The 72,089-nt window shown below is 34.3% G+C and overlaps 1 protein-coding gene and 2 pseudogenes across 1 annotated transcript; 1 reads left to right on the forward strand and 2 right to left on the reverse strand.

Annotated features, from left to right (window-relative positions):
- Nucleotides 1-39,507: 39,507 nt before the first annotated feature.
- On the forward strand, nt 39,508-40,277 carry LOC149150619 (uncharacterized; annotated as a pseudogene).
- A 2,230-nt stretch (nt 40,278-42,507) lies between these two features.
- On the reverse strand, nt 42,508-43,986 carry LOC149150620 (uncharacterized). The gene has a single exon (XM_089442875.1). The coding sequence runs from the start codon at nt 43,984-43,986 to the stop codon at nt 42,508-42,510; it is 1,479 nt and encodes a 492-aa protein (XP_089299001.1).
- Nucleotides 43,987-46,398: 2,412 nt separating this feature from the next.
- LOC149150621 (uncharacterized) lies at nt 46,399-47,078 on the reverse strand (annotated as a pseudogene).
- Nucleotides 47,079-72,089: the final 25,011 nt, after the last annotated feature.

A 72,089-nucleotide genomic window follows, 5' to 3' on the forward strand; every position in this document is an offset into this window, starting at 1 on the left:
GACTATGAGAGAAATAGTGATGAAGAGCATGTTGAAGAATTTCAAACGAATAGAGTGTCACAGTGTCCACTTAGTCCTAATCCTATGGACTATGAGAGCAGCAGGGATGAAGAGCATCATGAAGAATTTCAAATGAATAGAGTGTCATGGTGTCCACTTAGTCCTAATCCTATGGACTATGAGAGAAACAGTGATGAAGAGCATGATGAATAATTTCAAATGAATAGAGTGTCACGGTGTCCACTTAGTCCTAATCCTATGGACTATGAGAGTAGTAGTGATGAAGAGCATGATGAATAATTTCAAATGAATAGAGAGAAATGGTTTCCACGTAGTCCTAATCCCATGGACTATGAGAGCAGTAGCAATAAAGGTCAAGATGAAGAATTTCCAATAAATCGAGAGTCACATTTTCCACCTAGTCCTAATCCTAAGGATTATGAGAGCAGTAGTGACGAAGGATAGGATGAAGCACTTAGTCCTAATCCGAAGGACTATGAGAGTAGTAGTGATGAAGGGCAGGATGAAGAATTTTCAGTAAGTAAAGAGTCACATTTTTGACTTAGTCCTAATCCTACGGACTATGAGCGTAGCACTCACAATGCAAATGATGAAGAATATCCAATAAACATCAAGTCAAAATTTCCATTTAGTCCTAATTCTAAGGACTATGAGGGTAGCACTGAAGAAGGGCAAGATGAAGAATATCCTCCAAGTCATTATTTCAAAATCACAGATGATCATAGTGAGGATAACATTCCTCATAATGATGATGAAAATACTTATACAAATGATGATCCAATGATGGAGATGTTGTCAAAAAATATTGTATCGAGGAGTAGGAGCATACATCTTCTTATCAATCCAAGATGTTCTAGTTATACAAGGGGTAGAGCAGAATATCTGACGAAAATAAGTCTTGTCAATGCTCTCATTTAAAGTGAATGTTGTCAAAAAGATTGCTCGAAAGATATAGATTTCAATTTTTCATTAGAGAAAAGGAAGAGATATTTATCAATGAATAAAAGCATGCAAAATTCATATTTAGTGGGGTGCATGCAATCTACATTGTCAGGTTATGATTATCATATTGGGTCTTTATTTATCTGTATAAAGGTTTTCAAAATGTTTCATTCAATGGGTAATTTCTGTCTGTGAAGAATCCAAGAAAATTTGGAAAAGGATCCCACATTTTATTCAGAAGTACGTCATAAACGATAGTTTGGGCCATTATCAAATACTACAATGTCATGGATGAAAGATTTATTTTTAAAACATGGAGAGTGTATGTAAAATAGAGAGATAATACATATTCCAGATAATTTCTCAAAATGAGAAACCTACAACTTATAGAAAGAATATGCAGAGGTTGATGAAGGACATGGTCGATTTATTACATATCAATATTCTGTGAAGATATAGAAGAAAGAGTTCAACAATGTTTGTATTCCTAAGAAGACAAGGATGGGGATTTGCAGTACATGTGCTTCTCTTAAATAAAAAAGGGATAGATGTGAAGGGTCAGAAAGAGGTAAGAAATCATAACTTTAAATTTTAAAATTGTATAGTCATCAACTATGAAAACGTATTTCTTAATAAATTTCTTTTATTCAGTGCAGATTCCATTGTCAAAGCACTTCAAGAGCATCGAGAACAACAAACAAGTGAAAGGAAAAAGTTGTAAAAGCATCAAAAGAAGTTTTATGACAATCCAAATAAATATTTGGGTTTGATAATTGATGGAATGGACCAGAAGAAAACACTTCTACCACATTTTGTTCACAAACCCAAAAATTTAGAGGAGGAAAATTTTATTCAGTATCACTTGGTCGGTTGTATGGTCTTCAATGGGAAAATGTTGCCAAGGGTATACTTCACAGCTCCAAATATTCATAATGATGCAAATATGACAGTAACCATAATTCATGATGTGCTTTCTCATTGGCATGGTAATCTTTTTGAAGTTTTTTATCTACAATTGGACAACACTTGTCATGAAAACAAAAATCATATTATTTTTGGATATCTAAACATGCTTGTTGAATTGAGAATTTTTCAGAAGGTAGAGGTTCGTTTCCTTCTTATTGGGCACACTCATGACCATATTGATCAAATGTTCAGTTGTTTTTCAGTCACATTGACGAGGAAGGAAGTTGGGAGCTTGTCATCATTAATTGAATATATTAAGAAATCATACATGCCGGAGCCTATTTTTGATATGTTGGAAGAAATTGTTGACATGAGAAAGTTTATTCTCGGTTCGCATGGTGATGAGAAATGCATTGAACAACTTAATGACATTAGCTTCCAACATCAATTTCGTATCAAAAAAAGTTGATGGGAAAACACTAATATGGGCAAAGAAGTATTCAACTACTGCAGAATGGGCGCCGTCATTAAGTTTGGTATTTTTGAATTTCATTCCAAATCATCCAATATTTGCGTCAAATATATTTTTATTATAATCATTTTTTGAATTTCATAATGCACGCAGGCAGAATAGAGATATAAATTATTCTGATTTCCTAGAAGAGATTAAAAAATGTATTAGATATACATATGAGTACTTTGATATTGCCGATTCAGTTTGGTGGGAGTATTTTTTCAATAATCAAAGTGATATCATTTCAAGAACAACAAATGAAGATATACCTTTGAAAAATCCATTTATTTGGCCACAAAATGTGTCAAATGAAAATGAGAAAAGAAACATTGTTGAACAACAACAATATCAAGGTATTATTAATTCTTCACAGGTAGAGGAAAGAGAAATGTATATTGGTTCCATAAGATCTCATGCGCAACGTGAAGCCATGGAAGACCTTTACAGGGGTTCAATACATGATATTAAGGAAGGTTGCATGATCACGGTGCTAGCAGATGAAGATCTCAATGGATATCCATTTTGGGTTGCTAAGGTTATAGAGGTCATTACAGGAAATGAAGATGTTGCAGGTGTTGAAGTACATTGGTATGCCACAAATACAAAACCATTCAATGGTGTGTATAAGACAGAGATGGTAGTTGGTAAAAAATTGGCAAAAAGAGAAAAAGAAAGGGTACAAATATACATCGTCGCCGCACAGACCTCTTAAAATTGGAGGATGTTGAAATACTTGTTTATGACTTCAATTTAACAAAGAAAGGAACTCTTCACTTCAAAATGCTAGAGATTCTGAAGAGGTTGTTACCAGATGGAACAATGTTGAGATGGGAGTCTGTTGAAACCAGTCGTAGATCCAGAAGAATTTTGAAACCTGAAATGGTGGGCATGCATGTGGACTCAGATGGGGCACTAGTTGATGAAAGAGAAGAATATGGAACATATTCAGCTACATCCAGTCATTCATCTAAAGTCGTGAATTCCGATGGTTTGCAAGAAAATATGAGTGATTTTCAATAATTGTCTAAGACAATTTATATAATTGATATTTGCATCGTATCTTGAAATAAAATTTTTGATTTACATATAGTGTTAAATGAAGTTATGAGTCATTTTTATGTTTGTTGGATTATATGTTTTAATTATGATGATTTTATTGTTTAGAATATTTACAATGCAACAAGAACTTAGAGATATCATTTATGTTTCATTCAATCTACAAGTAATGACATTTTGATTAATTTAGTCATGTAATTTGTTCATAATGTAATGGTTTTTTAATTTTGTGGTTGAAAATTTTCCAGTTTTTTGTATCTTTAATGTTATGGTTGAAAACAATTAGAATTTTAGCGATCTTTATTGTCACGTTATTGTATGTTTAACAACATGGATGAAAATTAATAGAATTTTAATGTGTTTCAGATCCCATTATTTCATTTTTATTGGCATTGCTAAAAATGTTGAAATTATACGTAGGAAATAAAAATGTTATTCTACCAAAAACATTAGTGTGCTTTTTTCCTCAAAAACAACTGCTTTTTGCACACAAAAGAATCTGTTTTACAGCCATTTTTTAAATATGTTGAAAATTAACCCAAAAAAAACATCGTTCCTATATACACCCTTTTGGTTTCTAGCATTGTTTTTCATGTTTTTTGGGGGTTTATTTGCTAGAGTTCCCATTTTGAGTTTATAGTTCTTGTTTCAAAGTTTACATTGTTAGTATTAATTCTGAGTTTTTTGTGTATATATCAAATGAAGAGGGACTAATCACCTATCTTTTTTGATAGTCTTACTTTCTATTACAAAAAATTTCTAAGTTTTTGCAGGTTCCAGGATGATGAAGGACGATGAAACTATATGCACGAGTACCTTTTTAAAGACCAAGTTTCTTTCAAAAGATCATGATCATTCAATGTAAAATTAGATACACTACACCGTTGCTACTAAACACATACCAATTTTACGATTTCTACACATTTTAAGTTTGTAGTCCATCCATAATTTTCAATCTCCCTACTAACAAAAACTCATTTCCCTTTGCAATCTTCATATTTTCCTGCCCAATTTTCATTCACCCTTAACCCAAAAATTAATTTATTCCACTCTCTTACAAAGTTGAATCACCCCATTTTCCATTTCCTTCACGTCAAATAAACCTTGCACAAATGCAAATTTTCTATCTATAGTTCTTCAAATTGTTATTTCATACTCGCATTAGATGATGGAGGATTCATTAAGGCCTCTATTCTAACAAGTTTTGACCAATCAACTCTGACACATCATCTGGGATCAAAACTAGAGATATTTTAAGTACCTTGAGACTTTCATGCATTCATGACAAGTTCTTTCGCCAATAAACAGTGGGAATACATCAATGTCCCCAATGTGTTGGATCTTCTAGGTGACTCGACTTCAACACATCTATTTGTACCTAGTAATATGTACTTCAACATCTTGACTCTCCATGACATCAATGGTGAGTAGTCTCGTGTTGGTTAATGGCATTCATTAATGCCCAGTAATCCAACATTTTTTTTCTATGTTTGACATTGACACATCTTTTCACAAAGATAATAACTATGCCACCAAGTGGGAATGATTGAAGACTACATGATTTCAGTAGTTTGCAGCAAGACTCAACCCAATTAAGTAGCCATAACAATAAGGATTTCAATCTCATCCTCAATTCATACAACCAAGAGAAAGAAGAAGCATATCATATTCTTTTACTTCATACTCCATGATTCAGTAGTAGCAGCCACACTCTTCGATATACATAGCTTGTCCACTTTTCAGGTAGGTGAAGGTATGTACCTTTCTAATTTTTAATCATGGAATTCCTTAAATGCTAAAATTGTGATTTTGGAAAATCACAGACCACATTCATATTCCCTTTCTCATTTACAAGAAAACTGGAAACACCTTAAGTTGGGGGAAGGGATATTCATATTTCATGTCACATGTCACATTTCATTTCATCCTAACCAACATATTTTCCCAATCATCTATTATTGCATTTTGATTCCAAAATTTTATATGTTTTGCAATGATCAATTGATGAGCATATTAAATGGTTCATAGTCAATATGGGACTTAAAAAGGAATTCTCAATGTTTTCAAGTATTTTGATGCAACAAAAAAATAACAAAAGTAGTGTTACACAAGAACCAATACTCATAAAATTTTGGTTGTCACACAAGAACCAACCATAAAAAAAATATGTTGCAATCAAATGTATTTCAAAGTAAACTTTGCAAAACTAACAAAAGTTATCAAATAATATGATTATGCAAAAAAGAGAATCAATACAAAGCCAAAGCTTATATAGAAGCAAATCATTTCAAGATGATCAACTTATGATGAAGGGAATTAATGCAATAGTTGCATGAGGACATGCAATATCTTCAGTTGGGGAGTATGTTGGGCTTCCAAAATGTCATCCACTTTCACCTTCATTTCCATCATTTTACCCTCATTCTGTAATTCTATAGCCGCATGATCTTAGATTAAATAACCATTTTCATCATCACATGGATTTATTATTATTATTTTTCAAGTCATTGATTTTAAGTCAAATTTGTGATTAAATATTAGGAAATTAACATATTTTCATATATATCTAAATGTGTCATGAGTTTTGTGATATTGTAGGCCTACTTGGAGATTCCAGAAGGGTTCTATTTGTTCATGTAACCATAAGTTCGAATTTTAAATTCCAACGCATGAGAATTTGTGGAATAATTGTAGAGGATGTGGTTCATTAACTATGGACATACAAAGGAGAAGAATCATGGATGAGAGGATTTTGAGAGGATTTGTATCTTATGTTTTTAGGAGATTGGTTGTAACCATAAGAGATAAATGTGGATTAAGGAGAGATCTAAGGATCTATATTTATTGTATATTTATCCTCAATTTTTGTATAGATAGGAGTGCACCCTTCATACAAGGGGTTGTTAGTTGTTAGATGCAAGTTAGAAGTTGTGAGTGTTAGTTTTAGTTGCTAGTTGCTAATTGGAGGTTCCAAATTCCATCCATGTGGTTTATAAAGTGAGGAGAGAGAATCGTTGTAATATCTTGTAACTCATTTTATGAAATACATATTGCCACTTTGATCTCCAATATGTGATAGTTTGTTTAGTGTGCTTGTTGAGGAATGGAGGGCCCCCATCAACCATAGTTTGCATGCCTTAATACATATTGGTGACATAGTGTAGTTATTTTTATCTCATTTCTTTTCAGCAAGAGTGTTTTGATTTTATGCAAGTGTTCTTTTCCTTTCAGCAAGTGTGATTTCATTTCAGTGGGTGTGAGTGTGATTTCAATTTAGAAAGTGTGATTTCAATTTTGCAAGTGTAATTTCATTTATGCAAGTGTGGTGGGATTTCAATTCTGCAAGTGTGATTTCAATTTCAAGCAAGTTTTATTTCCTTTACGCAAGTGTGATTTTAATTTCTGTATGTTTGGTTTGGTTTGGATTAAATTGATTTAACTTGTTTGGTAATTAGATTTAACTGCATTAGATTAATATATTCTAATAAATAACTACCTAATACATATAGTACAGGTATACCTCATCAGTTCTATGAACCCTGGGTTGAAAATTAATGACAAGGATTTAACTCGCAATTAAATCCCTCAACATGAACATAAACATCTGTGAGGCCTCCATTTTGTAAGAAACAATCTAGAAGCAACCTTACATATATGTGCCCAGTGTGAAATAAATAATTACGATCCCCACCATTCGTCTTGACCAGACATTTTGAGATCCACATTCGCACAAAAGCCTCTACAAGAATTCATTCATGTTCCTCGAACATGGCACATTAAGGAAAATAATTATTCAATTCAGCATAGCACAGAGCATTGTAACTCCATCTCAATTGCCGATACAAATATTTTTCAATTCTCAGATGACAAATTGGAAAATTTGGGTACACTTTTTGCATTTTATTTAAAGAAAACTTCTAGTAATTTATATCTATGTTACTCTTCATTATTGAGGCTATTATATTTATGGCCAATGACAAAATTTTACATTCGTTGGCAACTTCTTTTGCAATTTTCTCTACGTCTATTGAACATGGCCATTTTGAAAGCTACCAAGTGAAATAGGTCCTCACCTTATCTATTGGTAGATGATGTATTTCTAAAGACTCTTTTGTGTTCATTTCTCTAATCAAATCTCTATTTCGAGTAAAGAATACAAGTTTGTTACCCTTTTCTAACCCAAATTCCACCCCCAATTCTTTAAAATCAAGTCCAGTCCACATGTCTTCTAAAATCAGAAAAAAATTATCCACATCTTGAGATATGAAGACATATTCATCTTCTGCGTTTCATTGGAATAGTTTGCCAGACCCAGATTGATTATAGAAGCAATATCAATTTGTATTTGTTAAATTGGAAATTCAGCAACTGTAGCCCGAATCACATTATCACAATTGTGACTAACCTTGACAGTGTTGTAGACCTTTTTGAGAAATGTTGTCTTCCCTACACCACCCATGCATTATACACCAATTTTACGAAGATGGACGTGGGAAGCTTCCATAAGCCAACTCACAACCTGTGTGTCGACATCTTTAATTGTCAACCCTACCAATACAGTGTCTTGTAGATCTTGAAGTAGTATGTCTACCTATTGTGGTGACAAGTAAACAATTTTGTCAGCATTGTGCATCACTAAAAGTTCGGTTTGAAGATCATCAAAGAACTCATAACAAGTCATCTTCTACTCTCGGATTTTTGTAGACACTTTGCGCTTGCAAAGAAGGAAGTCTATACATTGTTGCATCCACTGGCATAGTGAGTGTTGGATCAAATATTTTCCCTCTTCAATAATGCCTTGCATCCTTAGCAAACGATTACTTAGAGGAACTAGGACCTCCCTCTGTTGATCTCAGAAACCAACATTAATGTAATCTAAGAATCTCTTCATACGAAATAATTGCTCTTGGAGAAGCTGAGAGTTGTCATCCAAGTGAATGACATCGTTCATTTGTTGAATGAGTTGTTAGATGAGTGGAATGATAATAATGTTGATAATGGTATTTCTCGCGGTTCCGGGTATAATATCCATTGCTTGCACCAATGCTAAGTGAGATCGGAATAGGAAAGCAAAGAAGATTGGCTTAGAATACCAAATAGGTGAATCAGAGTATTACAGAGTATGAAGATAAGAACAAGCATGACGCTAGAAAATGTGTAAATGTACTAATCAAGGGGAGCAGGTTTAGGATCATGAAATATATCAAGGCTAGGTGATGCTTGTTTTTCATGGTAAATTCAAAGAAGGTGGATTAAATATAATGATTCTATATGTATGATGATGGGCCACTAAATTATTCGATAGAGAAACTTCAAAGAAAGTAAATTATTGAGCCGAGAAAATTTAAAGAATGTAGCTCGCAGTACTTTAAAGTTTATTCCATTATTCTATTGAACCGAAAAACTTATATAAAGTCTGTTATACCAATAAATTTGGACCAACCAACTTTAATACAGTTGATTGTACCAATAAATTTAAATATTCCACTACGTGAGTGTAGCCATGACTCTAATCCAGGTTTCTACCACTTTTCCTGAATTACGTTAAGGGGGGGAGGCCAATAGTTGTGTGGCCTCCCTACGTGGCCCAATTTAGACACCTGACATACAAAATCACCTATACAACACATGTTTATTACGTTTCTCCACGTGTTACCTTCTCAGAGTGGACCTAAAATTTGGTTTTGGCACCAATTAGGGTTACATTGTTTCATTCCCGTTCATTTCTGTCCATGCTGGAAAGTGGCTCATTCTACTCCGTCAGTAGTTGTGTGTGAGCGCCACATTTAGTTATGTGTGGGTTGTTGGTTAATGGTGAGGTGAGGGAGGTTTTATCAGTTGTTATGTTGTCTTGCTCAGCTGCTGCAATGAGTTGTTCGGCTTTTGCAGTGTGTTATTCTACCGTAGAGGTGGGGTTTGGGTGTAGTAAAGGGTTTCATACCTTGAGTGGCATCGCATTGTTGGAGGTTTGTATGTCACCGAATGTGGTTGGGTTTCAGACGGATGTTTGTTCACAGTCTCTCGCTCGCTGGACCCTATTTGATTCAACACTGGACACCATGGTCGGCTCGCTGCAACAAACATTTGGAGTGTGGCGTCGTCGCTCCTAGCAGGATTATTTGTCATGTCATCCATACCTGCAACTATATTTGTTAACATATCTATATACTCGATATTCACACCATTCATCTTATTTTTGTTAAACTATAACTTTTTGTTCCTTCTGTGGAGTATATGTGGCTTCAATTCATGGTGTCTTTGGCTTAATTGGTGGCTTTTGTGGCTTAGTTTGAAAAACAATTTAGGGTTTATGCACTGGTTGCATTTTCGGTCGCTTGTTTTCCTTCTATGAATATATGGAGTATCTGTGGCTTCAATTTGTGGCTTCTATGGCTTAGGTTGAAAAACAAATTGGGGTTTTTTCACTAGTTGGGTTTTTCAGTGCCTTTTTTCGCTTCTGTGAATGTTTGGAGTATTTTTGGCTTCAATTCGTGGCTTTTATGGCTTAATTGGTGGCTTCTATGGCTTATGTTGAAAAATAATATGGGGTTTTTGCATTGGTTTGGTTTTTTGGTAGCTTGTTTTCCTTCTGTGAATGTATGGAGTATTTTTGGCTTCAATTTGTGGATTTTGTGGCTTAATTGGTGGCTTCTATGGCTTAGGTTGAAAAAATGGTTTGGGGTTTATGCACTGGTTGGGTTTTTCAGTGGCTTGTTTGCCTTCTGTGAATGTATGGAGTATCTGTGGCTTCAATTCGTGGCTTCTGTGGCTTAATTGGTGGCTTTTGTGGCTTAGGTTGAAAAAAAATGGGGTTTTTCATTGGTTGGGTTTTTCGGTGGCTTGTTTGCCTTCTGTGAATGTATGGAGTATTTTTGGCTTCACTTCGTGGCTTCTTTGGCTTAATTGGTGTCTTTTGTGGCTTAAGTTGAATTTTGTTTGGGGGCTTATGCACTGGTTAGGTTTTTCGGTGGCTTGTTTCCATTCTGTGAATGTATGGATTATTTGTGGCTTTAATTCACGGTTTCTGGTGGCTTCTTTAGTTTAGGTTGAAAAAAAAATCAAGGTTTTAGTACCATAATAATTAGTATGTATAACAGTCTCTGCATATTCCATTGAGTTTCTCGAGCCAATCTCTGCATAATAATTTGTTTGTATAACAGTCTCTGTTTGTATAATTGTAGCTTCTCCAGATTGAGTTGCTCAAGCGAGTCTCTGCATAATAATTTTTTTGTATAACAGTCTATGTTTGTATAATAATTTGCTTGTATAACTGTGGCTTCTCTAGATTGAGTTACTCAAGACAGTTTCTCCATAATAACTTGTTTGTATAGCAATCTCTGTTTGTATAATAATTTGTTTGTATAACTGTGGCTTCTCCAGATGGGGTTGTAATGCATTCTAGTTTATTTGTGTTGTTACCACTTTTCTCCAAACCCTCCCTTCTATGTGTCGCACATGCTTAACTAGGAGACATACAAGATTTTGATGTGAGAGGGTTGTTTGTTGTTAGGAAATACTCTGCAAAAGTGAGGTCTTTTTCTATAGATTTCTAGAGTGGAAAAATAGTCAATTAATTAGACTTTCATGTTGTAAGTGGTTAAATAACTGAAGTCATAATAATTTGTTTGTATCAACATCTTTGCATATTCCGTTGAGATGGAGATAATTTCTTTCTGATTACCGTTGTTGTATATAGAATCTTGAGCCTTAGCACTCTCAGCATGGATTTTTTGTATGCATCGTATGGACCGTCTCTTTCTTAGGGGTTTAATTTCTATGAATTCATGTTTCTATAATGGCTACCTTCATCTCTCTTTAGAGTTGCAATGAAAACATTGATTATTTCTCATTGGAGACAATTTCTTTCTGATTATTTTTGTTGTGTACAGAACCCTGAGCCTTGGCACTTTTAGCATGAATATTTTGTATGCATCATATGGACTATCTCTTTCTTATGGGTTTAATTGCGATGAATTCACATTGTTATCATTGTTACCTTCGTCTCTCTTTAGAGTTGCAAATAAAACCTTGACTATTTCTTATTGGAGACAAATTCTTTCGGATTACTTCTGTTGTGTACAAAATCCTGAGCCTTGGCAATCTTAGCATGTATTTTTTGTATGCATCATATGGATTATCTCTTTCTTAGTGGTTTAATTGCTATGAATTCACATTGTTATCATGGATACCATCATCTCTCTTTAGAGTTGCAATGAAAATCTTGAGTGTTTCTTATTGGAGACAATTTCTTTCTGATTAGTGTTGTTGTGTACAAAATCCTGAGCCTTGGCACTTTCAACATGGATTTTTTGTATGAATCATATGGATTATCTCTTTCAACACATATTTCATTAAATTTGGAATTAAACAATGGATCTAGAATTTCAAAATAACCAAAAACTCAATTCTAGTGATGTCCTTGTAATAAAATATTTCCAATTTTAATGAAATATGTGTTTTTCTTAGGGGTTTAATTTCTATGAATTCACATTTCTATCATGGCTACCTTCATCTCTCTTTAGAGTTGCAGGGAAAACCCTAAGTATTTTTATTTAGTCAGAATACCAGGGTATTATGTGGATACTTAAATTGCAACATTGTATTCTACAACTTCAACTCTCATAATTGTAGTTTATTTTGGGGTTATTGTGGCTTCTAGAGTTGTAGTTGTGTTGTCTCATGGTGGAGGTGTAGAAACTATGGCTTCTCCATATGGGGTTGTAACACATTCTAGTTTATTTGTTTTCTTACAACTGTGCTCCAAACCCTGACTTCGATGTGTCACACATTCTTAACTAGGAGACATACAAGATTGTGATGGGAGAGGGTTCCTCGTGGTTGGGAAATAATCTGAAAATTGAGGTCTTGTTCTATAGCCTTCTACAGTGGAAAAATAATCAATTAATTAGATGTTCATACTGTAGGTGGTTAAATAACTGAAGATTATATAATTATGCAACCCTGTGGTGGCCTTCACAAGTAATGTATATGTGGGAAGTGGTAGCCTTGTTGAGGAAAGTTTCATAAGAGTAAGAATAAACTCTTCCATTCTTTTAGTACCATAGTAGTTTATTTGTCATCACGATCTGTACATACTCCACAGAGTTACTTGAGCCAGTATTAAAATTGACAACTGCATTATTTACCTACATCTAAGTGTCGTTTATTCGCTGAACATGATGATAACAAAAAGAACCCTAAGTTTTTGTTGTAGTCAAAATTTATTGAATTCTCAATTGGATTCTTTCAACAATGAAATTATTGAAGAATTTTTCGAGGCATTGCTAAATGAAATCTAGTTGGAGTGCTTATGTTATGTAACAACTAAATTATGGGTGAACTTAATAATTATGTTATGTAGTAGTTGGAGTGCTTATGTAATAGTGGGAGTAATTATGTTATGTAACATTTGGAGTGCTTATGTTATGTAACAATTAGTGAGTTAGCTAGCTCTTGTAACATGCCAGTTAGTTATTTTTGTTACATTATAAATTATAAACCATACTTGAAACATATTGTATATTTAACTAGTATATTAAACCATACGTTTGTCTTCTGTATCCAAATACACCTTGGAACTTCCATTGCAACGGACCAAAAAGGGATGGTAACTTCATCCACATTGCAATTTGGTTACAAACAAAAATTTCATGCCACCCCTATGCTTGATGGCCTCCATTTTTTGAATTGTCCAAACTTGTTAAAGTGTCTGCCTGAGCCAAGTTTCTGCCATAGCTTGAGTCCAGTTTACTCCTTATAACCATGGAGGGATTGAATAGCTCAATTGTCCACTTATGCTACTAACCCCAACACTAACTGGAGGTGGTCTATAATACATAGGATTTACCCATACACTGGTAGGTGTATAGGGGGTGGGTATAACCCCTAGATGATAGTGGGGGGCTTGGATTTTAATCAAGTCTTGGTATGATCATGTCTGATCTTTAATGTCGTCCAAAGTGTTGAACATCGTCCTGTTTTCCTCCAACTTACCTGAACCATACTCTTCCCTGTCTGTCACCCCTTCTTTTTCCAACACTTGTTGAGACTTTCTTGCCTCCCTCTCTTTCCTTGCATACTATTTTTGATGTTCATTCTATTCCCTAGTTTTTCTTTTTTCTTTTGATCCTTTCCTTTGCCTAAGATGTTGCTGTTGAAATACTTGAAACTACATTTTTCTTGGCCAATTCCTTCTTTCTCTATTTAGATTCCTGAATTTCAAGATTTCTACATGCTTAGACTTGAACATTAGGTTCATATATTCTTCAGAGGTGAGTAACTGTGAACTCCTTTCTAACCAAATATAGTCCGTTGTTGAATGTGTTGATGAGGCCTTCACTCTCTCTACTGGTAACTTTAGGAACCTACAAAGTATTGTTTGCTTCATTGTCACATGCTCATGATGGCTTGACACTTGCCTTTCAACCTCATGGAACCCTTATTGAACCCCATTGTTGTCCTTGTTTGGTACTTCATTATGAATAGACTCTTCTTCCAATGATCCATTGTCCACAAAATAATGAACAATTTCAGTGCTCAACTATGTTGGTTGAGAAGGCATTTCCATGCTTTCATCATAAGTGGATGACACATTATGTTTTTTGTTATTCATCATGGCCTATGTCAACCACGATAGTGGGTTTACTTGGGTTGGCATGCTCAATTGGTCATTTTTATTTTTGTTATATTCTCATTTGAAGCAAACATTTGCATTGTCATTTTCGTGATCAACTTCCTCATTTGGAATATCACATGCAAAATTAGTAGGTGATTCAGTGGTATGGAATCCTGCATGTTATTATAATTGGTTCATTATTGAATTGTGTCTAACATACATGTTCATAATCATAGAAGTTCCCTTCAAAAGGCAATATCATACCTTCAACAACAATAACTTCTCCCTGTCAATCCACATCTTCTTGGGCATGAACTTGGTCATGTAAGTCCTCTGCTTCCTGACCTTCCACAACAAATGCCTGACTGCAACTAGTATCATCAATAAGAGCAACGAAATTCGTTGGCCAAATTTCGGTCCTCCTAAATCCAGCCGATATTATAAGGCGTTAGAGCCTTTTAAAATGCTTTACTTACAAGCTCATCTAACTCAAATACTTTTACCTCCACCACTGGATTTTTGTCATCCACGAAGCTCACTCTACCCTAAAATAGTTTTCGAAAGGCCCAAACATGTTGGACTAAAGAGGTTGCAATATGTGAGTGGTATGAGATAGCAGAGTTAATAGGTCAATACCTAAATAATTGGCCTCCTCGATTTTCTACATAGCCATGTGGCTTCCATATCCATATAAAATTAGTAGGTGTCTAATTTTAGGCGAGACACCACCTAGCGCAGATGCAACAAAGTGAAAAATCCAATTCAAGAAGAGTTCATTTGTCATCCATGCATGGGGATGTCTAGCTATGCATGCACTTGGTTCACAATTATGTATATATGTTTTAAGTTTTTTTTTTCCTTTGAATAAATAAAAGCATGGGGTGAAGAACTAGTTACATTGGCATGACAAAGTGTAGTGATCAACTCCCTGCTCCTAGGTAAACAATTTGGCACATTTATACTCCCTATCTTGGCAATTACTTGCATGCAACAATTCCGTCGAGCATGTAAGCATGTTTCGTCATAGTTCCAAATATGGTTTAGGGCATAAGAGTGTTTCTCATATGCACGGGAAAGGGTGTCATAGAACTTAAACACAATTGTAGGGCTTAAATTTAAAGCCATTTCTCTTCCAAGACCCTATGTTGTTTGTAAGACAAGATTTGAATGCATTTTTTTAAACCCACTCCACCAAGATTTTCCAAGAAACCCATCTTTGAAGGGGTTTTCCCTCCCCTAATAGATTTGAGCTACTGCGGACTTGAGTTGTATCAAATCTAACCCATGTCCCATTTGGGCCATCTCCTTACACCACACAATCACCTCGCTCTCCTCCTCTTCAGTCATAACAGTAATAGGCCCTCTATGCTTTATATGAGTGAGCCCATTAATCCAATAAGCTTGAGGCTGCAATTCCATGTTTTTTGCAAATGCATGTACTAAATATCCCCTGGACTCTATTTCATCAATTTCACCTAGCATGTCTTCATTTTTCCACCCTCTTATGGCACTAATATTCTTCATTGAAGTTGCACCTTGTATTGTGGTTGAGGGTGGCTCTGTGGTAGATGGTTGGAAAATAGGATCTACTACCACATGGGCATTCTCAACATCATTGCATGGAGCATTGGCAGCATTGACATCATCGACTGTTTTCTCTTCTGATGAAGTGCATCGCAATTAGGCAACCTTGGTCCCTCACCTCCTCCTTTTCCTTATACGATCTACAATCGAAACTCTGGCATGACTACAACAATATGCATATTGTTAAAATTTTATTTAGGTCAATAGAAGTTGTTTCAGCAATAGAAACTCAATGCTATTCGAATAAGAAATTTAAATATGAAAAGGGTAATCAATAATTGCAACCTGCATAATAGAAACTCAGTCTTATTTATTTCCTGAAATTTTAATATGAACAGGTTAATCAATAATTTCAACATGCATATATTTGAATAAGAAATTTATGTGTTTGCATTGTCTTGAGTCTCCATCCATAAATATTAGACCTATGTGTTTGATAGAAATATCATGCCTAAATTTAGGTTGAACATAATCATGTATCCTCAGCAGGGCATCAAATCCATAATATCCTGATCAACCTCAGGAGAAAAAAGAAGGGTATTGAAAACTATCTACTTACAAATGCTAGAAATAGGTGTTGGTTAATTAAAATAAGTTTAAAATTCATTTGATGTTTAAGGTCACTGAAAAATGTGACTAAAAGTTGCAGTGTTTGACCATATCTTAAAACACTCCAGTTCTCTACATTGTTAGCTACAACTGCTTCCAATTTTGCAATTGTGCCATGAGTTTAGCTGCTAACATGTTGACTCTCTCTTTGGATAGATTGTAATGGAAATATCCTTTGATTTGATTCATAATGATTAGTCTTCTAATAGATTGTAATGCAAATATCCTTTGATTTGATTCAGAATTATTAGTATTCTGATAGATTGTAATGGAAATCTCCTTTGATTTGATTCAGAATTATTAGTCTTCTGATATGTAGAAGTTTTAGAGGGGATTACCCATAACAATTTCCACCATGCCTCCTTTAAAATGATAACTAAAGCTTTGACATCTTGCAATGGAAGAGGCTTTTGTTGCTCATACAGAACTGAATTCCTTAGTAGTTGTGAAGTTGTCTCCTCCATTGTAACTACCTTGTGTTCATTTCCATTTGTGTCTCAACTAACAGAAAACTAACATACTGGAATTTCCTTTTAAAATAGACCAAAAACTTCTAAGCAATTTTGAAACACATTTATTCATTTTTGCTTACAGACATGACATGACCAAACATCCACGTTATTGCATACAAGGTGCCAAATTGTTGTAATTAAGGAATGATCATACATATGTGTTTTCACTCAGATGCTCTGGTATTTTTGTATCTGTTGCCTTTGTTGGGCATGATTATTTTTTTTTCTCTGTTGACTCAGATGCTATGGTTTTTTGTTTGTAATTTCACACACAGAAGATGAATTTTGTTTACAATTTCCAATTTATGGTATTCTCTAGTTTATGTTTGTTATGACGCAGCCTTGCATTTCTTGAAAAAAAACAAAAATAAAAACAAAAAAAATAAAAATAAAAATAAAAATAAAAATAAACAAAACAAAACAAAGCAGAACAAACAAACAAACAAACTTTTAAAAAGAAAACATAAAGAGAGTGAAACAAGCCTAAAAAAAGTACCTATAAACCCTAAAACCCTAATAGAAGAGAAAAATTGAAAATATGAGCATGTAGAGGTGCTTCTTGGGCTGGAGAAGATGTTCTAACAATCACAGATTTGAAACCATAGTTGCTTGTTCCACTGTGAAACAATAAACCTTGGAAATATGTCAATGTTATGATGCCATAGATATCCTTATCTCATATTGTGACTTGCAGTCATAATTGGAGAAAAAAATGCATGAAGTGGATAGAATGAGTGAATTTGGCACCTTTGGTGGGTCACAGAGACAAACTTGTGAGTTTGACTGTGTTGATGAAAAATACCTTTCAGAGATGATCTAATCCATACTCACAATTCAACAAGTATGGAACACAAGACCTGTTTCACTGACTTATACATGAGATTTTGGCATTATGGCAAGATTGCCTTATACATTAGACTTTCACATTATGACAAGACTGGAATTCAACATTAGTTTGAGAAAAATATCAGGCCTATTAGTTTGATAGAAATATTAGGCCTATGTGTTTTGACTCAAATGCTCTGGTATTTTTATCTTTTTTGTCTTTGTTGGGCATGATTAATTTTTGTCTCTGTTGACTCAAATGCTATGGTTTTTTGTCTGCAATTTCACATATAGAAGCTAAATTTCATGTTGGGCACGATTACTTTGTTCTCTGTTGACTCAGATGCTATGGCTTTTTGTCTACAATTTCACACACAAAGCTAAGTTGCACACACATTTATTCATATGGTGAAGTAATGGAAGATTTGGATGTTTAAAAATAACAAGAAAAATATAGGAAAACAATTGAAGTTTACACTGTAAATTAATGGAAGATTTAAAAAAACAAAAAGAAAATACTTGAATTATTCAAACCTGATTACAATGTCTAGTCTCTCATGAAGTGAATCCAGTTGTAGATGAGTAGAATGAAAATTTATGAAGCAATTGTGAGGTGGTTTTATATATTTTTGTTACTGAATTTGATTTGAAGGAGGATTAACATGGATTTTTTTTCCAAATTCAAATGTGTGTTGTGGATTTATTTGGATGTCATCCAACTACTGATAAACTCTTATGGTTGATCTTTGTGATTTGCTTTGTCTTTTCTTGTGTTTCATCCCTGAATCTTAAGTGTTGGTGTCATTTCTTGCTTTGAGTAGATTGCATTCATGAACATATATGCAGCTATGGCTAACACATGCACTCTCTATTTTTATGCAGGTAGCAATGAAATTTTGCCATAACTACTAGAGTTTATATTTATTGGGGTTGGCCTAATGTGATATGTGTCATGTTGGATAGTATGGGATGGAAGTTTTTCTTGTTAATTTTGTCTAGTTTTCTAAATCAGATCGAGAGATAATTGAGATAGGATATCTTGTCAAATTGTAATACTAAAAGCTAATGTTAGACAATTGTAAACCCAATCAATATATAAGTCAATTTTGAACATATTTGAATAATTTATATAACTTAATATTAACTATTTATATTTTAATTATGATTTTTTTTTCTTGGATGATTGTGTAAAACCTGTACTATAACCACTCATGTTCCGTCTACCATAATAAAAACCTCTCCGTATAGCAAATAGAGCTTTCTAAATGTTGAGACATGGTATCCTGGTTTACTTGTCCTTCCTCTCGGCCCAGATGACGTGTATGGTCAACAAATAATATAATGTTGGAAAAAGACAAATGAAACATGAAATAGATTGACAATAATGCTCAAAATGGGCTGCTACCACACGTAAAGTTTCTTTTCAATCATTTTCGAATTTATCTCTAACAATTTGCTGCAAGCTTGTTATAAATGTCGATAAAATAAAAGTCGGGAAATTTCTTATTCAGACGGCTCCGCCATGGAAAACAAAGTCAATAGGGAGAGGGGAATTCCAAACTTATAAATTTTGATAAAACAATAAAACAAAAGTTCGAAGTTTCTTATGTAGACAGCTCCGCATTGGAAAACAAAGTCAACATGGAAAGGGAGTAAAAATTCCAGGTAGAGAAATGGATTTTTTTTTTAAATAAGCACTGGAAATGGGAGAGTATATATTTCAAATTGTGCGGCAGAGAATATATTTACAAACAACGTACTTAAATGAAAAGCGTCGAAGTAGCTACGGAATTGATGTTCCATTAAAAAAAATTAACCTTCTCAGTTTTTAAATGTATTCGGACGTCAATGAAAAAAATTACAAATAGTTCATTGGGTTAGTTCAATTGTTCAAATTTCTGTTAGTTAAGTACATTTTTTATTAAGAATATTTTTTCGGTCAGTTTCATATCCATAATTGTGTTGGTAGTAAGCGATTTTTTTATAAATTTTTGTTACAAATAAAGCTCTACCAGATGGAAAGGCAGTGGCTTGACCCGAGGAGATGAAGGTGACTCTTGTTCAAGTGAATACAACCTATTCTTTGTGACTGCTCTGCAGGCTTGACTTCTTCAGCTGGCTTGCCTTCCATAGTCTAAAATGCTTGCTCCTTCCTTACCAAATAGCCAGAATATATAAACAGTCGCATCATCAGGTTGCATTTTTGTGTAAGGATTTCCATTAACAGTTTCATCATATGTATCATCGCGCGTGGCCTCGTGCTGCAGTGTTTTCGACCAAACCGTCTGTTTTGTTTCTTAAATATGATCTCGCCTACACAAATTCTGGAATCACTTTCCCAACCTTACCCTCGCGAAGAGAGATCCATCTTTTTGATAAATTTTTTTGTTACAAATAATTAGTAGATTATTTAAAAATCATTTATTTCTACTGACTTGAACTACATTAAAAAAAATGAAAATAAAAATGTATGAACATCAAAATTCTTATTCTCCATTGACAGTCAGTCAGAAATGATCTTTTCAGATAAAATTTTTTGATCTTCCAAATACAAATATTCCATAAACATAACAGTAATCTATCTCTGAAACCATGAATCACATTTAAAAAAATTATAAACAACAAAACTAATAAGTAAAAATAAATTGAACTCTTAAATTTGATGTTTAATAATTTAGGTTACCTATCATAATTTTTAGTAAACAGTTTACAAGTTTTACATATTAGAGTTGGAGGAAGCCCAATCCCTATTGATAATGTGTAAGGTATGTGCAAAGTTATTTGCACAGACATTTTTCAGTGGTGATGTTCTACACTTTTATTAACAATTCTGGTTGAAAGAAATAGTTTCAAAGTCTCAAATTTGAAGATTTGTGTTTTTAAATTTTGTTCCATAATTATAATCATTTTTTTAATAATGAATATCTTAATGAATTTAGACTTCTGTGATCCATAACATTGTTAAGATAGTCTTCGGCAAAATCACATAACCAATCTTTTGTCGACGCGTTTCGAAACAACCAGTGTGGTTCATCGTCAGGACAAGTTGAAGAACCAATCCGGCTTAGCTAGATTAAATAGAGTGTGCAGAGACTCCAACAACTATAATGCTAACTCCAACAACTATAATGCTAACGGCTAATTTGACCTAATGAACCTGGTCAAGCTACTAAAATAGTTAATTAATATTTCTAGAAATAGTTAAAATAGGTAAATAAAGGAATTCATTTGTTAATTTAAAAATAAATAGATATATTATTATTATTATTTCAAATATTAAGAGAATCTATGGTATAATATTAATATTTTAATTATAATGGTCATTATATCTCATAATACATATTAAATGATTTATTATTATTCAATTATTATTTAAATACAAGTGAATGGTAATAAATCACTATTATTTTTATAATTTAGTTACATTAGGTAATTATGTAATAATTACTTAACGGTCCATTGGTAAGTTAGATCTTCATTATTTAGTTCTTTAAAATATATCATATTTATTATTTAAATATAATGGTCATTAAAATAATAAGTTATATAAAATAATATATGTTTATTGAATACTCTATAACTACTTAATAATTTATAATCCCAAACAAATTGTTAAAACATTATTATTCCTAGAGTTTTGTTAACATAGGTAAATGCCATAATTAAGGGTAAAGTCCAAGTTAATTCAATAATATTGGTAAATCAAAATTTATCCTTTAAACTTAATGGTCAAATAATCCATATGAGTTCAGTATCTTTTATTCAATAAAAATATTAGAGGTAACTAAGACCTTAGGTAAATAAACTATTACCTATAGGGTTGAATGTTAATTACTAAAAGAATAACTAAAATTATTGGTCTATCATAATTTATCCTTTAAACCTAATGGTCAAGTTTCTATTAATAATCTATATTTATTCAATATTTATTTATTCAAAAAATATTAAAGTCAACTATGTCATAAGGTAAATATTATTATTATTTATAAGGATTAAAAAGGGGGTTTTTTAGACATTAGTTAAAGGGAAACTCAATTTATAATAGAAATAATTATCAATGTATAATTAATAAATTTAAGACAAAAATAATTATAAATGTCCAATAGTATCATAAAGAGGTTAAGGTCAATACACTAATAAGCCCGAGACTAATTCCTAACTTATTAAAGACTCAAACACTCCAAAATAATCGGACAAATCTGCCAAAAGAAAATTAAAGGAAGGGGAAGATAGAAACCCTAAGACCAAACAAAAAAGGGGGAATGAGGAGGCTAGGAAGATAAGGCTGGGACCCAGCAACTGCTAATCTTCCAGCCATCATCCCTATTAAGATTGTTTGGCCTTTTCTCAATCTCCAGGGCCTCTCTAAATTTTCGATGGTGAAACTGCGCAACTTTGGCAATGACTTGAGCCTCCTCTATACATACATGATGCATAGTCTTCCCTGCATGCTTAGCCAGGGCCGGGGACTTGGTCCTACCATGTCTTAAATCCGCCGAATGCTCGCTAATCCGCTGGTTGATAGAGCGACCGGTCTCACCAATATAAGGGGTCCCACAGGAACATGGAATGACATAGACGCCCTTCATGTCCTTAGGGTCAATCGGGTCTTTCACAGACCTGAGGGAGCCACGGATAGTATTGAGAGGTCTGAAAGTTGCAGGAACATTATACTTCTTCAGAATCCTCGCAATCCTGTCCGTGGTTCCTTGGATGTAAGGAAGATTCACACCCATGATATGATCACTAGGAACCCTTCGGATTGAAGGCTCCTTCTTGGCCCTGAGGAAGGATTTTTGACCGAGGTGCCTATTATAACCATTCTTCTCAAAGACTTCTAGGAGGTGAGCCTTCTCCGATTCCAGGCTCTCCTCATCCGAAATTCTAACAGCACGGGTGGCAAGCGTGCTAAGAACCCCTATCTTCTGAGCGGGGAAATGATGCGAAGAAGCATGCAAGTATTGCTCAGTGTGCGTCTTCTTTCTATACACCTGATGAGAAAAGGAACCATCCACCTTCTTAGATATGAGAACATCCAAGAATGGGAGACAACCATTATCTTCTTTTTCCATCGTGAATTTAATGGCGGCGGATTGGCTATTGAGGTGACTGAAGAAACGATCCAGCTCTTCAGGCCCATGAGACCAGACAACACCAGTGTCATCAATGAATCTTTTCCAAAGTTTAGGTAAGAGGCGAGAGGAGGCCAAAGCCTTAGACTCAAACTCCTCCATGAAGAGATTAGCCATGACAGCGGACAAGGGGGAGCCCATGGCAACTCCGCAAGTCTGCTCATAGAATTCTCCCTCGAAGCTGAAAAAGGTAGAGGTAAGGCAAAGTTCAACTAACTTAGCCGTATCAGGGTCAGTTAGCTTATTAATTACCTTCATGGCCTCATTGATAGGAATGCAAGTATAAAGAGAGACCACGTCGAAACTTACCAAAATGTCCTCGGGCTCAAGATTAATTTTCTTAAGATCCTCAATAAACGAAGCTGAGTCTTTGACAAAGGACCCAGTCTGCCCAACCAAGGGTCTCAACTTTGCAGCGAGGAACTTGGCTAGGAGGAAAGTCGGACCACCGATGGTATTGACAATGGGTCTCAGGGGGACCCCATCCTTATGGATTTTAGGAAGACCATGAATCCTAGGAGTGATGGGGTTACCCTCAATAAGTTTCTGGGCTAGAGGAATCGTGGAATTGCACGACTTGATCGCAAGAGCGACCGCTCTGGAAACCTTTTTGAGGGGATTCTTCGAAAGCTTCTTATAACTACCACTGTTCCACAGATGGTCAAGCATCTTATTTCTGTAATCCTTTCTATCCATGATAACGGCAGCCCCACCTTTATCAGCTTTTAAGACCACGACTTCACGATTCCCGTTCAAACTCTTCAGAGCCTCAAACTCAGCCTTGCTGATATTGCTACGGGGAGGCTTAGCCCTCCTCAGGGTAATGGCACAATCTTGCCTAATCGTGTCTTTAATCTTATTAGGAAGGTTCTTAATGCCATATTCCACATCACAAATGATGTCCTCAATCGGGATTTTTCTGGGAGCTAAGGCAAAATTAAGACCTTTCCCTAAGAGATTAAAAACCGCAGGAGGAAAGGAAAAACTCAACAGATTCACCACCTTATTGTCCATAGGTAGGGAACCCGACTTACCCACAGACATACCCTTAATATCAGTCTTACAATAAAGGCTATCAATCCCATCCAATACTTTATTACCATGATGCCTATTATTATTATATACTTTAATAAAATCACAATTAGGCGAATCGACTTCATCCTTATTACTTTTAAATATTACAGTTTTATTCCTCTCCTCACGATTGTTTATAATAATATATTTCTTATTCATTTCGCTATTCGAATTAACGTTAACATTCATAACTTTATTATCATGATGCCTATTATTATTAAATACATTAATAAAATCACAATTAGGCGTATCATCCTTATTACTTTTAAATATTACAGCTTTATTCCTATCCTCACGATTGTTTATAATAATATCATGCTTATTCATTTTGCCATTCGAATTAACGTTAAAACTCAAATTCTTGCTCGAATTAGGGTCTTCATTACTTAACGAGCTACCCACGGTTTCATTATCAACCGAAACGCACGTACCTGGAAACACCGACTTCCGCTCAAAACCGGCCGGATCACTCTGCAAGCAACGAATAATAGAACAGCCTGATCTCTCTGCTCCTATCAGCTCATCAGAGCCCCCGCGCAGATCCAAAACCGCTGTCCCGCTAATAGGAATGCCCTCCGGAACAGAACCCACGCTCAGTTCTCCATTCATTGAGTCAGCCGCAACATCCTCAACCTGCTGCGAACGGACTGGAGACCGAACACTAGAACCTACTGCTTGGGCGATCAGATTTGCTGGCCCTTGGGTACCGCAGGCTGCTTCAATGTCCGATACGCTGCCGCTACTCACACCACCGCGTCCTCTCATAAGACCAACAGAAGGAAGGCCGCTTAAAACCCAAGCCCTCAGGGAGGAGACCTGGTTGGAGGAAACACGACTGACAGAACCCCGACCATCGACCATCGAATAGTTTAGACTCCTGAATCGAACAGCCCGAAAGTTTATTATACTTCGTGGACTGTCTGAGCTTAAGGGACTCTTCTAATCTCATGGACTTCAGTGCCGAACAGGCATCAATCCTGGACCAAAGAGAAGCAGGGAAAAGATTCGCCAGCTCCACATGAGCCGCCAGAAGAAGCCTGGATCGATGATCCAGATCCCTCCTTACTCTGCTAATCTGAGATCTGACCAACCCTAAGCTAGCCTTCAGAAAAACGCCATGATTTTTAGGACATAAGTTGACTTTAATATTTTTTGAATAAATAAATATTGAATAAATATAGATTATTAATAGAAACTTGACCATTAGGTTTAAAGGATAAATTATGATAGACCAATAATTTTAGTTATTCTTTTAGTAATAAACATTCAACCCTATAGGTAATAGTTTATTTACCTAAGGTCTTAGTTACCTCTAATATTTTTATTGAATAAAAGATATTGAACTCATATGGATTATTTGACCATTAAGTTTAAAGGATAAATTTTGATTTACCAATATTATTGAATTAACTTGGACTTTACCCTTAATTATGGCATTTACCTAGGATAACAAAACTCTAGGAATAATAATGTTTTAACAATTTGTTTGGGATTAGAAATTATTAAGTAGTTATAGAGTATTCAATAAACATATATTATTTTATATAACTTATTATTTTAATGACCATTATATTTAAATAATGAATATGATATATTTTAAAGAACTAAATAATGAAAATCTAACTTACCAATGGACCATTAAGTAATTATTACATAATTACCTAATGTAACTAAATTATAAAAATAGTAGTGATTTATTACCATTCACTTGTATTTAAATAATAATTGAATAATAATAAATCATTTAATATGTATTATGAGATATAATGACCATTATAATTAAAATATTAATATTATACCATAGATTCTCTTAATATTTGAAATAATAATAATAATATATCTATTTATTTTTAAATTAACAAATGAATTCCTTTATTTACCTATTTTAACTATTTCTAGAAATATTAATTAACTATTTTAGTAGCTTGACTAGGTTCATTAGGTCAAATTAGCCGTTAGCATTATAGCTGTTGGAGTCTCTGCACACTCTATTTAATCTAGCTAAGCCGGATTGGTTCTTCAACTTGTCCTGACGATGAACCACACTGGTTGGTTCGAAACGCGTCGACAAAAGATTGGTTATGTGATTTTGCCGAAGACTATCTTAACAATGAATATCTTTCCTTTTTTTAATAATGAATATCTTTCTTGGCTAAAAAGAGAAAAGCATACCAGTTTTATTGATAAATCCATTTTGGGCAACAATTTTTCATTGTTTTGATTTTTTCTTTTTACTTGTATATACAACATTTTTACATTATTTTACACAAAACAGAAAATGAAATTAATATGATCTAACATGCTTCTATTCAAAAACGTTTTTTGAAAATATAGTAGCAAAAGTTTTGTATCCAAATCAATTTGAAATACTAAAATCACATCCCAATAAAAAGGCATATTGATGAAAGTTTTATTCAACATCTCCAAGACATGAAGTGTCGTTAGAGTGCTTTATTAGCCGAGGGCTTCCTATTTCAAATTTAGATGAAGGTAGATTTTTTTGGGCGAATATGCCCAAAATATACTTCTTCTAAGAAGTATATGTATGGCTCTGCCGGATCCGGAGCATGAAGCGATGATAAAACATGTTATTTCTTATTTTTTTAATTTAATTTCGGTCGAGTCGATTCCTCTTGCTGTCCGTAACGTGGCAAAACAGGAAATCAAAAGGATGTAAATGCGTTCAAGGGTGGAATGCATGTAATTTGAAATGCCAAAGATACACTCCAGCTGCAATTTCCATTGTCGAGTACCTGAGATGTGAATAGGTGATATGAGCTCCCTTTCTTCCTGCGAGGGCAAGGGATTCTACACTCACAACGCATTCATCAGAGCTGCCAATGAGTATTCTGGATTTGGCACCACCGGTTCCAGCGACGACAAGAAGAGAGAGCTCGCGCCTTCCTAGCTAATGTAATACATGAAACTGGAGGTGTATAATCTATTTCTCTATATAATTCTATGCATATAATCTGATTACAATTAATTTGATTTTATGATTGACAAATGTTGTACCAATTATTTTTCGTGTCAGTGTTGGGGATTTTTTCTGATAGAATCCCAAAAACAAAAAAAAAAACTAAACACAGAGGCAATGCTCTGTTTCCTTCTCTCCACAGGATCTATTGTGCACAGAGAAGCTTTAAAATAAAATGTCTGAGAACAGAGTATTACACCACCATAAAAATATTTCTATTCATTAAAACAAAATTTCTGATACATATTCATCCTCTTTGCTGAGAGGGATTCACCAAAAATACATTCAACAAAATATTTACTCTCTCTCCACATGAGAATTTACATTGCTGGAAAAATTTTCATTTTCTTTTACTGCTATAAAACCCTTTTACATTTACTGGTGTAAAACTATTTTTACACACTGCTGTAAAACAAAAAAAATTTACATATGCTTCCTCAAAAATATTATGTGCTCCACTTTGTTTGGACCAAAAAAAAACTTACATTTCAACCTGGTTATTTTACTGCTGTGCATTCACATTCACACTGCTGTGTGAAAAACCTATATTGCATTTGCAAGCTGCTCCCCTGTTCTCTTTACTCGCACTGCTGTGCGTTTTTTTTGTATCATATTCACACAATGGTCAACACACATTAAACATATTTCATATACGATACATCTGCTACAAAATAAAAAAAAAACTTACGTGCTTTTCTTACCCATACCTCCGTAAGAAATAAAAATATTAAAATTAAAACTTATACCTAACATCTACGACTAGCATTAACTTTTCATTAAATATTTTCTGAAGTGCTGGTCAAACAAAAACATTTACTCCACGTAATATTCATTTGATGCAGGCTCGAATGCAAGTTGGATTGATGGATGGCGGAGAATGACGAAGGTAATCGGACGGTGGACAAGAATATCGGGAGGCCTTTTGCTGCTGAACTTTATCGTCCGAAAAGTCAGTTCTGCTGACGTATGTAGAGGACCACGTGGCTGCATTACGTTGTATCGGGCTCGATTATACGGAAACTACTTTTGATCGAAGGCGGTCTGATATGCTCTGGTGGTTTTGCTGAGCGGTTTTGGTTCATTAATTGCTGCTCCATGGGTCAACTCAGGCCGCTGTTGAAATTACATTTTCAACACTCCCCTTTAATTTCAACTGCTGGGCATTCGGTCATACCCAGACACTTCCTCAAAAATTCAAAGCTTTTCTGATCCAATGGCTTTGTCAAAATGTCTGCTACCTGTTCTTGAGTCCTGCAATGTTCTAGGATAATTTCTCCATTGTTCACCAATTCTCTGATGTAGTGAAACCTTGTATCAATGTGTTTCGTTCTCTTATGAAACACTGAATTCTTTGACAATGCAATAGCTGAGCTATTGTCACAAAAAATCACTGTCGCTTTTGCCTGCTCTTGGCCTAAGCTCCTCAACATTCTTCTCATCCAAACTGCTTGACATGCTGCTGCTGTAGCTGCCACATATTCAACCTCTGCTGTAGACAATGCTACAATGGACTACTTCTTAGAAGCCCATGAAATGGCTCCTGAACCCATATGAAAAACATAATCGGAAATGCTTTTCCGATCATCTACACTTCCAGCCCAATCACTATCAGTGTATCCAATCAAATCTGAACATTCTGAGACACTATATAAAATTCCAAACATTTTGGTACCTTTGAAATACCTCAGAATTCTTTTTGCTGTCTGCCAATGTGCCTCCTTTGGCCTCTCCATGAATCTGGAAATTAAACTAACAGCAAACATAATGTCAGGCCTAGTAGCTGTTAAATACAAAAGGTTGCCAACAATACTCTTGTACAAACTAGGATCAAAGTCCTTGCTGCTGTCCTCTCTGCTAAGTTTTAATCCCATTACTGTGGGAGTGATCGCTGCTTTGCATTCTTGCATGTTAAATCTGCCCAGCACTTGATTTACATATCTAGCTTGTGAGATAAAAATTCCTTTTTCATTTTGATCTACTTCTATGCCTAAGAAGCATCTCAAGAAACCCATGTCAGTCATTTCAAATTCCTCTTTCATGACTGATTTAAAATTCTCAATGAGCTGATCATCATTACCTGTGAAAATAACATCATCAACATATAAGACAACAATTAAAATTTTACCATCATTTTCTTTGATGTAGACGGTGGGTTCTCCTTCACACTTGTCAAATTCATTATCCAATAGATAAGAATCTATCCTGCTGTACTATGCTCTTGGCGCTTACTTCAACCCATAAAGAGCTTTCTTCAATTTGCACACTTTGTGCTCTTCACCTTTCTTCTCATAGCCTAGAGGTTGTTCAATGTAAACCTCTTCCATTAACACTCCATTTAGGAATGCTGACTTCATGTCCATTTGGTAAACTTTCCACTTGTTTTGAGCTGCTATGGACAACACTGCTCTCACGGTTTCCATTCTTGCAACCGGTACGAAAGTCTCCTCATAATCTCTCCCATACTGCTGCTTGTACCCTTTGACAACCAGCCTTGCTTTGTGCCTTTCTATCTTGCCTTCAGCATTGCTCTTGGTCTTGTAAACCCATTTGACTCCAATGACTTCTTTACCTTTTGGTAGCTCAACCAAATCCCATCTTTTGTTTCTCTCTATGGCATTCATCTCCTCATCCATAGCTTCTACCCATTTCCTATCTTTAATTGCATCTTCGAAATGAATAGGATCATCAACATGACAATACAAAGCAAATAAGGAATTCATTCCTTTATCATAAATGTCACTTAGATTTCTAAACTTCTTACCTCTTTCGTTTGGTGTGCAAGTGCTTGAAGATGCACTTGAATTTCCTCCTTGTGGTGTGCTTGAAGAAGCACTTTCATTTATCTTCAATGGTGTCCCTTGCTGTCCTTGTGTTGGCGTTGCTGTTTGGGGATGCATTTCAGCCACCTCCTCATCATCTTCATCATGAGACAAACAATTTTTAACATTCACTGTTTTCTCTATGCTTCCATCCCAAGCTTCCTCTTCAATGAATTAAACATCTCTGCTGAAAAAAACTTCTTGGTAGATGGGATATACAACCTGTAAGCTTTGGATTCCTCACTGTATCCAATGAAAATACACTTCTCCCCTTTGCTGTCCAACTTCCTCCTTAGCTGATCTGGAATGTGTGCATAGGCCACACATCCAAAAACTTTCAAGTGGGTGACACCTTGCTTTCTCCCACTCCATGATTCTTCCGGCACTTTGTTCAACACTGCTTTTGTAGGACACCTATTCAAAATATACACTGCACAATTTACAGCTTCAGCCCAATAATCATTTGGCAAATGCTTTGCCTTCAACATGCTCCTCGCCATATCCATGATGGTCCTATTCTTCCTTTCAGCAACTCCATTTTGCTGTGGGGTGTACCTAGCTGTAAACTGTTTGTGAATTCCATTTTCTCTACAAAACCGTAGAAACTCCTTGGAGATATACTCACCTCCTCTGTCAGTTCTCAAAACTTTTATATGCAGCCCGCTTTGGTTCTCCACAAGTGCTTTGAAATTTCGGAATTTTTCAAACACTTCACTTTTGTTTTTAAGAAAATATACCCAAGTTTTTCTTGTAAAGTCATCAATAAATGTTAGGAAATATTGGCTGCCTGCTAATGATAGATTTTGCATTGGTCCACATAAGTCTGAGTGGATGATCTCTAAGGGTGCATTTTCCCTTATGCTTTTACCTGATGGAAAACTTTCTCTATGTTGTTTCCCCAAAATGCAACCTTCACAAAGGCTGTCCGGTTTCTCTATCAATGGTAATCCTCTTACCATTCCTTTTCTATTTAACAAGTTTAGACCTCCAAAATTGAGATGTCCAAATCTCAAGTGCCACAATCAATTTTCATCCTTTGGCACGTTTTGGAAAGCCTCTTGGGTGACTGCTGCAATTTCTCCTTTGTTTTTCAAATCTGCCCTTATTCTAAGAGGGAACATCCTGTTCCTCGTCATCTTTACTTCAGCAATGCAACGTTTGCTGGGTGCTATATCCATGATGGTGCATACATCATTTTCAAAGAAAACATTGTAACCCTTTTGAACAAGTTGTCCAATACTCAAGAGGTTACATCTCATTTCAGGGACATAGTAGACATCTGCTATGGTTTTCCTTTCTCATTGCTTTGTAAATATTTTTACCTCTCCTTTTCCCATAACAGAAATTTTGCTATCAGTTCCTAGTGTGACTTCTGATTTCATATTTTTATCTAGGGCAGAAAAGAGGGCTATGTTTCCTGTCATATGGTTGCTGCAACCTGAGTCTAAAAACCATATGTCCTCACTGTTTGTTTCAGCCATGTTACAAGCTAACAACACATTATCTTAGCTGATGTTTTCTCTAGTAACATTTGCATTTTGTCTATTACTCATATCATGCTGCTTCTTTCTACATTCACTGGCATAATGCCCATATTTTTTACAATAATAGCATTGGACATTGGATTTTTCATACCTTTGTCCTTGAGCCTGATGTTGTCCTCTTTGTTGGCTGCTGCCTTGGCCTTGGTTCTGATTTGGGTTGCTGCCTCTTCCTTGAGCATTTGCTAGATTGTTCCTTCCACCTCTGTTCTGGCTTCTGCCTCTTCCTCTCTTGTTACCTCTGCCTTGACCTCTTCCTCTTCCAAAAGACATCTGGGTCTTAAAGGCTTACTCTAGAGATGATTTTTCATTTCTACTCAACCTCTGCTCATGTGTTATCAGTGATGCATGAAGCTCATCAACTGAAAATTTTGAGAGATCCTGTGTCTCTTCAATGGTGGTGATAATCGCATCAAACTTTGAGGGTAGGACCCTCAATATTTTCTCCACAATCCTCATTTCTTCAAGGGTTTCTCCATGAGTCCTTATCTGTGTGACCAGACCAATTACATGTGTGAAAAATGAGTCAATGATGTCTGACTCCTTCATACTCAGATTTTCAAAATCTTTCCTCAGCAACTGTAGTTTTGCAGTCTTTACTTTCTCCATGCCTTGATAGGCTGTTTTGAGGGTTTGCCATGCTTCATTGCATGTCTTAGCTGCTGCTATCCTTGGAAACACACTTTGGTCCACTGCTTGATACAACAATACAATGGCTTTTGCATCCTTCTTCCTATTGCTCTTCAGTAGATCTCTCTCTCCCTGAGTTAATGCATTGAACTCATTTTCATCTGCTGGTTCTTCAAACCTATTTTCAAATAATTCCCATAAATCTTGAGAGATAAATAAAGCTCTCATGGTTGTTGACCAGTAGTCATAGTTCTTCCCATTAAACTGTGGGAGCTGGGTATTAAACATACCCATGCTAGTGCTGGTACTAGCCATTCCTTGCATCCTCAACTATGCTTTAAATTCTTAACTGTGTATTTTAAAACAACTCACTGTTTCTTCAGCAACACAAAAAAAACTTTGTGAAATACCTGAATCCTTTGCCTGAGACTTCACTTTGCTGAAGAAGATTTATTGCTGCAACAAAAGACTCCTCCCTTCAGCTTCTTGAACACCTTCAAAGAGCCTAAGCCTGCTCTGATACCACTGTTGGGGATTTTTTCTGATAAAATCCCAAAAACAAAAAAAAAACTAAACACAGAGGCAATGTTCTGTTTCCTTCTCTCCACAGGATCTATTGTGCACAGGGAAGCTTTAAAATAAAATGTCTGAGAACAGAGTATTACACCACCATAAAAAGATTTCTATTCATTAAAACAAATTGTCTGATACATATTCATCCTCTTTGCTGAGAGGGATTCACCAAAAATACATTCAACAAAATATTTACTCTGTCTCCACATGAGAATTTACACTGCTGGAAAAATTCTCATTTTCTTTTACTGCTATAAAACCCTTTTACATTTACTGGTGTAAACCCATTTTTACACACTGCTGTAAAACAAAATTTTTTTTACATATGCTTCCTCAAAAATATTATGTGCTCCACTTCGTTTGGACAAAAAAAACTTACATTTCAACCTGGTTATTTTACTGCTATGCATTCACATAAACCTATATTGCATTTGCAAGCTGCTCCCATGTTCTCTTTACTCGCACTGCTGTGCATTTTTTTGTATCATATTCACACAATGGTCAACACACATTAAACATATTTCATATATTTCATATACAATACATCTGCTACAAAATAAAAAAAAACTTACGTGCTTTTCTTACCCATACCTCCGTAAGAAATAAAAATATTAAAATTAAAACTTATACCTAGCATCTACCACTAGCATTAACTTTTCATTAAATATTTTCTGAAGTGCTGATCAAACAAAAACATTTACTCCACGTAATATTCATTTGATGCAGGCTCGAATGCAAGTTGGATTGATGGACGGCGGAGAATGACGAAGGCGATCGGACGGTGGACAAGAATATCGGGAGGCCTTTTGCTGCTGAACTTTATCGTCCGAAAAGTCAGTTCTGCTGACGTATGCTGAGAACCACGTGGCTGCATTACGTTGTATCGGGCTCGATTATACGGAAACTACTTTTGATCGAAGGCGGTTCAATATGCTGTGGTGGTTTTGCTGACCGGTTTTGGGTTCATTAATTGCTGCTCCACGGGTCAACTCAGGCCGCTGTTGAAATTACGTTTTCAACAGTCAGAACTGTGCTACATCAACGAGATAAATCCTTCGTCAAACTACCGTGATTGGAGTTACAACACATGGCCATGTACAAACGGCAGGCTCGTTAGCGCTTGCCATGCACAAACGGGGAGAGCTACTGTGGGCATGGACCTATCTAACTAAGCTGGTCCGTATTGATTGTTCATGCCATTCTACTCTTAAAATCGCAATCGCGTATGTTATTGGAATCACAAAATGTAATGTTTAGACAGGTTGACTGGACGTATTTTGGATTTTGTTACTAGATGGAGGAATTACAATTATGGAGCGGCGGGCTGTGCATATGGGGAGGCAAATGGCAATTCGTGGAAACGAATGAGGAAATCACCAGGATTCCATCCCTGAACGCGATCCACAACTTGTTGAATATGAGTAGATGTAGAGACAAAGAGGACATTTAGTCCTCATGCAGCGATGACCCTGGAAAGATGAAAAAATTGATTGAGTTGTCCCTGCGCTTAAAATGGCACGACTGCCACCAATATTTAATGTCTTTTCAGTTCTAATGGAGATCCCAAATTACATGAATCCATGAATGATAGATTATCAAATTGTTCCTTTTTGGTTCCAAGGAAAACCTTTCCTCCTCCGCCCTCGAAAATATTTGTAGTATACTATTTAATATTTTCAATCTAGGGAACATATATCCGCAAGCTTCAAGCTTTATATTTATATATGTTTTTTTGGTCATGCAGGCTTATATATTCCAACCATGCAACCATTACGGGATATTAAAAAAAAAATTCTTTACTATCTAGGGATGTATATACACTGAGTTTTTATACACAAACTTTCCTTTCATGCAACCATACATCTTTGGGAAAAGCGTGTTGATGAAGTTTGGTTTCACCCCGTATAACATTCCTTAGTTCCTTCGTTTCACAGCCCTTCTGAAGCCTAAATTTAATCCTACAGCGCTTCTGATACACGGAAATAATCTTCGAGCCCATCCGATTATGGAAAATCCAATGCTGGAAAAATGAAACTTGACAGTTGTCAGCTTCCTCGCATTCCTCTGCTAGGTCCATAGGATCAGTGAGAACTTTCCTAAGGTTTTGCAGCCAATTGGTCATCGATTGGAAGTTCGTCAGCTCCCCAACATCGTCCAACATGAATTTAATATGAGCGGACTCGTAATATATAATTTCAAACTCCTCTTTGAATGTGACAACCACCGATACTTCTTCCTTTAGCTTTTCCTTCAGCGCTGAGCCAAGTTTATCTGCTAGAAACTTCACAACTGTAACACCTGTCATCTACATCTTAGCTTTCTTTGCTTCCTCCTCCTCTCTTCCTTTTCTTCTGCCACACCTCCCACTCAAACTCCTTACTCTCCTCCTCTTACTCCTCACCTCAGCTCTTACCTCTTCACTTTCTTTTCCTCTGCCACGCCTCTCACTCAAACTCCTTACTCTCCCTCTCCCTTTCCTACTCCTACTCCTACTACTCCTACTCCTACTCCTCTCTCTGGATCTCACAAGTAATACAAAAATACTCCTACTCCTACTCTTCACCTCTCTCTGCATTGTGTTTACCTTTGCTAGTCTTCTAACTCCTACTCTCTCACACGTAAGACAAAAATAGAGCAAAGTGTTCTCACTGTGTTCAAAAAACAATATGAACCATTTCATTTGAATGCGTTGTGTGCACAATTTAATAACTAAAAATGAAACTAAAGTTTAAATTGTGTTTTAATAACTAAAAATGAAGCTAAAGTATAAATTGTGTTCCTAAAAGGGAAAGAAAAGGAAAAGGATCATGTTTTCTATTCCTTAAAAAAAGCCAGAAAAAGATCGTGTTTTTTCTTTGTTCACAGAGGAAAAGAAAAGGGTCATGTTTTTTGTTTGCTCAAACAAAATAGGGAATATGATACTAGCCTTTCTCACTCTTTTTTTGGGTCATAATTAGTATTTTGAGTTTCTTCAATACATAAATGTATTTGCACCAAAGGAAAAAACAATGTTTGTTTTCTTGTGTATTTAAATAATAAATAATAAATACAATTGATTTTTATTTTCTGTTGGATTAAGGTAATAAAATAATATAAGAGCAAGTTTTTATTTATTTTTATTTAAATGAAAATGTAAATGTATATATTTAATGGAAAAACAAATTTATATATTAATTAGATATTTTATATTAATGGATAAAATATTGCTGTCAATTTCTTTTTTAGTATAAATATAAATAATTAATATTTTAATATAAATGTAAACCTAAACTATTAATATTTTAAAGTTAAATAAAATTTGAATGTATTAATTATAATTATAAAAGGAAAATGGGAAGATATCTCAATATAATATTTTTTTTATTCAAAATAATATAATAATTTGCTTTCATCTTTATTATAATAATATTTTAATAAGCAAAAATAATAATATAATAAATTAGAAAACATTTTTGTTGATTTATAAAATAAAAAATATATTAATTTAATAAATTTAAAAGTCCTCCATATTAATTTAATAAATTTAAAAATGCAGGATATTTTTTTTAATCTAAACCAAGTCTAACTTAAAACACTAATCAATGTACTCACGTAAAAAAAAATAAAAATGAAAAATGAATGTATTTCTAATTAATTAATTTTTTTAATAAAAACATGATACAAAACATAACCCTTTATCCATTTGGTTTGTAAATACATGATAATAAATAATAAATAAAAACTTATCCCATTACATTTTTATTTAGTCAAATATACTCAACCAAAAGAAAAAGGATTATATTTTTTTTTAATAAAAATATGATTTAAAAAAAAAAAAACATCATTGTTGTGAGTAAATATTAATAAATGAGAATGAATTTAATTTGTTTTAAAAAAAATTGAAAACTAATGTTATTGTATAATATTATTATTATTATTATTATTAATTTTAAAGTTATGATAAAGATGTGTGAGTTTTTTAATATTTATAAAATAAGATATTGGCTCAAGAAGAACTATATATTCTATTTTCTTAAATTTGAATTTATAAGTTTTGAAAAATATTTACTTTTATCATTGAATTTATTTTGAAAAAAATATAAACAAAATTTTATTAAATAATAATGACGATATAAAAAAAAAGTTTTATTAAATGATAATAATAGTTATAATGAGATTAATATTGATTCATTATATTTTAAGAAGGTAATTAATTATGAAATATATTTATTTAAATTTTGTATTAATTTTTTTTAAAAGATTGTTTCCATATGAAATATTGGACCATGGTCAATCATGGTCCAATGCCACATTGTGACATGGAAATCCATAGTCAACCATGGTTAGTCATGGTCAATCATTGTCAATCATAGTTAACCATGGTCCAACGTTGCATTGTGACATATATTGTATCAATACCAAAATCAGTCATGGTCAACCATGGTTCATTGTCATATTGTGACAAACATTGTTTGAATATGTAAGTCAATCATGGTCGGCCATGCTATTATAGTGTTTATAATATTTATCATAGTGTTTATATACCTTGCTTCATAATATTTATCTTAGGGTTTATCATAGGTTTTTCTGAATATGAAAATCAACAATGGTCAACCATGGTCCAATGTCTCATTGTGACAAAGATTGTATCAATATGAAAATCAACCATGGTCCAACGCCGCATTGTGAAAAATCTTGTCTCAACATTACAATCAATCATCGTCAACCCTATTCAATAACCATGGTCACATTGTGACAAAGATTGTCTCAATATAAAAATCAACCATGACCAACCATTGTCCAACTCCGCATTGTGTTAAAAGTTGTCTCCATATGAAAATCAATCATGGTCAACCATAATCCAACATCATACTATGACAAAGATTGTGTTAATATGAAAATCATTTGTGGTCAACCATGGTCAACCATGGCCCAATGTTACATTGTGACAAAGTCTGTCTCTATATGAAAATCAACGATGATCAACCATGGTCCAAAGTTGCATTGTCACAAAGATTTTCTCGACATTACAATCAATCATGGTCAACCACGGTCAATCATGTTGGATAACCATGGTCACATTGTGACAAAGATTGCCTCTTGGTCTAATGTCACATTGTGATAACCATGGTCATCCATGGTCAACCATGGTCCAACGTCGCATTGTGACAAATATTTTCTCAATACGAAAATCAACGAAGGCCAACCATTCTCCAACTTCACATTTATCTTAGGGTTTATAATATTTAACTTAGAGTTTATATACCTTGGGTTTATAATAATAATTTTTTGGATTTAATAGTATTCTCTTGGGTTTATAATCTCTTGAGGTTTTAGAATTAATCCCTCAGATTTATACTATCAATCCCTTGGTCCAACATCACACTGTGACAACCATGGTCAACCATGGTCTAACATCACATTGTGAGAAAGATTATCTCAATATAAAAATCAACCATGGTCAAACATATCTATTATAAGGTTTATAATATTCATTATTTGTTATTAATATATTTAGTAACAATATTATTGTTAGTATCATTATTTAATTAGATTATTTAATATTAAATAATTTTTATAATTTAAATTATTTAATTTTTAATATTATTATTTAAATTATTAGTATTATTTATTATTATTTCAATTATTTATTAATAATAAAAATTAATAATAATTATTATTATTTAATTATTATTAACTATTATAATAGATATTTTTTATTAATAAATAAATATTTAATAATAATAATAAATATTATTATTATTAAATAAATATTTAATTTGTTATTTGTTATTTATTAGTTATTTATTAATATTATTATTTAAATTATTTGTTTTTATTTATTATTATTTAATTTATAATTAATTTTATTAAATATATTAATAATAATAATTTTTATTGTAATAGTTTTTTTAATATTATTTATATGCTAATGATATGTATGGTATGTACCAATAAAGTTAGAAGTATATTAATCACATTTAATTACTTAAATATGGTTGTAATATCTAATGTGAATAAACATTACACAAAATTAAATTTGAATTTCAAATTTTATATAATATCAAATTTTATAATATGAATAAAAAAAACAAATAACCTTATTAATTAAAAAAATAAAAATTAAATAAATAAATCTTGCCCAGTAAACTAAATTTGAAATTTCGTCGAAGCTTCAACTGCGGGCCAGGTAAGGGAAACGTCCTTATCAATTAAAACTGGAGTAAAACCTTGGAGGAAAAGACTGGGAAAAAGATGGGTAGCAGGCAAGCCCAAGGTAAGGACTTTTTGAGAAAGTGGGTTGTATATAGTAGATGCAAGTTGGTTTTATATAATAGATAAAACCACACACATTATTTGTCAAACCTTACATGGCCATCTGAATCTTGATCGCCCCTAGAATTGTGAAGTCTTTGTATCTTGGGAGAGTTGACCAATGAAACAACGACAGGCACTGGCAGGCGGGCACCCTGCATTGTCTTTGTAATTTCCGTATTGCTAGTGATCTTGTGTACATATCTCCATGTGCACTCAGCCCATCTATCATATCCTCTCAAACAAACAAAGTTGAGGCTGAATCAGTTCTCTTCTTAGTTTTGCAAAATTTTCAGAAAGATTCTTATGCTTAACTATTGTCTTTTATAACTGATAGCAGGAACGACAACCCTTATCCTGATTGCAGGTTCTTGGCATGCGCTTAGGTGGCCTACTCGGGCCCACCTCTCGGCCTCCATTTACATAGACAGACATTGGAAATTGTTTGTTGTCAGAAACTTTCACTGCCGGAAACCCTTCCCGTAACTTTCGGTTGGTACGAGAACGAGGAGACGCATGGCGCTATCCACTATACAGTCATTAAGACTATCAACCAGATAGTTGAGTGAAATCAAGGACATCGGAGTAGTCTATAATGTAATTTTTTTGGAGAGGATTGGATGTTGCCATGGATGATGGTTATGCCATAGCATGGAAAAGGAGCAGTCTACCTAGGTGGAGGAATGGCCCGGTTTTCGTCGCCGCCCCCGGAAAATTGTCCAGCTCTGGCCGTCGGCAATCCCTCACCTCTCCGCCACCCTCCCATAGCTCCGCCACCCTCCGACCACCGCTCCTCCTTCCGCATTCATTTCCTGACATGCTAGCAATCCTGACACTTTCTGACTGATCGGATCGGAGATGGAATTGCCACCGCAGAGAGTTAATGCCATTTCCAATTCAAAATGGAAGAATTGCGAAAAGGCGAGCTACTCCCCCAAACCAGGGGACTTGCTTGCAGAGAACCAGGAACATGAATATAAGAGCCGCCAACAAGAAGAGGATCATAGAAGAGCAGAGTCCGTCTGAGGATTCCTGTAGAGAAAACAGGTACGCTTAGTGGAATTTGAGACAGGGATGGGCTTTGAAAAACCTAAAGACGCTGATGCAGGTAATGAGAATATGCTAGAGTTTTGCTCACTTTCAAAGGAGTATTCGATGTTATTAAAGGATCCATGGATTTGGGAGGATAGCAAGGGTTTTGTAGTCCAAAGCATAGCGGCTATCAGGAAGAAATCTTATATATTGGATTATCTTCATGATTTTGCGGTAGTTAAAAGTACTGAAGAAGAAGTTGCAAAGCAGCAAGTGGAGGAGGAGGAGGATTATTTAAGAGGCTCCCTTTTTGAAGCCACCGATGATCTTCTCTAGAGGCCTCAGAGTCCTTTGCCGAGTACAGAGGTTCTATTTTCTGTAGATTCCATGGGAAACCATAATTGTACTACCATGTTGCAGGATGACAGCATTGCTCACGATGCTTCTTCTTGCTTCAGAATTTTTGAACAAGATGATGATCACAAAGATGAAAAAAATCATGCTGGTAGCATTAGCTCTGAGAATGAGAGTAGGGTCTCAGACTGGATTTTGTGGGCTGCCTCAAATCAATCTCAGTTTTCTGAAACTGTTGAATTTGAACGCTCTATACCTTCACTGTAATTGGGTATTTTCATTTCATCGCAGCTATGATTTCTTGTAGCTGGTATTTAATCAAAACATTAGCCTTTGTTTTTATGAAATGTGGGCATTGTGCTACTCAGGGAATGGAAAAAAAGTTGGACGTGTTTCATGTGGTCGGTATAAAACTTTGTTTTCATGTTTTTGTAATCATGGTGGCCAATGGCCTGAAACAAAACACTTAAATTCATCAAATTAAACAGTTGTTGTAACTATTTCTCTCGTTTGTATATGAGAGCATTAAATTTTGGGCCTTTTAATGGTCTCTGTGGCCATTTTTTTCCGGGTCTTTGGGATATATTTCAATCCTTTGAAGAGGAGGTGGTGGTTATATCAGGGAAAGCTATTGTATTTTTGGGGTGCAATATTCGCTGCTTGATATAGTTTAATGAATCGATCAAAACTCAAAAACAGATTGGTTTCACAACAGAGAGACATGAATCTTTAATCAAAACACTGGTTTCACAACCAAGATTCAGAATCTTCTGATCATGAAATTGAGAGTTTTTGTGATACAATCAATGTTTGTCTAAGCATGAACCAGAATCTTCAAATCATGAAAGTGCAAGCAATTTTTGTGATTTTATTGAACATGACAGCAAAACAATAATGCTCCATCATGAAGCTAGTTGGATCAAATGTAGAAAACAGGCATCAAAGAAAAGAAAGAGAGAGTTTTGATCTTCAATCATGAAGGACTAATTACATTGAATTTAAAATAAAAATTGTTGATAAATAAATTAGAAGTTGAAACTTCCTCTACATGGATGTCAATCTTTAATCAAAGAGAGCTATGATCTTCAACCATGACGGGCTGCATTTGAAAAATATTCTAGTAAATGGATTAGTACTTCAACTATGAATGGCTACACTGGGAAAATTTCTCATAAATGATTTAGAATTTGGAACCTCCTCGGAAGAATTAATAGTGAAACTGATTGTTTCATGGTATGGAGAAATTTAGGAAGGAAGCCTCGGCATGAATTCATGAAAGGTATATTTTTGGCTTTATCTAATGTAGTATAGTAATAATAAAGTTAGCTGATCAAATTCACGAGAAAGATAGATATTGAAGAAGGGAAAAAGTGGGAAATTATAATTTTTATTGACTAATTGCATTGAATGTAGGAAATGATAAAGAAGAAATTAAAAATGGGAAAGCATGATATTTAACCATGGATTTTTATTCAATCAGAAGAATCTTTGTTTGGGTTTCAGATTTGCATTTCAGATTTGCAGTCAATCATTAAAGGGACCCTCAAACTATTCTTAAAAGGTCTTTAATCATTGTCTTTTTTTTTCGTACATGTTCACCTTTGATAATATAACTCTTCTTGTTTTCATTTATAAGTTTTCTATGTTCTTCAATCCTTAGTATAGAATTTTTGTTGTTTGTATTTTAGGAAAAAAATGTGCATTGTTTAATATCTTCAAGAATATTGTTTATGATTTTCAATTTTTCTAAATAAAGAATAAAAAATTATGATTGAGTAGTATGTGTTTTATGATTTTTTTACAAGTTAAGCAATATTTTTGTAGAGATTTATGCGGAAAGATTTTAACTTAATAATATTTAGTTTTTAATGTAATAATCATTTTTTTAATGAATTTTATTTTTATAGTAAATAGTTTATAAAATTTATTATGAATTATTCACAAACTTTTAGACTAATTAAAATTTATTATTTTAGAATTTAACTTTTTTTATTTAAATATTAAGTTTAGAATTAAATATTTTATGTTTAATTATTCCTTTGATTTTAAAGAAATAATTAAGAAAGAAGTTTTTTTTTTTTTTTTTTTTTTTTTTTTTTTTTTTTCGAAGAAAAAGCGAACTTTTTATTAAGTAAATAAAAAGTTACATTGCAGATGCTGTGAGCATTTCAGTTTCTACTATTGACTGCTCATGCAATCAAAAAGAAAAACTCCTATCTGTCTTTGAGACCAACTGTTCTCAAAAAAGGGCAGCTGTAACCATTATATATCAGCTGTTTTGAACTGTTCAGCCATGTGTGAAAACATCTCCTCCTTCCGGAGGCCAAAAAGAAATACCATCATGAAGTGGGTCTCCTCGGATAAAAGAGGAAAACAACCCTTACAATATAGATGAGTTTCATATAATCCAAAAAAACATAGTCTTAAACAAGATTAAATACAAATATAAAGTCTGTGTAAGATGCTGTTACTGAAAGAAAAAGGATAGAAAAACATGTCACTGTTGATATGCATGGGGCGGCTGATCTGAAGTATGAACCTGTCCCTGAAGGTCTTCAACTATTTTCCAGACTCCCAGATTCTGCTGCAGACCTTCCTTAGAAAGCCTATCCGTTGTATCGTTGTTGTCCCTATATATATGGCAAATGGAAAAGCTGTTAAAAGATGCTATTAAAACCTGTAGTTCTTCCAGCAAGGGTTTCAGAATATGATTTTTGCAAGAGTATTTTCCATTAACCCAGTTTATCACATTTAGAGAGTCTCCAAAGATCTGAATTGTGAGGATGTTTCTTTGAATGAGCCAACAGAGAAGTAGCCTCAATGCTGACAATTCGGCGAAATTGTTTGTTCCTGACCCTAGGCCCACTGAGGCTTTGAGAGAATGATTTGCGTTTACTTGGATGACTATACCAGCTCCAGCCCTATTGTTTTGTGAGGCTCCATCGAAAAAAGCCCAAGGAATGCCCTCTTTAATGTGCACTTTCTTATTTTGAGATTTGGATTTTTTCTCCTCTGGTTCAGGTATGGATGAGTAAATGGAAACACATTGAATAGCCGTTGCTGATACTGGGGTATCCTTGTCCTGAAAAATACACCTGTTTCTTGCTATCCAAACCCCCCAGCATATAATGAGCGGAAGATTCCTCATATTCCCTTCAGGGTGTTGATGCCACCATTTTGCCCACGCCTCATCCATGTTCCCACTACCCCAATCAAGCCTTTTGCACATCATTTTCTCTACCTCCCCCCATATCTTCTTTGTTCCAGGGCAACTTAGGAAAAGATGGCTGATTGATTCCACTTCTGATTTGCATACTGCGCATCTCCCAGGACCATGCATAAATCTTGACTGAAGAATGTCCCAAGTTGGAATTTTTCTTTTTAATATACACCAGAAGAAAAGTCTGGCCTTGGCCGGACATTTGAGCTTCCAAATATGCTTCGCCCACCATTTCGGGACTCCCCACCCTTTTCTAGACAGAATAAATTTGTATCCACTTTTTGGGGAGTACTCACCAGATTCTCCATGAGCCCATATCAGCATATCCGGCCTATCATTCAGCCTGACACTTGATCGGGTGAGTTCTTGTATATAGGAATTCCATTCGTTCCACCATCTATGATTCAGCTCTAGTTCTTCCCCATCTTTCCAAGCTTGTCCCCACATAGATGAGTAACCCACCTTTTCCACTTGGTTTAAGGAAATAATGCTCTTACTTTCCAGGTGTCTGATTAACCCTGGGGATAAAGCATAATTTTCATTACACCCTACCCAAGGGTCCTTCCCTATCTTCAGGTTCCTTCCATTCCCGATCTTCCATGCCAATCCCTGTTCAATCACCTTAAAGGATTCCACTGTTGCCTTCCAGATCACTGAGACATTCTTCTTATTCTTTACCGGGTTTCTAATCCAATTCTCCAGAGGGGCTGGATCTATATATTTCCTTCTCACCACTCTTGTCCATAAGTTTTCCATCGTTATAAGTCTCCAACCTGATTTGGCTGCTAGTGAGAGGCTAAAATCGGGAAGACTTTTTATTCCCCATCCTCCCCAGTCCTTTGGCCTTGCCACTTTATCCCAAGCCACCCATGGGAGGACCTGGTTCTCCTTAGAGCCATCCCACAAGAATCTGCTACAAATTTTCCTTATTTTCTCCAGAATGCCTTTAGGAACCCAAGTTAAGGCTGCCCAATAGACTGGGATGGCCAGAAGTACAGATTTTATAAGGGTCAGTCTTCCTGCTCTAGAGAGCCATTTGAAACTCCAATGAGAGATTCTGGTTCTATCTGACTCTCTCATTGGAGTTACAAATGGCTCTCCAGAGCAAGAAGACTGACCCTTATAAAATTAAGAAAGAAGTTGTCTAACGAGACAAAGGAATTGCCCAGACGGCCAAATGTGGCCGAAAGCTTTCCGGGAAATATGAGTTGGGTTGCTTTACATTATTGGTTAAGAAAGCTTCTATTATTGACTTTTGAATTTCTAAATTAGAGGTAATGCATATTTTGTTTTGTTTTGTTTTTTTGTTTTTTTCATTTTTAAAGAAATAACTAAAAAAATAAATACTAAGTTTAGAATTAAATATTTTATGTTTGATTATTTATTTGATTTTAAAGAAATAATTAAGAAAAACATTACAAATGTGCTTGATTGTTTTACATTATTTATTAAGAAGGTATCTATTGTTGACTTTAGAAAGTAATCCATTTTTATTATTTATTTATTTTTTTCTTACAAATGGGCTTGGTTGTTTCACATTATTCGTTTTTTTTTTTGTAAGTTTCTGAAAATGATTTCCATTAATAAGAAAAAGTATTACATTGATAGCAATATCTTTTCATTTGACATAAAGACTAGCTGGGGAGGTAAGTGCCTCAACCAAGTGTACACAAAATCATTAGAAAAGATTCATCTAACACCAGATCTATCATGCGTGGAGAGGGATTGAATCCCTCAAGGTGCAAATCTTCTTTTGGAGTGTGGAACTTGAGGAAAGGATTGCACCTCGAGGGATTTGATCCCTCTCAGGACATGGTAGATCTAGTGTTAGATGGATCTAAGCTGGTTAGAGTTGAGGGCAACAATGTCACATTTTTAGTTTATCATTATTATCTATATGTTTGAGATTAAATTCAAAATTTGCATTATGTTTTCTTTGCTTGGCATGACCATATCATTCTCTTCTTTAATTTAGTTTGTGTTGCTTGCCTTGAATGGTTTGTACATCTTCTTTATCATTTCCTACATTCAATGCAATTAGTAAAAAAAAATTATAATTTCCCACTTTTTCCCTTCTTCAATATCTATCTTTCTCGTGAATTTGATCAGCTAACTTTATTATTGCTATGCTGCATTAGATAAAGCCAAATATATACCTTTCATGAATTCATGGTGAGGCTTCCTTCCTAAATTTCTGCATACCATGAAACAATCAGTTTCACTATTAATTCTTCCAAGGAGGTTTCAAATTCTAAATCATTTATGAGAAATTTTCCCAGTGCAGCCATTCATAGTTGAAGTATTAATCCATTTACTAGAATATTTTTCAAATGCAACCTATCATGGTTGAAGATCATAGCTCTCTTTGATTAAAGATTGACATCCATGTAGAGGAAGTTTCAACTTCTAATTTATTTATCAACAATTTTTATTTTAAATTCAATGTAATTAGTCATTCATGATTGAAGATCAGATTTCTCTCTTTATTTTCTTCATTTCTGTTTTCTGCGTTTGATCCAACTAGATTCATGATTGAGCATTATTGTTTTGCTGTCATGTTCAATAAAATCACAAAAATTGCTTGCACTTTCATGATTTGAAGATTCTGGTTCATGCCTAGACAAACATTGATTGTATCACAAAAACTCTCAATTTCATGATCAGAAGATTCTAAATCTTGGTTGTGAAACCAATGTTTTGATTAAAGATTCATGTCTCCCTGTTGTGAAACCGATCTGTTTTCGAGTTCTAATCGATTCATTAAACTATCTCTAGGAGCGAATATTGCACCCCAAAAATACAACATCTTTCCCTGATATAACCACCACCTCCTCTTCAAAATATTGAAATATATCCCAAAGACCCAGAAAAAAAATGGCCACAGAGACCATTAAAAGGCCCAAGATTTAATGCTCTGATATACAAATGAGAGAAATAGTTACAACAAATGTTTAATTTGATGAATTTAAGTGTTTTGTTTCATGCCATTGGCCACCATGATTACAAAAACATGAAAACAGAGTTTTATACTGACCACATGAAACACGGTCAATTTTTTTTCCATTCCCTGAGTAGCAAAATGCCCACATTTCATAAAAACAAAGGCTAATGTTTTGATTAAATACTAGCTACCAGAAATCATAGCTGTGATGAAATGAAAATACCCAATTACAGTGAAGGTATATAGCTTTCAAATTCAACAGTTTCAGAAAACTAAGATTGATTCGAGGGAGCCCCCAGAATCCATTCCGAGACCCTACTCTCATTCTCAGAGCTAATGCTACCAGCATGATTTTTGTCTTGTTTGTGATCATCATCTTGCTCCCAAATTCTGAAGCAAGAAGAAGCACCCTGAGCAATGCTCTCATCCTGCAACAAGGTAGTACAATCATGGCTGCCCATGGAATCCAGAGAAAACAGAACCTCTGTACTCAGCAAAGGACTCTGAGGCCTCCAGAGCAGATCATCGGTGGCTTCAAAAAGGGAGCCTATTAAACAATCCTCCTCCTCCACCTGCTGCTCTACAACTTCTTCTTCAATACTTTTAACTATTGCAAAATCATGAAGATAATCCAATATATAAGATTTCTTCCTGATAGCCGCTATGCTTCGGACTCCAAAACCCGCACTATCCTCCCAACTCCATGGATCCTTTAATGACATCGAATACTCCTTTGAAAGCAAGCAAAACTCTAGCATATTCTCATTACCTACATTGGCTTCTTGAGGTTTGTCAAATCCCATCCCTGTCTCAAATTCCACTAAGCGTACCTGTTTTCTCTGCAGGAATCCTCAGACGGACTCTGCTCTTCTCTAATACACTTCGTGTTGGTGGCTCCTGTATTCATGTTCCTGGTTCTCTACAAGCGAGTCACCTGGTTTGGGGGAGTAGCCCGCGGTTTCGCAATTCTTCCATTTCGAATTGGAAATGGCATTAACTCTATGTGGCAGCAATTACAGCTCCGATCCGATCGGTAAAAAAATGTCAAGATTGCCAGCATGTAAGGAAATGAATGTGGAGGGAGGAGAGGTGGACGGAGGGTGGTGGAGCTACGGGAGGCTGGCAGAGCTACGGGAAGGTGGTGGAGAGTGGAGGGATTGCCGACGGCTGGAGCCGGACAATTTTCCGGGCGAGCGATGGAAACCGGGCCATTCCTCCGCCTAGGTAAACTACTCCCATGGAAAATATTATGAGTTATCTTGATTTCTTGGACGCTGTGTTTTCCTAACTCTTCCCTGCGACGTTGGTTTGCATGAATCCATCATTCCTAAGGTTTGACAACGAACATGACTTACCGTCACTAACTCAATTAAACCTTAATTGACAGGTACTAGGACGACTCAATTAAAATGTTGGCAGATATTTCCCAGGCGCGACACGTAACTCTATTTCAAATTTCAAATGTCAGTTTTAACTGCCCTTCTATTTCAAATTTCAAATTTTAGTTTTGAACTGTGCAAAACACTACATCAATACCCATGCCCGAGAGGTTGTCTTACTGGTGTATTTCTTCTATGGCTAGTGGATAACCAACTCCTTTATTTTTAATGCACGCATTTCTGTTAAGTTTTTGAAGCCATGGATGCAACTGAGTTTTCATGTTGCATGTGGAAAACAATGAGGCTTTACCTCGGGTAACATCGGTCTCTTTGTTTCACCTGATGACAATGAAATTGTGAAACATAGTGCCCTCTTCAATCAATTTTTGCCTCTCGGTCTGTCAATTAATACCTGGACTGTAATATCAATTGCTCTGCCTGGAATTCAATTCGATGTCGCCAATTATGTTTCCTTGCAGCTGAAACCGAATGAGGTCGTTGTTAGAAATGAAATTGTGGACGGAGGAACCATGGAAGGTGAAGGAGGCCTTCAGCGTGTTGGACAAAGATAGCGACAGGAAAATCAGTTTGTTGGATCTCCAATATTTCTTCGCTAGCAGCCGCTTCAGCGTGGGGCAGGGGCTGAGCAGAGAGGAAATGGAGGGAATGATAATTGTTTCCCACACTGATAACAACGGCTCAAGTAGAGAGTAAATGGAGGGCATGATAATTGTTGGTGACATCAACAACAATGGCTCTGTGAATTTTGAAGAGTTTCACCAGATTTTGTGGCTCATTATGCAGGAAATTGATGAAATAAATGAGCCCATATCCAACATTGATAATGGTGAAATGTGGGCATTGAAGGAGGCATTTAATCTAATGGACAGACGAAGATCGGATTGTGAGCGCAGAGGACCTGAATACCCCCTTCTCCTTACAAATCGCAAAGATGTTGGTTTCATGTTCGAAATGTTTGGGGATACAAAAAGCGGTTTCCTCCATAACATATTTGCATTGAAATGATATGATTTCAAGATGGATGTTGATTGGGATGCCTCCTACCGGGCATTCAAATGTCGATGATAGTCAGATTCATTTGGCAGTGAGGGGTTGGTTGGTCCGTTAGTTTTTTTTTAGGCTCCACCATTTAATGTGATGGAAAATACAGGAAATGGGTTACATTTTGGGAGTGTTAAATATTTCATTTTTATCACTTCTGTAATGTTTCATTAAAGCGTGTAATATTGGGATGGAATTTAATTTTCAATGAGTGAATAATGGAAACTCTTGTCCTGTGGGCACGACCTTTTAAATTCAATGTAACACTTATGATGCTGCTAAGTTCACGATCTATTCGTTTGAGGCTACCTTTGTGGTCTTATATATGAACTGAAATATTTTAATATATATATATATATATATATATATATATATATATATATATATATATATATGATTTGAAATTAAAATTAAAATGATAATTGAATTTATAAAAATAAAAATATTTTTATAGTAATAAATAGTTGTATATTTGTTGGAAGATTTGAAAAAATTATATATCATACTTATATATGTTTAAAAGACAAAAGGAATTATTATTAGTAAGATTTTAATTATTGAGAAAGAAATACTTATTTTAAAAGATTTGAAAAGAAAAATGAAACCATCTCATTTTGGAAAATTTAAAGCATATAAATAAGAATTTAGAAAGAAGAAAAAAAAAAGTTGAAATGGTATGTAAAATATATGGATAATAAAAATGATTTTTGTTTAAATAATAAAAATTAAGATAATTGAATAGAAGGCATTTTGGGTGACAAAGAAATTCCAAAATAATGAAATCTTAATAGAGATTAATAAACTACTAAATAAATACATTTTCAAGCCAAGGTTGAATTTAAAATAGTAAATGAAAAAGTTACTAAAGTGAATTTTACAATCAAACTATGCATTAGGAATTAGGAAGATTTTACTTGCTTCTAATAGCAATTTGAGTGTTTATATGAAGTGGGTCCCTATAAAATAATTCCTTGTGAGGGAATCATTAATTTCTCTTATGAATCACTTTAGGTAACTCATTAGTTATATTATTGCAATAAATGGTTCACTTCCTTTTAGAATATGAATATTGCTAAAATCAAAATCACAACATATTGTATATGGGGTGAAATATTTCCCCATGCATGAATATAACATCTCTTAAGTGTTCCTCCATTGAATATGAGCATCCATAGTCCTAATGGAGTCATCACAATGTTATTAACCTTGCTCCACAACATGTCAAGTATCCATAGCCCCATTGGAGAGATCTAAATTTTCCTTTATTTATTGTATTTTATTTTCTAATCCTTTTCTTTAATATGTTTCTTTAAAAATTACTAAATGGGGGGCATAGTGGTCCTTTGTAGGAATCATGACGTTGGTTGCCTTCCATTAGCATTTATTAATATTTTTCCATGTCTAGGTATTAAGAATATCCTGTATGATTTTTAGACCTTGAATTTTGACTGACCATCGACTAGTTTATTTAATGTATATGGATGGATTCTTTTGGTAATCTATTTCATTACCAAAACCAAGTATTAGAACTATTAGAGGTTTAATCACTCAGAACATTCCAAATCTAAATAGTATTTAAATTATTTTTGCAATTTCCATGATCCACTTTCAAATATTCTTTCTTTAAGATCATAACCTAATGGATCCATGTGGAGTTTTCAAGGTTGGACTTACATGCACAAAATGTCAATGCATGTGGAAGGATGAAAATAAAGGTTAATTATGCCCCCCCCCCCCCCCCCCCCCCCCCCCCCCCCTCCACATATTTCCTCTTGATTAGCTCAAATGAAGAAACAAACTTGACAACTTTTAGATAAATTCAGGAATGTGATCCTTCTTTGGATTTTTCTTTTTTGCTTCAGGTTGTATTCCTTGAAAAAAGTCACAATCATGGAAGAATGTTGGGGAATGTTGATGTAAGAATTTTTTAAAATAAATTTTCTTTTGAGGAGTGAGACTCCCCAAGATATAAATATAGGGATAGGGTTCATTGATTTTGACTTCTCTGACCAGTGAAGAAGATAATCCTCCAAGGAAGGCTAGTCACAATTATTTTATATTAAGTACCTATAAAACCATTTTCCAAATCTCCTTGGCAATAATATAGTAGACAAAAAGGTGGTTCATCAATTCTTCTTCGATTTTATAGAGGCAACAAAAGTTTGGACCAAAGAAACCTCTTTTTTGGAGGTTTTCCTAGGTAAGTAATTTGTTATGCATGGACAACAAGAAAAAACACTCCAACTTATTGGGGATGTTACAACTCCAAATAGAGTTATACCAACAACAAGATGCCTGATCAATTGAAGAAAGGGATATGGATTCATATGCCAGTTTTTCACTCACCGTTCTGGAAGAAGTGTTCCAACTCCAAAGTAGTTGACCCTCTAAGGATATATTAGTCTGATACCATTGATATAAAGCTCCTTTGTGAAGGAAATCCATTCATTTTCTAAGGATCCCTCTAGATAGAATTTGATAGGAATTAGCCAATGGACAATTGAGGAAGGCTCCTCTCTTTTGACACTATTCAAGGAGTAAAGACTTTTTAATTTAAGACATGAATTAGATTTAAGGATAATTTATAACAACGAGCACCTCCAATAAAAGGGTTCTTTCCAAGGATAACCTGTGCACCATCCCCAACTTTCTTAGTAATCCAATTAAAAAGAAAAGGAAAAGAGTCCATCAGGGGTTTCCAGATAATGGAGCACCTCATGGTAGGCTTATCTGCTACTAATCTTAGCCAATCAACCACAAACTTCTTTTTTAGATATTTCATTTTTATTACTTGGCTCGAAATCCCTTCATCAAATAAGCCTTTCCATATATGTTTTAGGGCCAATTCCTCACCAAACCAGAAAAAGTTCTTAAATCCCCACCCACCATTTTTTTTTGGCTTGGACAAGGCTTCCCAACTAGTCAGGCAAAGTCCTTCCATTAGAGAAACTTTAAGGACAAAATTGGGCCTCAAAACAAAAATGTACAACCAAAATCACCTTTATAAGAACAAATAGGATTAAAGATGATGATTTCAACCATGGGGGATGATTCACCATTTTTGGAGTAAAAATGTAAAATGATAAAATAATAAAAAAATAAAAAACTAATATTTCAACTCATATTTTCAACCTATTTCCCTACATTTTTACTCAAATTTCAAGCGGGAGCACTCGTTGGATGCAAAATTTAATTCCTCATCCAAGGAGTACCCATGTTGCATACTTTCAGTGGACCCTGCTACACAAAAAACAATAAATATATGAAAAAACATGATCACAATCACATGTTTTCATGTAGCAGGGTCCATCCAAAGTGTGCAACATGGGTACTCCTTGTATGGGGAGTTAAATTTCCCATCCAACAAGTGCTCTTGCTCAAAATTTGAGTAAAACTATGAGGAGATAAGTTGAAAATATGATTTGAAAAAATAGTTTCTTTTTTACCTCGAAAATTTGATGAGGTAATTGAATCTTATATTATTATTTCCACTATTATTTTATAATATTTCTTAGGAGGCCTGTTTTAGACCTCAAAATTTCTCTTTTTTTTTTCTTCCTATCTAAAGAAAATTTAACATCCTTTGTCTTATGATATTCAAAATAGATTTTGGAATCTTTGATAAGGACATCCAATATATAGGGATGTTTTCTAGAACAAATTTCACCAAAATCATTCTGCCCCCCCATAGAGAGCCCATTACAACACCACAAGCTTATACGCTTTTCAAGTTTCCTAGTAAGCCACAACAAATCTTCTTTTTTATACCCATTTGGCTTGAGGAAGAAACCTAAATATTTTAGGCCATTTTCTAGAGCCTCCACCTTGAAGGGGAAGAAAGCCTTTATGGAGGAGAGGGAGTCCAAACTTACACCATTATCAAGAAATGAGATTTTTTTTGCATTTATCTCCATCCCTGAGGCTTGACAAAATAGGCTTATCACCCTATGAAAGCACTTCCATTCCAAAACCGATCCAGACCTGATCAACATAACATCATCTAAAAAAAGGACATGGGTGATGAACTATTTAGGGGAGACATTAATACCTTTGATGTTTCCTTTCTGCTTTTCCTCCAGGAGAAGGAGGGGAGAGAGGAAACCCCTGTCTAATACCTCTAGAGTAGGGAAAGTTACGAGAGGGGGACCCATTAATTAAAACTAATGAATTTGCAGAGGTTACGCATCCCATGATCCAATTAGTGATCTCCAAGTTAAATCTAATATACAATAGGACTAGTCTAAGGAAGGTCCAATTGACTTTATCAAAAGCCTTATTAAGATCCATTTTTAGAACTAAAGCCTTCATATTTTTTGTCTTAATAGAGTGGATAACCTCTTCCATAATGCCAATTACATCGTGAATTTGTCTCTCTGCAAGAAAACCAAATTGATTGAGGCTCATTTTCTTTGTTAATTTTTTTCTTAATTATGTTTACAATCATCTTTGAAATGCTTTTACACACCAAGTTAAAAAGTGAATAGGCCTATAGTCTAGAAAATTATTTGCGTTTGAGCTTTTTGGAATTAGGGCTATATAGGTGGCATCAAAGAAATAAAGAAAGAAAGAGTTTAATTGTCTAACCATTCCAGCCTTAACTTTTATCTTTTGAGAAATGCTTTAAGACCCCTTTGATTTCTTCATAGGAGATGGGGCTCCTTATCATATCAGAATCCTTTGAGTTGAAAAGTCTGGGATATCTCTAGATGAGTTAAAGCTGAGGGACAATATTGTTATGACCAACATCTCTAAACAAGGAATAAAAATGGGTAACCACTGCTTATTTTAAATATGATTGATTTGAAACAAATTTTCCATCCTCCACCTTTATGGCCCAAATAGAATTTATGTTTCTTAAGTGGGTGGCATAATTATCAAATAATTTTGTATTACCATCCCCCAACTTTATCCATGTCGCTATGCTCTTCAGCCTCCATGACTCCTCAAGTCTCAAAATATGTATTTTTCTAGCTTCTAAAGAGCTCATCCTATTAGATAACTCCACTGAGAAGTTTGTGTTAAAAAAATCTTATGAGAGTTGATCATATACTTTCTCCAAGGCATACAGGGCATTTGTGAGATCAAATTTCCTTTTTTTTCCCATTTTACAATAACCTTCTTGAGTTAGTATAAATTCTTAACTAAGGAGTCCATAGTTGATGAGCAACTAAGAGTTGAACTATTCCACCATAACTCAGAAATTAGGGATTTGAAAGAGACCTCTTCCATCCACGTGTGATTAAATTAGAAAGGCTAATAGTTCTTGTGATCCTCAAAGTGCAATTCAAGAAGGATAGGAAGGTGGTATGATATTTTGTCTTGAAATATCCATGATTTGAATCTTCCAATCTTTTTTGACACCTGACCAGCCATCAAGAATCTATTAATATACTTTTTTGTACCACCCCCCCAGTATTTCCATTTCTCCAAGTAGGGGCAAGGTGAAAAGGAGAGATATCATGGAGGTCATTAATCTAAAGAATCTCCAAAAAAAATGTGGCCATGGGGTAAAAATGGGCGCAGGACCCCCAAGATTCACCAAGAAAGATAATAAAATTGAAGTCTTCGGCCAATAGGAGAGAGGGTTCTAATATAAGTCCACTCACTTTGACTTTATCCCATAAATCAGGCCTCCTCCTATAAGGCCCATATCAGTTTACCAACTTGATTGGATACAAAAATCCTTTACAACACCTTCATGAATAATTCCAACGAAAGAGGAGAAATCTTGAAAGGACCTCAATTTGGGATTTGAAAGGGAGAGAAGTTCTCCCAACAATCCTACAGAGTCCATAGAGTAGGAAAACTAGCCGGGAAAAAGATGGTGGAAAGAATCCTTATCCTTTTCCCCTGGGACCATGGTCTCTTAAAGCATGATAATTGAGGGGTGATGGATGTCCACTAGTCTCTTACGGAAGATGAATTTGAGGCTCCCACAATCCCCCTTAATATTGAGATATATGATGATTATTAGGAAGAGGTCAAAGAGGGATTATGTTCTTTAAGGGCCCTAACAACATTTTTAGAGTGAACAAGTGGAGATTCACATAGCCCTCCCTAGATTGCTTGATGTGAAGGACCTTCTCTTGCCAAGAATTTTTCATTGTGTTTATTTTTTTGTATAGTTACATTATGGAAAGGAGAGTGAGGTTCCTTTAGAGGAATCAAGATATAAAGGCAAGGCGATGATATTTAAAACACCCTTATAGGATTGAATAATGGAGGGAAAGATATGATCAGAAGGGGTAGGGGAGGGTTCAAATTGGGGCACAATGTTTAGGGTGGGACAGGAGCAGAAATAGAACCAGGGACTATAGTTGTAGGAGAGGTGGGATGTAGGGGATATTTCCTTTGAGGTTCGGTCTCATGTGAGAAGGGAAAGTGAATGTTGGCATGAAAAAGGGAAGTCATGGGATGATCGTTCCTCTGTAGAGCAGGGTTTCGGCAAGGATCACGAGATTTTCTCTCTACCCGATTAGAAGATGAGGTTACACAGAGTTTGGACACCACATAAATAGGTGCAGGGTCTGGGAGGATGGAGATTGTAGGGTTTGGAAGATGTTTTGAAAATTTTGAAAAAGTTATAGGAGAGCATGTAATGTTTTCAAGTTGTTTGATCATAAAAGAATCCTTTGGAGAAAGATATTGAATAAGAGATGGCAAAGAGGAGAAGAAATTAGTGGTGAAATCATCTCTTCCTTGTTAGAGGTCCTCCAAAGAGGAAACGTCCAGTATGATGGAAGAAATAAGGTCCAGGTTCGATCTATCGATCTCCAATATTGATGTTGTATCATGTTCAGAAGAAGTTCAATGGATGTACATTGTTTCATGTAGCAGTCCATTTACATCCCCCTAAACCAATTAGAGTCCATCCACATATACATCCACAAAAAAAGAGGAATTAGTATGATAACGTAGCTCGATAGGGGGATTTTGGCGTCCAATATTTCCACCGTCCTCAGATATACAAGCCTCCTTTGAAGTTGTGCCCAATCGCTGGGTCACACCTAGGATGGGAGATGTGGGAATTTGGAGATCTTGTTGGTCCAATACATACGCCTCAGAAAAATTGGCACCATATTTATATAAAGCTTGATCAATTTTTTTGTATTGAAGCCTTTGTTAAGGAGGAGAATTACAAGAATTCACCACGTGCCCCACTTTTATGTAGTTTAGGAATTTGAAGGGAGTGTTCAAATAATCCAGAGGCTGGATTTTAACTTTTTCCTCCCATCTAATTTTTAGTGTCCTAAGGAGCTCCTCAGAAACATCCATCTCCACTAGAACCCATATCATTCATTTGTCAACAATGATTAGGGAAGCCTCCACAAGAAACAAATCTTCCAAGGGAATTTGATGTTTATGAAGACACATTTTTACCATAGCTCCAAAGGAAAACATGGCATCATGACCCATATGTTTTGGCGAGGTTGTAGCTCAATACTTGGATAGAAGGTCGGATGCTAACATTGAAGCCACAAGGAACCCTTGCCTAACACCCAAGCCTTACTAAGAATAAACTCAAGATCAATTTTTGTTAGAAAATGGAAATGGATCCATTTATGGACTAAAATTCTCATCATTGCAATGTAACCAACTAGTGGCTTCCAGGTCACCTTTATCAAAGATAAAATCTTCTCATGGGACAAGGTGATGTAATCAAACTTACCAACGAGGGCTTGATGGGCTAGAGATTCAACCCTGTCTAAGTTTACATCTACCCCCAGGGTTAGCTCTTTCAATGTGGAAAGGCCCTTAAAAGTTTTATGAGATGGTTTTCTCCGTGCCTTTTCCCCTAATCACTTTGGATTTTTCCATGTTTCTCCTGCTCCTGACTCCCTGATGGATACATAGTAAAGTTGTTCAGTGTTGACACACTTGTTAGATGGTAGTTCCATACCCTTGGAAGCCCATGACAGGAAAGAGTGTTGTTTTTTAGGCCCACAGTAAGTTGGAAACCCTAGCTCCTTAAGAAAGTAACCCTAGTTCCAAAATAATTTTAATATACATCCATTACATAGATTTCCAACTGATGGTCACATGGAAAAACTTCTCATAGAAAAACATAATAAGGAAAAAGAGGTAGTGTGCTACAAGGTTTCATAGATATCAAGCGTCTAAAACATTCCAAGTAAAATATTTTGAGCCATGTAGAATGCTCAAGGCCTGGCCTTATCTAAACCCTTATGGAGAGTTCACTTTGTCCCACTTTAGTTCTATATCACTAACTTGAAAATGCTTTGTCACACAATGCATGTTTATTGAACCATTACTTAACAATTTTCTAGTGACCTACACTTTTTTGTTTGGTTTTATTTATGTCCTCTTTTAAATTCAACAAAGTCCCAATTTTATTTTGTATTGTTGCTAAGAACTTACCACTTTTTTCTTATTGTGATTGCAAAGAAGGTAGAAATATGTTAGATGGTAAAATTGTCTCTTTTTTATATATCAAAAAGTATGGTGATGTGCCAAATAGTACATTACACATAATTAACCCATAATGTGTTGGAGATTAAATTATGATTGATAATCTTGATCAAGTTTTTGTTTGTTGATTCAAAGAAAACATTCCCTTAGTAATAATAGCTAGCTTAAAAGCATAAGGAAAATCCTTTCCTGGTTACATCTACTAATGAAAAGTATGATACAATATCAAATAATAGTATAGATGGGACACAAAGCCTAGTGATGATATGTTTTTACAAGAATTGAATCATTGTCATGTGATTGAAATTTATTATTGTAACTTTTTTTACAATGTGAAGAAATTTATTGGAATCAATATGTGCTCGTGTTTCTTTGAGGAGTTAGGATTAATATTTACCATTACATCGAATCCCCATTTCTCAAAAGGTTATCAATAGCAAAAGTGTTGCAATGATATCACTAGTTTTTTTCGTTTTAATCCCTTCTTGCACATTTTTGACATATTCAACACTATTGTACATGTGCATGCACATATTAGAATAACATTGGTTATTAGTGCCCAACTTTTAAAACCTAATGTGTGGTGGTATGTCCAAATGATGACCTATTGAACCATGATGTAAATCAATGAATACTTTCTCAATATCATTGTCCTCCAAAACATCTCAATAACATGTTGTCATAGTTCTTCCTATAAATAATTATGTTGACTAGATAGTGTTGAATAGATTTCAATCTTAATGCTATTCATTTCTTTACAGCTAGGTGACTCGGACTAGATCCATGTTGCAAATAGTGTTTCAAAACATGATATCATGAATTTGTCTATAGGTACAAAAAGGACATTAGTTGTAAAAAATTATTCTTCCAAACCACTTTGTCAGTGTAAGCTTGATCTTAAGCTCTGACTTCTAGTTTTCCTTAGAATCCTTGTGCTTGAACTATGGTTGTAAGTTTAATATCTATATTATATTCCTAGAAAGCCATCATCTAGTTCCTACACTATCACCGAGTTCCTTCTTCGTAAATATAAATCTCATAACTGAATGTGGAACAATAACTTTTTTATGTCTATTTAGAACATAAAGTTTGAGTTATTTCACTACTTTGACTACAACTTATGCTTGTTTTTCAACTTCCAAATAATTTAGTTCAACACCTTGTAGTCTGATGCTCATAATTTTTTTTACAAATTCACTCCCTTCTTCATCCTTCTAAGTGAGCACAACATCAAGGGAGTGGTCAGATTCAAATTTATGGAGATAAAAATATTTTCTCAAGCCTATATTGCTCAAGGATGGAGTGGCATCAATAACTATCTTGATTTCCTCAAAAGTTCCTTTGTCAAGCTTATCATATTAAAATATTACATCTTACTTCATCATCTTTTATAGGGATTTAATGATCTCAATAATCATAGATGTATCAACTTATGAAATTAATATTCCCAGAAAAGGATTACATCAATTTCTTATTACATGTTAGTGGAATTTGCATGGCTTTTGTTCTTTCTAGATCTACTAATATTTCATATTTTGAAATGATATTCCCAAACAATTTTATTTTTGCAAGAAAGAAAATGTTCTTAGAATTTAGTTAGGTCCATATTTTATGCACCTATCAAACATTTGATTCAATTGTCATACATGATCAAAGAACCTCTTCTATTAAATGTTGACATTGTATATATAAAAACCATGCTTTGATTAACAAGGTTGTTGAAAGCTATAACTTTCACATATTGTAAAGTGGCATTGGCATTTATTAGTCCAAATGACTTCCATTTAGATGTGTACTTTTATGTGTCCCATTTGTTCTTGAAAGTGGTTTTCAATCTATCCTCATTAGAATAAGAACCTAATTCTATCCCAAAGAAAAGTGGCATTAACATTCATTAGTAAAATGACTTCCATTTAGATGTGTATTTTTATGTGTCCCATTTGGTCTTGAAAGTTGTTTTCAATCTATCCTCATTAGAAATAAGAACCTAATTGTATCCCAAAGATCCATCCAAGAATGAGAGCATTTTGAAACCTATTAATAGCTACAAATTTACTATTTCCTAAATCTTTGTTAGCAATCATAACATTGTATAACTACCATAGAATTATGAGAAACATCACCTCACCACCTTCAATTATATGAAGGAAATTAATTTCTTTATGAAATAAATAGGTTAAGCTAGAAAATAGTTTCCAAAAAAAACTTCCAATTCTTTTTTGAGTTTGGTTCCTCCTTTAAATTCCATGACCATGTATGTCATGTTCCTTTCCTAACTTATTTATTAACCTTTTCATTTACTATTTTAAATTCAACCTTGGATTGAAAATGTATTTATTTAATAGTTTATTAATCTCTATTAAGATTTCATTATTTTGGAATTTCCTTGTCACCCAAAATGCCTTCTATTGAATTATCTTAATTTTTATTACTATGTTTTAGTTTCATTATTTTTAACTTCTCAATTTGTCTTAAAAGAATGTGAATAAATCTATATATAATGAACTAATTTCCCTTCATATTTAAAAAAATCATTTTTATTATCCATATATTTTACATACCATTTCAACTTCTTTCTCTTCTTTCTAAATTCTTATTTTTATGCTTTAAATTTTCTCAAATAAGATGGTTTCATTTTACTTTTAAAATCTTTTAAAATAAGTATTTTTTTCTCAATAATTAAAATCTTACTAATAATAACTTTTTTTGTCTTTTAAACATATATAAGTATGATATATAAATTTTTCAATTCTTCTGGCAAATATACAACTATTTATTACTATAAAAACAGTTTTATTTTTATAAATTCAATTACCATTTTAATTTTAATTTCAGATCATATATATATATATATATATAGATATATATAGATATATAGATATTTTAAATATTATCACTTTCATTATAATAATTTTATTTTATTTTTAATATTTTTAATCAATCTAACTAAACAAAACATTTTTAATTAAGCTATCTAAATTTTCTTCAATTTTGATTTAGAATAAATTAAAATATTCTTTATTTTCCTTTAATACAATAACTCGATTCATGACTCAAATTTCATCTCTCGTATTAAAAAGGGAACCGATTTACCAAAGCTTGATGGAGAGAATTTGAATTTCAAACTTAGTAACATTTAACAATGATAAAGCATTCAATTTTGTCTCTTATAAACCCACCATATGTGCACAATGTGAACCTGTGAACAAATTTTGAAGTTCATATATAAGACCACGAAGGTAGCCTCCAACGAACAGATCGTGAACTTAGCATCATCATAAGTGTTACATTGAATTTAAAAGATCGTGCCCACAGGACAAGAGTTTGCATTATTCTGTCACTGGAAATTAAATTCCATCACAATATTACACGCTTTAATGAAACATTACAGAAGTGAGAAAAATGAAATATTTAACACTCCGAAAATGTAACCCATTTCCTACATTTTCCATCACATTAAATGGTGAAGCTAAAAAAAAACTAATGGACCAACCAAACCCTAACTGCCAAACGAATCTGATTGTCGTCGACCTTTGAATGCCCGATAGGAGGCATCCCAATCGACGTCCATCTTGAAATCAGATCATTTCAATGCAAATATGCTATGGAGGAAACCGCTTTTTGTATCCACAAACATGACTTTAATGAAATTTTACATCATCATCTCCAGGGGCCTGAGATTCGAACATGAAACCAAATCTTTGTGATTTGTAAGGAGAAGGGGGTATTCAGATCCTCTGCGCTCACAATCCCATCTTCGTTTGTGTCCATCAGATTAAATGCCTCCTTCAATGCCCACATTTCACCATTATCAATGTTGGATATGGGCTCATTTATTTCATCGATTTCCTACATAATGAGCCACAAAATCTAGTGAAACTCTTCAAAATTCACAGAGCCATTGTTGTTGGCGTCGCCAACAATTATCATGCCCTCCATTTACTCTCTACTTGAGCCATTGTTATCAGTGTGGGAAACAATTATCATTCCCTCCATTTCCTCTCTGCTCAGCCCCTAAAAGCCCCATGCTAAAGCGGCTACTAGCGAAGAAATATTGGAGATCCAACACTGATTTTCCTGTCGCTATCTTCGTCCAACACACTGAAGGCCTCCTTCACCTTCCATGGTTCCTCCGTCTACAATTTCATTTCTAACAACGACCTCATTCAGTTTCAACTATAAGGAAACATAATTGGCAACATCGAATTGAATTCCAGGCAGAGCAATTGATATTATAGTCCAGGTATTAAACGACATACCGAGAGGCAAAAATTGATTGAAGAGGGCGCTATGTTTCACAATTTCATTGGCGTCGAGTGATGCCAGGTGAAACAAAGAGACCGATGTTACCCGAGGTAAAGCCTCGTTGTTTTCCACATGCAACATGAAATCACAGTTGCATCCATGGCTTCAAAAACTATAGAAAAATGCCCGCATTAAAAATAAAGAAGAAGTTGGTTATCCACCAGCCATAGAAGAAATACACCAGTAAGACAACCTCCCAGGCATGGGCATTCATGTAGTGTTTTGCGCAGTGCAAAACTAAAATTTGAAATTTGAAATAGAAGGGCGCTCAAAACTGACATTTGAAATTTGAAATAGAGCTACGTGTCGCGCCTGGAAAATATCTGTCAATGTTTTAATTGAGTCGTCCTGGTATCTGTCAATGGTTTAATTGAGTTAGTGACGGCAGGTCATGTTCGTTGTCAGACCTTGGGAACGATGGATTCATGCAAACCAACATCGCGGGGAAGAGTTGGGAAAACACAGCTGCCGAGAAATCAGGATAACCCATAATATTTTCCATGCTATGGCATGACCATCATCCATGGCAACATCCAATCCTCTCCAAAAAGTTGCATTATAGACTACTCCAAGGACATCCATGACAAATGTTCATCCAAAAACATAAGATATGGTCATCCACCAACGTCTCATTTTCAAATTCAAAAGTTCTATGTGGACCGGCCACGCACCAATGTCTCATTTTCAAATTCAAAAGTTCTATGTAGACCACAATGTCATTGCCTCCTACCGCTTTAAAAAAATTGAAATGCTCCCAATCTAGCATAAGCATGAGCCAACCTTTGCACCTCCACGAAGCGACTCAATGTAAGGAAAGTGTAGAGTTTCATTTTTTTCAATTTAATTGCTATCCATTGACTTACATATTAGAATGCATGATTGATGTAGGTAAGGGTAATTAAATTTTATTTTTTTATAATTTATTTTAAAAATTATGTTTTTTTGTTAGAAAAAAATTACATGCAAATTTCATCACTGTAAAGAGTAGGCCATTATCCTAGTACAAAATTGTATCCAAACACTGAGAATAGAGTATAATTTTTTAATGCGTTAGTGACTAAGCTACTTCAAGGGTTTTGGAATAGGATCTTATCAAGAAAGGTTGTTGTTGATTATCTTGGTTCTTATGGTTCCACCATTTCTCATATTTAACAATTTTAGTAACTAAGCTACTTCAAGGGTTTTGGAATAGGATCTAATCAAGAAAGGATATTGTTCATTATATTGGTTCTTATGGTGCCACCTTTTCTCATATTACTTTAACAATTTTACCAATCTTGATAAACATTGCCCATAGAGTAATTGTCTAGATTTTAATTTTTGGGTTGAATCTCTAAACTTTTTTATTGTATTATATAGTCTCAATTATGAACCAAATTTAGCAAGAAAAAAATGGCCGACAAATGTGGTAACATCAAGATTTTTACCATTTCACTAAACCGAATTTTCCATGGAAGAAATGGCCAACAAATGTGGATGGGAGAGATTTAACTTCTCATAATATTTTAGAATATTTATAGTAGTATACACAAATTAAAGATTGAGAATTATCTTGAAAGTAGTTGTGTCATTTTCTCATTTTAAATAAATTGATTATTATTTTTTTAAATGGAATATGAACAAGTGTTATATGAAGTGAATGATGGTCTTTTGTGTATGGAGCATTGATAAGCCATGGTATTGTAAAAAGTCCTATTTACAGAGTAAGAATCTCCATGGCAAAGTGAGAGTAAAATTGTGTGGTTAAGAATATTTTTCCATATTATTCTAGATGTATATATGTTTAGCTTATATATTAATTCCTTTTACTATTTATTAGGGAGACGATATAAATTAAATAGTTGCTCAAGTAAGCATCAATTCATAATAAGCATCAAAACTAACTAAATTATACCTTTATTTTAACTTAAATCCTTATAAGTATATATCCATAATAAGTATCAAAATATTTACTACAACATATATCTTGAGTTGCTAAAATCTAAAAAAATATAAAAACTAACTCAATTATAACTTTATTTTAAATAATTGTTATTAATAATTATTCAATAGACGTGTTCATTCTAGAATAGGGCTTCCATAATTTTAATGTCATTATTAATAGTTATGTCAATATGCATATCTATTTTGAAATATATATTTCAAAATTTTTATTTAATTATCAACAATTATTAACAAGGGGAGAGAGAGGAAGAAAGAGAGAGATGAGGGGAGAGAGAGAAGGAGAGACATATATATGGAATTGGAGGGGGAGAGAGTGGGAGGAAAGAACAAAGACATAGATAGATAAAGGTGGAGAGAGAGTGAAGGAGAGAGGAGAGGAGGGAAGAGAGAGAATAGGAGAGGATATAGATAGGGAGAGAAGGAGAAGAGAGAGATAGGGAGACACATAGATGGAGGGGAGAGAGAGAGAAGGAGAGAGGGAGGGAGATAGTGACAAATTTAGAGGGAAGAAAAAGGGAGAGAGTGATGGGGGGTGGAAGACAGAGGGAGGTGGGAGAGAAAGGGAGAGAGATAGGACTCAATAGAGAGGAGAGGGAGAGAGGGAGAGAGAGGGAGTTGGAGGGGGAGAGAGGGAGGAAAGAAGAAAGGCATAGAGGGAGAAAGGTGGAGAGAGAGAGAGGGGGTGACAAGGGAGAGATGGAGAGAGAGTGAGGGAGAGAGGAGAGTGGGAGGGAAGAGAGGGAGGAGAGAGTGGGAGCGAGAAGGGGAAGAGAGAGAGGGAATGAGAGAGAGATAGATAGATATGGAGAGAGAGTGTGTATATTTTGGGGGTGAGATAGAGAGAGGGAATATGAAAGAGACACATAGATACAAATATAGATATTATATAACTAGCCTATATCCATCTTAACCTTGGATCTATAAGGGGCCAAGAGGGATCAAATATCTAGAGGTGAGAACCTTTCCTCAAGTTTTGCACTCAAAAAATACCTTTCCTCAAATTTTCCACTCAAAAAAAGGTTCCACCTCGAGAGATTTGATCCCTGTCTAGATTGGGATTAAGATGGATTTAGGATGGTTTCACTCGACACTTGATAGATCGGGGTTAAGATGGATTTAGGATGGTTTCTCTCGACACTTGATAGATGGGGATTAAGATGGATTTATGATGGTTTATTTAAAAAAAATGTTCGTAATTGTATTAATAAAAACAAACTTACTATATAAAAAGTTGAATTTAGAAAATATTTATATCTAACATCTAACTCCTACATATCTAGTGATTAAATAAAATATTGAAACATAATTAAAAGAGGAAATTAAATTACTTATAACTAATATATTTTTGTATGAGATTTATTTTATTTCTATTTTTATTTAATTTGTAATGTCTTTATATGATATTTGTTAAAGATATCATTTAGTGCAATGGTTTAAAAACAACATTTTAAAGTTAGAAAATTGCACATTCCACAATTTTGAAGAATGATTAAAATGAATTCAAATATTCTATAACAAGTTCAAAAAAGTAAAACATGTAACAAATTAATATATAAGAAGTTAATATTTTCATATGAAATTTTAGGGAAATACTTTTACATTTATCTTTATTATGATTTATATTTTTGTATAAATAATAATTTTACTATTGTGGACTAAGTTATGATGAGGATAATTTGGTTATTGATAAATGTGTATAACCATTCAAAAAGCAGAAGTAAATTAAAATTATATAACTTCATGAATATGAGTAACTTTATGTGAATATAAAGGTTTATTATTACATTTTAGATAAAATGAGGTTTATATAGTCAATTAAGGGAGGATAAAGGAATTTGGAACCTTATTTAGTGCTACAAGGGCGAGGGAATATTTAAATTATATAACTTCATGAATATGAGTAACTTTATGTGAATATAAAGGCTTATTATTACATTTTAGATATAATTAGGTTTATATAGTCAATTAAGGGAGGATAAAGGAATTTGGAACCTTATTTAGTGCTACAACGACCAGGAAATATAGATATGACCAATAAATAGTTGTAATTTGTGGGAAAATAAATTTTAATAATCATTTTATGTACTAATTGCCTTTTATACTTGTCCTCATAATAAAACATTTTTATACTATTAATGAAAGTAACAACCTAGCGATCATGGCATAGTTTGAATCTGCAATTCCAGTTCATATGAATGATGGGTTCAAATACAAAATGAATTCAAGATAATTGTTGAGCTTGACACCTAATTAATGGTTATTGGATTGTCTTTATTTGAGGATGTTGCATTTTGAAGATGAGAATAATGGAAATAAAAGCCTAACCATGGACATTAAGAAAAGAACATCAAAGATAATGTAACATACAATCACATAATATGTTAAATTGGTCGTCGTAACATGTGGTAGTAAAAAAGACACTAGTTTTTCACGCAAGGTGTGGAGATGATCAGTAAATTGTCGTGGTTATTCCATTGGAACAATTCATCATAATAGATCTACAAAAAATATTGAAATTTTTAATGTGAATGTTAATTCGTTTTAGATCTCAAATTATTTATTGATTGTTTTATGTTTAAATATAAATTAGTTTAAATGCAAGCAATATAAACTGAAAATGCATATAGACACTAACCAAAATAAGCACAATTTTTTCCTTTGGAAACCCTTACGGGAGAAACCTAGCTAGAAGATGAGGTTTCTTTTATCTTTATTCTCTAGTATGGAAAAATGTGTAGATACAATGAAAGAGGTACTTTCTATAGAGTTTCCTAAGACCTATGCCCTGTAAAGTTGCTACAAAATCTTAATCCCCTTTTTTTCTCTCTAACATCCCACTCCTAATTTATTTGCTCAAATATGGAAGAAAATATAATAGCATGAAATGGAACCCATACTCCTCCTACTGGCCTAGAATTTAACATAACCTAATATCTAACTATATGAAAGGTTTGGCTTCCTCAGCCCTCAATTAGAGTTACAATTTTTGACCTTCTAGAGTATTTTTTAAATTCCATACATGGCTAGCCCAATATGCATGAATAACAGGGATTAGCATGACATCGACTTATACCATGGTAGTTAGTATGATAGATCAACTTGTAAGAGGCATAAATTTTGCATAGAAACTTCGAGTACCAGATGGTCTCGCACAAGCGATAATGTTTTTACCCAAAAAAAGTTTGTTTAATGCCTCAAAATGGCCCTAGAAGATTTCATACCCAAATTTTCCAAATTGGGACCCATTGATAAAAAAAACCCTACAAGCTTGTTCATGTAATTATTCCACTGTGAAAGCATCGAGATAGATAACGAACAATATAATAATTCAATATGAATCAAGAGAAATTATAGATGATAAATAATATCAAAATTCCCTAAATTACATACGAATGAAGTCAAAATTGGAAGAAACTTACGCCTCAAAGAGTACAAAACCTATGCGAAGATAGAAAAATAAGTATAAAGGAATGGGGGTTTTAAGAAATGAATGATGACAACCTATTGCGGCGCTCATAACCATGAACAATCTAGAATGATTATATGAACATAAAAGAGTAATAAATGGATACATGAAGTTAAATATGTGAAAGTTTCTCAAACAAGTGTAAGAAATCAACTAGAACATGATGGAGGCTTTTGTAATTAGGGAATAGACATGACGAAATAACTTAGCACTCTACTTTTACATTCTAAATAATCATGTGGCAAGTGGTTGTGGAATCACATATGTGCAACAATGACTTCATATGTGGAAAAAGAAATAAACTATGTAGACTAATGAGAAAACACCTAGCTTAATTGAGAAAACTAGTGAGAATAAACTAAGGGAACTTGCACAAGAATGATGACCCCAGAAGTGCAAATGGGGCTATCATGAGGAACACATGCCCACAAGAACATGTGTCTGTCCTTAGGAATGCACACGTGGTCCTAGTTGTCTAGGATCTGTAAGGCCCAAACTAGGCTACCTGCTTAGCATGGCTCAAAAGTGTATGTGTGTTATTAGGAAATATCATTATGCAATTTGAAAACCTTAACTTTATGCACTATGAAAACCCTAGCTTTGTGGAATTTGAAAACCCTATCAATGTGGAATGTGGAAACTCCAATATAGTGAGTTCAAATTTGAGTGCATAATTAGGAAATGTAAGTAAACAAACCATATTTACCTTGCTTCATAGGTTGGTGATGTTTGTCCATGTATATTGAAGTGAAATTTGAAGACCTTAATTTTGTGCAATTTGAAAACCCTACTTTATGGAATTTGAAAACCCTAGTATTGTAGAATTTGATGGAATGGAATCGTATGAATGTAATTTTCATTTATACCATTATGATTAATTTATAAAAACTATGGCGCATAATAACTATGACCTCGAGAACATTGACCCTCATGAGCTATGACCTAATGAATCATTCCTTTGTTGTTCATAGTTCCCTTGTCAATTAGGAACTTTTAATTTATTTTATAGTAATAATGACAACAAGAATTACGATGTGGGAGCTTTGACTACGAAATTAAACTAGGACCTTTTTTTCAGTCATAGTTCTAGGGAATAATTCCTTTGTTAGTTAGGAACATTGACTCACAATAACTATAATCAATGTTTATTAGTCATAGTTATAAGAAATTTCTTGATTAGAGACTATTATGACCAACGACCTATAATCATATTATTCATTCATTGGTCAAAGTTCTTGTCATCTAGAGTAACTGTGGTAATAGTTCTCATTGGTTATAGTTACTATGGGTTACAGTTCCTATTGGATAGAGTTATTAAGGTCATAGTTTTTCTTGAACTGATTCCAAAATCTATATTTTCAATGTATCCATTATTTAACAATGAGAAGTGGGGGAACGATGAGAATTATCCACCAGGATGAAGATTCCTTAAAATAATGTCATCGAGATGTATGCATGTATGATATTGATACTCTTAGCACTTTTCCAGTATCTTCTTCCTCCCATATTTTGGTCATCCATTTTCTGTCAACCCCTTATTCTGAAGTAATCTTCGTTAGGATCACTGCTACAGTTTCCAAATGGTTGAGTAAGTGATATGGTAAGTTGACAAGGTAGTTTAAACATTTAATAGGATGGGGCAACTTTTCTGAGTTTTAAATTTAAATTCAAAATCTTAAAGTTGCAGTATACCACCTCTCATTTGTCTCAGAGACTGTTTTAAAAACCCTTTGTTTAGTTCGAATCCATCCAGGGAGATGGAAGAAGGTAGAGCCAAGACATACGCAAGAGGCTCCATAATGGACATTTAATTGTAGTATATTTTTTTGTGTCTTTTTCACTGTTGGAAGCTGTCTTAAAATAATATCTTGAACATTCTATGGTTTCTACATTTTCTGTTCATGATCTTCTCTAACAACAATTTTACATGGGCTATTTCAGACAATGAGTCTTTCATTGGCAGTTTGGACTAATATTTGAGTACTCTCTAGTTATCAATCTCACATATCAAGCGACCTCAAGTTTGGATAACTAATTATGGCATCTAATTACCTATCTTCTCATTCTTTTCCAAGTTCCAGCAAATAAGTGTATTCAAATATTCTACATTACAATTAGTAGTTTGATTGTTGAGTTACTACTTCCAAAAAGCATCCATTTGAAGTAAATTTAGCCAACTTGCAGAACTATAATGACAACATTTTCTAACAAAGAAAGCCAAATGTTTGTAGCGCAATTGCACATGAAGCAAGTAAAATATTTGTGTACACAACTAGAATCTCCATTGTCACCATGCCACTATTTATACAGGTAGATGCTTCATCAATTCCTTTAAGACACCATCCTCTCGTAATGGAAAGGATGTGCGTACCTAATAGACCCTGAATGACCAACATGGCAATCAAAAGTAGATGAATCTACATCTTATCGTATGAGTCATTAGTATAATATAATCTATGGAATCCGTCTCCATGATTAGGCCCCACACATAGAGACATATAGAATAGTACGTAAAAACCAAAAAGAAAATCGTATATCCTTAATAAATACTTAATTGATAAGTTATCTTTATTTTGTAACATATTTATTAAATTATTTAAATTTATATGCTTTTTTTTATTTCTTAATTATTTTACTTCTAACCCTATGTTTTCAACAAGAAAGTGTGTTGGCATCTCAGGCTTTTTACTAATTTGAATTACTATCAAGTTTTTTACAAATTTTAAACCCATCAATTAAAACAATTATAGTTCACAATTTTATTTTTAAACAATATGAAAGACATGATTTAAATACTTCACTATTTTAAATACCAATCAAGGTGAAAAGTTTGTAATTACAAGGCAAGAGCTTTGCCTTCCATCACGACATAAAATCTTGCGATAAAACAATGTATTAACCATTTTATTTGATGTTTCCTTGAATTTATGCCTTCTTACTGACAAAAATAAATTTAGTACTATAAAATGATTGGGCACATTACAATTAAAAGTCCATAAATATTTTACCCTCTTTTAATAGTTGAAATATTTTTCCATTTATCTTATTTATTGAAAAAAATTGTCTCATATATTCTTATGAATAAGAATATTGTGAGACTAAACAAATAACTTAAAATGTAATATGATCCTTCTCAAAAAAAAATTAAAAAAAATAAAACAACAATTTCAAAATAATACATTTGACAATGTATTCTTTATCGATTAATATATAGAAAAACTACCCCGATACAAATTAACATTGACTTCGAATAAACAATAAATAAAATATTTGATATAAAAAATATTCTCTATTGTTTTTGTATATTTCTGGTAAATCAAATCTCTCGTTTTATTTAGGCACTCAAAGATATTACAATTTTCAAGAAGGTGAGTTTTTTACATTTGAAAATCCTCTAACTACAATTCAAGCCTGTACTGCTATTATTAACAGTAACGCTATTATTAGACGTTAAATTAGTTTTAGTAGTAAATGAATATTTTTTAGTTACAGTTAAATTAATTTTGATAATAAATGAATAATTTTTTTTTATTACAGTTGAGTTAATTTGGGTAGTAAGTAAATAAATTTTTTATTGAGCATTTTATTTGTCAAAAATTTTTACTATGAAGTTTTGGAATTAACTAGGCTATGATATTCAACATATTATACCCCACATGTGAGTCATGTTTTTATTATCAAAATCTTGTTTTCAACAACCTAATCGAGAAAGCCCTAAAACCAAGAATACGATGTAAATCTCTAATCGAATACTTAGTGTTACGTTGATCTTCATCTTGAGATTGATTTAGTAAATTTTTCATGGATTGTGAATAATTTGCACGTGTACTGGGCTGGAAAATTCACCATTGCTTTGTTCGTATTCAGGATTAGCTCTGGTTTTTAGTATTAGAGTGGTTAATCATTTAGAAACCAACCTGAACTGGTTTTCCTGGAAATTAAGGCCAATTTTATGGAAAGTGTAATATGGTCATACAAAGGAAAAGAGAACAGGGTAGCTGATGCACTGAGTCGAAAAGTGCATCGCATTTATGAAATTGGTATTATTGAAGGACAGTCCACCCTTGACAAAGAAATTAAAGAGGCCGCTGCACAAGATCGAATTTACTTACAAAAGAAGCAGCTGGTGAAAAATTTAAATACCCACATAATACAACAAGGGTACAATTTGAATGCAGCCGGAATTCTGTGTTACCAGAAAAGAATTTACGTACGCAATCAGAGCAGTATCAAGGAAAAGATTCTGGATGAATATCATAAAAGCCCTTATGCGGGACATCCGGGCTATCAAAAATTAATTACCTCGCTTCGGAAGGAGTATCATTGGCCAGGCATGAAAAGATATGTGGTAGAATATCTGGTGCGATGCTTAGAATGTCAACAGGTTAAGGCTGAACATCAACACCCTGCGGGTTTACTACAGCCTTTACCCATACCAGAATGGAAGTGGGAGACTATTACCATGGACTTTATTACGGGGTTGCCAAAGTCCAAAAAGAACAATGACTCTATAATGGTTGTGGTAGACAAGCTCAGTAAATCAGCGCACTTCATACCGGTTCAATCTACATATCGTGCAGCTCAAATCGCAAATGTTTTCATGCAGAACGTATTCAAACTCCACGGGCTGCCAAAAACTATAATATCCGATCGCGATGTCAAATTCACATCAGCCTTTTGGAAGACCTTGTTTGAAGGTCTGGGGACTCAATTGAATTTCAGCACCGCCTATCATCCGCAAACTGACGGGCAGACTGAACGAGTGAATCAGGTGGTGGAGGACATGCTGAGGTCATATGTGATGCAACAACCTACCCGATGGGAGGAGTACTTACACCTTGTGGAGTTTGCTTATAACAATGGATATCATGCATCCTTGCGGATGAGTCCATTCGAGGTACTTTACGGCCGAAAATGTCGTACGCCATCCAGTTGGGGTGGACCAGAAGACAAACTCATGCTGGGTCCAGAAATGTTGGAAGAGATGGAAGCCATGGTCAAGAGAGTCCGGGCTAATTTAAAAACAGCTCAGGACAGACAAAAAATTTTTGCAGATCAGAAAAGAACCTTTAAAGAATATCAGGTGGGCGAACATGTATATGTCAGAATTCGAGCAAGGAAAAGTACTCTCCAATGGAATACTTGTGCCAAATTGGCACTTCGCTTTTGTGGGCCCTTCCAGATTTTAGCACGAGTGGGGCCGGTAGCTTATCAGCTAGCCCTACCCAGCCATATCCGGGTCCATAATGTTTTCCATGTATCCGTTTTAAAGAAATATGTTTATGACCCTAGACGCATAATAAGCTGGCAGGACATTCAGGTAAGAAGATGT

Source organism: Pinus tabuliformis, chromosome 9 (assembly GCF_031772625.1).
Source record: "Pinus tabuliformis cultivar Carrire ecotype Pingquan chromosome 9, CPIR1, whole genome shotgun sequence".
Classification (NCBI taxonomy): Eukaryota; Viridiplantae; Streptophyta; class Pinopsida; order Pinales; family Pinaceae; genus Pinus; species Pinus tabuliformis.

What these genes read in the sequence shown, in the direction of transcription:
- LOC149150620 (XM_089442875.1), bottom strand. Translation starts at nt 43,986, where the DNA reads ATGGAAAACTTATGGACAAGAGTGGTGAGAAGGAAATATATAGATCCA.